Genomic DNA, 63,619 nt, shown 5'->3' on the forward strand with positions numbered 1-63,619 from the left:
ACACACAGGGACAATCCTCACAGGCATCCCCTCATCCGCACCAACTGCCCGTTCTACCACCTCAGGTGATGCCTCAGTTAGCGGGGGAAGAGGGGATTGAGCTCAGCCCACACCCGCCACTGACTATTCTTGACCTCCGATCCGTGGCGGAGGACATTAAAGAGACTCTAGCGACGGCCATTTCAGAACTCAGATTGGACCTGAAGTCTCTGAATGAAAGGGTACGGGTGATTGAAAACGTGACAGAGCACCAAGAAATTGTCCTGCAGTCAGTATCGGAAGACGTTGATTCTCACACCCGACAGCTACGTGACATGCAGAGGCACTTGGAAGACCTCGACAACCGGGGCAGAAGGCACAACCTGCGTATCAGAGGTCTGCCGGAGTCTGTGGAAGGGGAACATATATCCCCAGCCATAATCTCCATTTTTAACTCTCTGCTTAACCGGCCTGCACACACCCCAGTGGAAATGGAACGCATACACCGCGCACTTCGCCCCAAAGGCAGGGAAACAGACCCACCGAGGGACATTATATGCTGCATAGTGGATTTCAGGCTGAAAGAGGAAATTCTCAAAATGGCGCGGGGCAGGCCGCAGATACTGCACAATGGCGCGCAAGTACAAATCTACCAAGATCTGTCCGGTATCACACTCCAGCACAGGCGGGACCTGAAACCCCTGCTGGAAGCCTTAAGAGACAGACAGATAGTGTACAAGTGGAAGTTTCCCTTCTGCCTCTCCGCTTCCACGCAGGGCCGCACCGCCTTACTCAAGGTCCCTGAGGATCTTCCACATTTCTGTGCCACCCTCGGTATCCCCATGATACATGTCCCCAATTGGTACGCTGCATTTCGCCCACGCAACTACACCAGAGGGACGGACGGAACGGAACACATGGAAACACAAGCACCTCAGCCCAACCGGAGGCGATCCCCCTCCGAGAACAGAAGCCACGTGAATCACCGCTCCCATTACCGCGCCAACAGCCCAGATGTATCCCTCAGAGCCCGGGGCCCACGTAGGGGTCGGAACAGACATCTGTAACCGGTTTCCAAGACTGTTTGACGCAGTTACACACAGTTCCAGCTACAGCGAAAAAAGTTTTTTTTTTTTGTTTTTAATGCTGTTTTTCTGTTTTGCTTTCCACACCTTCTTGGGACATGATGGATTTTTATCAGAGGATCACAATAACCCATCAACAGGCCAAATATGCCGGATTCATGGGCTAGCGGACTCCTTTCACCTCACTGCACCATCAGTGTCGTCTCTCTGTTTCGGACCTCGCCCAGATGGCACTCATTTACTCCAAGCCCCGCCCTCCACTGTTTGCTGTCAGCTTACCATGCGGACTCGCAACTACGAATACCACACTGCACCGCGACGATCGACCCCGCCCAAAACTCTACGTGCGTCCGCACCACAGACGCCTCAAGCTCAAACATTGACAAGAGGAGTCGCAAGCGTTGAAAGAACACAGCATCCCGGTGGAAAAGACGGGCTACCTTGCTGACAACTCCAATGGCTTCACGAGCGATGCCGCTGACGCCGCTACGGTGCCCACCCGGACATCTATCAACCAGCTGATCCAGAGCCGCCACCTACATGTTCGCCGCACGCTGATCCTGCCAGGCTGCCGTAAGCTACTTCACCTCATACCGGAGTATGAACTGGCCGGTACATCCATCCCTTGGTTCTGTTATTTTTGATTTACTGACCCTTTTATTGTTTGGTTTAGGATTGCAATAGATTCTGTATTGCGGTACTATCAATACCGCCGAGGTTCCGTCTGCTATTGTTCCAGCTCCCCTCCCCTGGTTAGCTCAAGTGTGGTTTATGCTTCACAAATGGCACACTGTTATAGTTAAGTTTTCTATTGAGTCACGTGACGGATGCCCAGGGGGGGGTAACCTCCAGCAGCTGCCTCGGACCTTTGTTCACTCCACACCGCACACCTCACGAGCAGGAGGGAGGGGCACAGCACACGATTGGCTAGGGATACCGGCAGATGTATCAATACCAGGCCTGTACATTACTGCACCCACCACCTAGCTCTGGAAGTTGCCTCGCCTAAACGGCCCCTCTCGGTTATCTAGACCTACTGTTTTATTGCTGAACTTGACCCCCTTCACGATGTCTGCATCCGAATTTACGATGGTCTGCTGAAAGTACAATACTGCCCCTTAATTGATCACCCACACTCCTGATTAACTCACCATATACCCACACCTCAGCAATTAGCTATAACTTATCCTGTGGCGGAGGGCTTTATTCCCACCCTCGCTACTTCTTCTCCTGACCCTCTTCGTTGCCTGGTCCTGGTCAACCCCCATACGGGCCTGCCTGGAGTCACAGTCTCCCTCAAGGGACACGGTGCCCCACGCAGGTACTGTACACGACCGATATATAAATTAGGAGGTTGGTGGCCACTCTGTGCCACACCTCTTCGGTTCTCCCCACCTAATCCACATTTGCTACTTATAATTGCTTTACTTCCTAGACGTCCCCCTCCGATCATCGACCCCTCCCTCCCTTTCCCCCCTATCCCCTGACGACGGCCATGAAGAAACCTACCCCCACCAGAGGAGTCGCACCACAACCAACACAATCACTCAAGCTGTATTCAATTAACATTCGGGGACTGAATACCCCGGAAAAAAGGTCTCAATTATTAACATCACTCAAACACTCCAAAGCTCACATAGTACTAATTCAGGAAACACAATTCCGCACGGATTCCATCCCCAAATTGCAAAGCCGTTACTTCCCCACGATACTACACGCTTCCAATGTAGAGGCGAAATCAAAAGGGGTTTCAACCCTCCTTTCCAACCAGTGCCCATTCCTGATCACAGATACGTTAAAGGACCCACATGGAAGATACCTCTTTATAAGAGGCACTCTCCATCAGCTACCTTATACTATTGCAAACATCTACGCCCCCAACACAGGCCAGGTCGCTTTTCTCACGAAGACCCTACAACTGTTAACTAATTTCCAGGTCGGCACCCTCATCGTCGGTGGTGATTTCAATGTCCCAATGACCCCAGCGTTAGACACCTCCAACGGGTCCTCCTTTCTCACCTACCGGGCTTTAAGAGCGATCAAACTGCAGCTCAATAACCTCCTACTCCACGATACTTGGCGTACCATGCACCCCACGGACCGGGACTACACGTTCTTCTCACCGTCGCATGCAAAATACTCCAGACTGGACCACTTTTTTCTCTCTCAAAAGGACTTGACCAACCTCACAAAAGCTACCATAGAACCGTCCATACTATCAGACCACAACCCTATCTCCATGACCCTACAACTAACATCTACGAACAAAAAAACGCATATTTGGCGCCTCGACAGCTCCCTGCTGACAGATGAACTTAACATGAATAGAATGTCCAAATGCCTGACTGACTTCTTTGCTAATAATGACACACCCGACGTAACACCTCTGACCGCTTGGAACGCACATAAATGTGTCATCAGGGGCGAGCTTCTCTCTATCTCCGCTAATCGCAACAAACTTAACCGCACACATATCGTTGAACTAACTGCACGTATACACAAGCTTGAACAGGCACACAAAGCCTCTGTTGCAGCTGCGTCACTAGCCGAACTAACACGGGCGAGAGAGGAGCTTTTAGAAGTTCTGAACAAATCATTGAAACGCAAATTCATGCTGACACAAAAATTATTTTACGAGTTCGGGAACAAATCCAGCAAATTATTAGCGAGGGCACTGCAAGCAAAAAAGGCATCACACACTATTCATAAAATCCGCAACCCGGCGGGTGAACCACTTTCTAGAAACGAGGACATTTCCACACAATTTGTACATTATTTCACTAAATTGTATAATTTGCCACCATCCCATCACGCAGACGACTCTCCCAACCGGAAAGCTGCCCTCATGACTTTTCTTACACAATATGGACCACAACCCCTCTCCACAGAAGACGCTGAATCCCTCGACACTCCACTCACGACGGAAGAACTCCTTGCAGCTCTGCGACAAACGAAGACAGGGAAAAGCCCCGGCCCCGACGGTCTTTCTGCTTGCTACTATAGATCCTTCCCTTCCATTCTCCTTCCACGCCTTGCGAAAGCTCTCAATGCTCTGTCCCCCTCAACGCACTCACCCAACGAAATGCTCACGGCACACATTACACTCATCCCCAAAAAAGATAAGGACCCCACCCTAGTAACGAATTATCGCCCCATATCTCTACTCAACGTGGACCTTAAGCTATATGCGAAAGCCCTAGCTAACCGACTCCTACCTTTCATACCGTCCCTGATCTCGCTAGATCAGGTTGGCTTTGTCCCCGGCCGCGAAGCCAGGGACAACACCATCAAAGCATTGAACATACATCATTGGCTCACAAAATCGTCCACGAAAGGGTTCTTTCTATCACTGGATGCAGAGAAGGCGTTCGACAGGGTAGCATGGGACTACATGGAGGCCACCCTGCAGGCGCTAGGCCTGCCTCGGCGCATGCTCACAATGATTCTAGCCCTGTATACCTCTCCCACAGCCAGGATAAGAGTCAACGGCACGCTGTCGGACGCCTTCTCTGTGTCCAATGGAACCCGCCAAGGGTGCCCGCTATCGCCAATCATATTTATACTGACCCTTGAACCCATGCTCCGCAAACTAAGAGACAACCCCACTATTAAAGGAGTTACCATACATCATAAATCCTACAAACTAGCGGCGTATGCGGACGACATATTGCTGTTCCTGTCGGACCCCATCACAACTATCCCCAACCTTCTAGCAGACTTTACATTTTTCCAAACCCTCTCGAACTTAAGAATCAATTTTGACAAGTCGAAAGCCCTTAATGTAACACTACCCCCCGAAACGGTTAACCTCTGTAAACTTAATTTCCCCTTCGGTTGGGAACCACTGGCCATTTCGTACCTGGGAATCAAAATCACCTCCGACCTGAAAAACTTATACGCCACGAACTTCATACCTGTGATCCTATCCATCCAAGGAGATCTTCAAAGATGGCATCTCGGATCCTTCTCTTGGTTGGGTAGGATCGCTATACTAAAAATGAACGTACTGCCCAGACTCCTCTACCTTCTTCAAGCCGTACCGATCAGATTACCCCTCGCATTCTTCGCGTCCTATAAACGCATCTGCAGGGCCTTCATCTGGGCCTCGAAGCAACCGAGACTTAGTTGGGACAGACTGGTCCTCCCCAAAAGGCTAGGAGGCCTGGGTCTTCCGGATATCCGAAAATATTATTGGGCCTGCCACTTGACTAGACTGGTAGATTGGCACAAACACCGTCAGGCCAAAGACTGGGTAAAACTGGAAGACTCATTTGCCAATCTCCCACTAGTCAACGCCCCATGGGTCGATGGCAGACACATACCAGACACCCTCTCCCTGCACCCCTCCATTGGTGCTACCCTAACAATCTTTAAAACAGTCTGCAAAACGCTTAATCTGCTCCCTTCTCCGGGCCCCATGACTCCGCTAACCAACAATCCAGAATTCCCTCCCGGCCTACGGCATAGAGGTCCTTCACAAGAAGTGACCTTTCACCCAGTAAGGGTCCATGGTTGCTTTCGCAATGGCTCGCTACTCCCTCACGCAGAACTCGAAACGACGCTCCCCAATCATCATTTACCCTTCTTTAAGTATTTACAATTGCGACATTTTCTCCAAACACATGGCAAAAACTCCCCCTACTGTAGAGATCACACTCCTCTCGAACTACTTTGCCTAGACAGTGAACCCCAGGGACATCTTATTTCCGTCACTTATTCCTTGTTATTTTCACAACACACAATCAAAAATGACAAACTCGTGAGACAATGGGAATCAGACCTTTCCTTGGACCTATCCCCACAGGAATGGGACTCCATCTTCACTCTTATGCACAAGGGGTCTATTAACGTATCCACACAGGAAAACAGATTCAAAGTGTTCTCGAAATGGTACAGAACACCAGACAAAATTCACCACTTTCACCCCACCATCCCCGCAACCTGTTGGAGGTGTGGCTCTGCCAAGGGCACTCTACTACACACTTGGTGGAGCTGCAGCCTCATCCAGCCATTCTGGCAGGATATCCAACGGATGATCACCCAGATCACCACCTTCCCACCGACGTTCACACCTGAAAGATACCTTCTACACCACACTCCTGCTTCTCCGAATGCCTACAGAAAATCGCTTACCATACATCTAATCAATGCAGCTAATCTTTGCATCCCAGCCTTTTGGAGAATTACGTCACCCCCCACGGTCCAAGATTGGATCAGAAGGGTAGACAAAATGGCGGAGATGGAGAAGCTTATCTGCCAGGCCAACGACAACCCCACCAAATTTCACACAACCTGGGCGTGCTGGTTACATTTCCGTCAATCACCCACACCAATAACCCCACCTACTCCCTCATCATTCTCTAATCCTTGAACACATCAATAGCACTATCCAGACTCCTTGACTCCATAGAGCCGCCTTCCTCTTGGACCCCCCCCTCTTCCCCCACCCCAGTATCAGTTAGACATTTACCCTTGCTCTTCCCACAGACACAATGAGCACTCCCTCTTGCGAATACTCCCCCACCTGACACATTAACAAGTTAGACGTCCCATTAATTCTGACTTAACATTTCCTTCATCATTCGTCTGCAACGAGTACGGTCACACGGTGGTACTGCTTCACAACCCACCACGAGCACTAGTCAGCGGTGCCACTGACGCTCCTTCCTCTAACCCCAACCCGTTCACAGCTTTGATCCCCTAGGGGTGAACGGACTCGGGTTGTCTACTCCCAGCATTTCCGGAAGTGACCGATGACCACTTGCAGTCCTCTCATATTCAGCAACGACTTCTCAGCGCTACTTCAATGCTATAGGTCTGTAATTTATAAGTCTTACTCCTGAAAGACGTGTTTTTGTATTACTTGGTCAGACTAACATTTGTCAGTATTTCCACTTTATTGTACACTGTTATATTGCATTAAACCTGTAAACACACAGTTTGGGATGTATGTTACATATACTCTGTAAAGCTGTAAAACTCAATAAAAATATTCTTGAAAAAAAAAAAAAAAAAAAAAACACTTATGCCCTGTACACACGGTCGGAAATTGATCGGACATTCCAACAACAAAATCATAGGATTCTTTCGGACGGATGTTGGCTCAAACTTGTCTTGCATACACACGGTCACACAAAGTTGTCGGAAAATCAGATCGTTCCGAACGCGGTGACGTAAAACACGTACGCGGGACTATAAACGGGGCAGTAGCCAATAGCTTTAGTTTCTTTATTTATTCTAAGCATGCGTGGCACTTTGTGCGTCGGATTTGTGTACACACGATCGGAATTTCCGACAACAGATTTTGTTGTCGAAAAATTTTATAGCAAGCTCTTAAACTTTGTGTGTCGGAAACTCCGATGGAAAATGTGTGATGGAGCCTACACACGGTCGGAATTTCCGACAACAAGGTCCTATCACACATTTTCCATCGGAAAATCCTATCGTGTGTACAGGGCATTATGCCGCGTACACACAACCGGTTTTTCCGTCCAAATAAACTCTTGACGGTTTTTCTGACGGAGTTCCGCTGAAAAGGACTTGCGTACACACGATCACACCAAAGTCCGATTGTTTAGAACGCGGTGACGTACAACACGTATGACGGGACTAGAAAAAGGAAGTTAAATAGCCAGTAGCCAATAGCTGCCCTTGCGTCGTTTTTGGTCTGTCGGAATAGCATACAGACGAACGGTTTTCCCGATAGGAATTGATTCCGTCGGAAAGATTTAAAACATGTTCTATTTCTAGGTCCGTCAGAATTTTCGAAAGTAAAAGTCCGATGTAGCCCACACACGATCGGAATATCCGATGAAGTGATTCCGTCGGACCTTCTCTGCCGGAAAGTCCAGTCGTGTGTATGCGGCATAAGAAGTGGTGGGTACCTATTATGTGTATTCCTGGTTCAGATCAACTATTAGTTCTATCTGTGTGTGGAGTATTTCGTTTTCTCCTTTGTTTAATTTGTGTTTCCGGTAAGAGGAACGCATACAATTTCCTGTTTCCCCTTAGTGGAATGCAGTTAATATCTGCCAATCATTGTGCTTCCTGTCAGAGGAACGCATAACACTTCTTCTTAGTGGAACGCAGTGAATATCCGCTCATCAATAAGCCGTCCCCTATATATATTGAGCATAGCGCACGTTTAGCCACGCCCCTGATGATGTCATTGATGACGAAACGCACAGGGAGCAGCTGGTAATGTGTGAGGCAACTCATGTGCTGGGACGCAGCGACCATTTTATGGGTTGGAAACGCTGGACGTTTCTTCTATTTTGCCTGTATATCTCTTCTGAAATGTGAGTGAAACCGCTTTGGCTTTTATAATAATAAACGACTATTTGCATGTCTACACTATGAGGAGATTTTTCTCTTTCTAACTGGGTATTGAACGCTGCGGAGGAGCTGCAGTATATATCCCCATGCTGCTGAGGAGCCGCTATTGAAAAATATCCATGCTTGTTTTTATCTACCTGAGGGTAAGAGGCAGTGTGTTTGGGTGATGGTGGTGGTTTCTTCACATTTGTGATACCTCAAGACACATCCTTTCGGTCATTTATGAACTTTAACCACATGCTGCCCGCCATATAGCAAAATGACGTCAGCAAAGTGGTTGCGATATTCTTACCGGACGTCATATGACGTGATCAGGATATCAAGCCGCTGTGCGCCCCCGGGGGCCCGCATAGGGACGATCATTGTTGCGTCAGTCTGACACGCCGCAACTCCGATCTAGGTAACGAGACAGAGACTCTTTACCACATGATCAGCCGTGTCCAATCACGGCTGATCAAGATGTAAACAGGAAGAGCCGTTGATTGGTTTTTCCTCACTCGCGTCTGACAGAAGCGAGTAGAGGAGAGCAGATCGGCTGCTCTACTGACGGGGGGATGACCACCAGGGATGGCCATCACACTGGACCACCAGGTATGCCACCCTAGACCACCAGGGAAATGCCAATCAGTGCCCAGGCAGCTGCCAATCAGTTCCAATTAAAAATACCATCCAGTGCCACCAGTGATGCCTATCAGTGTAATCTATCAGTGCCAGCCATCAGTGCCGCCTTTCAGTGCCCATCAGTGCCGCCTATCAGTGCCACCCATATGTACCCATCAGTGCAGCCTTTCAGTGCCCATCAGTGTCACCTATCAGTGGCCATCAGTTCCCACCAATGTCACCTGTGAGTGTCCATCAGTGCCACCTATCAATGCCCATCAGTGCCGCATATCAGTGCTACCTATTAGTGCCCATCAGTGCCATCTCATTGGTGCCGCCTTATCAGTGCCCATCAGTGAAGGAGAAAACTTACTTATTTACAGCATTTTTTAACAAAAACAAAGAAAAACATTTTTTTTTTCAAAATTTTCGGTCTTTTTTTATTCGTTTAGCAGTGGTGATCAAATACCACCAAAAGAAAGCTCTATTTGTAGGAACAAAATGATAAAAATTTAGTTTGGGTACAGTGACAGCGCTGAAAGCTGAAAATTGTCCTGGGCAGAAAGGTACGAAAGTGCCCGGTATTGAAGTGGTTAAATGAATTATATTCACCTGTTTAAGTTAGGTGAATTTACATCAGTACTATACAGTTGGTTCATGTTGGACTGTATTTATGATTGTATTAGTGCTACACCATAATTTTGAAAACACCCATGAAAGCTACACTCAAGGCAACCACTGATAAGTGCGGTCCCTAAGTATGAACTATGGAAGGTCCCAGCTATGGGACATTTATATATATATATATATATATATATATATATATATATATATATATATATATATATATATATATATATTGTAGAGAGAGAGAAAGAGAGAGATACAGATGAATAATGAAGAGAGAGAGAGAGGACAGATAAAGAGAGAGGGCGGTGATAGAGAGAAAGATATGATGGTGATAAAGATGATAGATAGAGAGAGAGATAAAGAGGAATGATAAGAGAGATATTCTATAAAGAGTTTTGATGGTGAGATGGTGACTGAGAGATGACAGAAAACAAGATGATAGAGATGATAAATGATAGAGAAGAATGATAACATGACAGATAACAAAGGGATGGCATACTGAGAGATGACAGAGAGAGAGAGATGATGGTGAAAGATGATAGAGTGGAATGATAAAGAATGAGCTAGTAGAGTGGAATGATAAAGTGAGAGATGATGACAGAGAAAGATGATAGAGAGGAATGATAGAGAAAGAAATCATACAGAGATGGTGATATAGAGGATAGAGAGAGAGATGACAGAAATAGATAAAGAAAGAGATAGAGGAGGAGTAGTAAAGAGAGAGATGATATAAAGAGTTATGATAGTGAGATGAGGATAGAAAGATGATGTAGGAATGATAAAGTGAGAGATGAAAGAGAGTGAGAGATGATGGATGACAGAGAAAGATGATAGAAATGAACGATAAAGTGAGAGATGACAGAGAGCGAGAGATGATGGATGACAGAGAAAGATGATAGAAATGAACGATAAAGTGAGAGATGGCATAGAGATAATAGATGACAGAAGGAGACGATGGAGAGGAATGATAACGAGAGAAATATAGAAAAGGAAACAAGGTGCGCCAATCTAAGTGCAGTATCAAAACCTATTTTAATGAAGATAATAAAAACAACGGCCAAATGGCCACTCACAACGATTCAGTTAAAATCAGGCAAATAATAGTATGTTGATAGCCCAGAGACACTTTTTTTATAACAAGAGAAATAAGGAGAGGAATGATAAAGAGAGAGATGACAGAGATTGATTATAGAGAGAGATGATGACATAGAAAGATGATAGGAATGATAAAGAGAGATGCTGGAGAGATGATAGATAACCGAGGAAGAAGATGGAGAGGAATGATAGAGAGAAATAACGAAGAGCAATGATAAAGCGAGAGATGACAGAGAGATGATAGATGACAGAGAAAGGTGATAGGAATGATAAAGAGAGAGATGATAGATAACAGAGAGAGAAGATAGAGAGGAATGATAAAGAGAGAAATAATGGAGAGGAATGGTAGAGAGATTGACCATAGTGAGAGATGATAAGACAGAGTGATGATAGAGAGGAATGATAAAGAGAGATAAATGACAGAGTGATGATAGAGAGGAATGATAAAGAGAGATAAATGACAGAGTGATGATAGAGATGAATGATAAAGAGAGATAAATGACAGAGTGATGATAGAGATGAATGATAAAGAGAGATAAATGATAGAGAGGAATGATGGAAGGATTAGATGAAGAGATATTGGGGAAGGCGCACATCACGTGTCCCTCCCCTCTGCTCAGTCAGCATTCCATATCACGTGTGGCTCCGATCAGCTGACAGAGGTGCATCCTCCATATTGGTACTCCCAGTCAGCTGCCTGTGTGTCACCGCTGTCCCAGTCCCCACAGGAGGTGGAACCCTGTATCCAAGGTTCCGGGGCCGGGCATACTCATAGCTATGGCTGGAAGAAGCGGCCCGGTGTGGGTCTCCTGGTGGGGGAAGGCGGTGCTGGTGCTGGCCCAGGTTCTGGCTGTAGCTGTGCACACTTCACAGGCTCGTCAGCTCCGTTTTGTCACGTTGGTAAGTGAGGGCGGGTATGACTTCATGTGTGTACCTGTGCACTGCCTGGGTTAGGAGATTATGATGGGAGACCCGGAAGTGGCAGGAATAGGCTGACTACTCCAGCTTTGTGGCAGACATTGCTAACAATACATTATATAACAGCCATAGCTGACTGTGTGCTTCTGTACATTTGTATTTGTGAATTGTCTTTGTTTTGTCTCTTATGGGTCCGTAAAGCTGTATAGTGATATGAAAGGTGCTGTAACCCATAGCAACAAGAGGTCAGTTTATAGGGGTGGGGGTGGGGGGGTGAGATTAGACTTCTGTGGACCGTGATGCTTCGCTTTGTGGCCGCAGCAAAAATGATCCCCTGCTGTGTGCGGCGTGCAGTACTGCTGTCATACACGACCTATTTGCGTGAATGGGGCCACGGTACAGCGCACATGGTCCCTGATTTGGAGCAATGTCCCTCTTTCCTCCTCATTTGTCCCTCATTTTGGTCTGATCCATATAGCTGTATATAAAATGCACTTTTTATCTTTCAAAAAGTGTTTCCCAGTGCTAAACCTTTCTTCCAAATTCTAAATTGCTGCATTTGTACATTTTAAGAGCCAATATAAAGGAATAGTAGTGGTAAAAAAAAGTCCTTGTGGATTTAATTGACCTTCTTTTTTTTTTTGGTTAATTTTCCTTTAAGGGGGTGTGGCAGGGGGCGTGTCCTATGCCTACATACGTTTGTTAGTAGGTGTCCCTCATCCCCATCTCAAAATGTTGGAAGGTATGTGGTGCAGGCTTTTAACTCTTTCACTGCCACGTCATACTTTGGCAGGAGCTGAGGGCTTTAAACACATGCTCCAATCAGTGGACCCAGGACCGGAATGGCAGGTGCCTCTGGGTAGAGGAGAGGGAGACCAGAGAACATCCATTCGCTGATCTTCCTTACCAACCCTGTTTCCCCGAAAATAAGACCTAGCATGATTGTTGGTGATGGCTGCAATATAAATCCTACCCCCCCAAATAAGCCCTAGTTAAAGAGGAGTTCCACCCAGGGGGTCCATTAAAAAAAAAAAAAAAAAAGTCAGCAGCTACAAATACTGCAGCTGCTGAGTTTTAATTGGATACTTATCTGTCCCTGGGTCCAGCGATGCGGGGGATCGAAGCCCCGCTTGTCCCCCCCCTCCGCTCGTCGGCATTTCAACTGTGAGCACCGGGCTGTGGCTTCACAGCCTGGCACCCACTGCGCGAGCAGCGCCGTGATTGGCCGCTCAATCACCTGGGACCTGTAATGGGTCCCAGATGATTGACAGGAGGGAGGAAGCAGAGCCGAGCCCTTCCTGTGCCGAGGGGGAAGTGATGTCACCAGCCCAGGCAAAGGAAGAGGCAGACTACGAGGGACCACCTAGCAACAGGCATTTAGAGGTAAGTAAAAAAATAAATAAATATCCAAATGTTTTTTCAGGTATTTTTTGGGTGGAACCCCACTTTAAAGTCCTTGTAGGTCTTATTTTCGGGGAAACAAGGTAGGGCTTATTTGGGGGGTAGGGCTTATATTGCAGCCATCACTGACAATCACACTAGGTCTTATTTTCGGGGGGAAAACAGGGTAGTAATAACCTGGAAGTGACGTATAAAACACCACCTCTGGATCCTGCTGTCACTTTCCCCCGCCGATGTAGCTGGGAAAGAAGTTACTGGAGGACAGGTCCACATCAGACGTCTAATAGACCCCTGATGTCTCACCAAAACAGTATCATATACAGTGGCTTGCGAAAGTATTCGGCCCCCTTGAACTTTTCAACCTTTTGCCACATTTCAGGCTTCAAACATAAGGATATAAAATTTTTATTTTTTGTGAAGAATCACCAACAAGTGGGACACAATTGTGAAGTGGAACAAAATCTTTTGGATTTTTGAAACTTTTTTAACTAATAAAAAAATGAAAAGTGGGGCGTGCAAAATTATTCGGCCCCCTTGCATTAATACTTTGTAGAGCCACCTTTTGCTGCGATTACAGCTGCAAGTCGCTTGGGGTATGTCTCTATCAGTTTTGCACATCGAGAGACTGAAATTCTTTCCCATTCTTCCTTGCAAAACAGCTCGAGCTCAGTGAGGTTGGATGGAGAGCGTTTGTGAACAGCAGTTTTCAGCTCTTTCCACAGATTCTCGATTGGATTCAGGTCTGGACTTTGACTTGGCCATTCTAACACCTGGATACGTTTATTTGTGAACCATTCTTTTGTAGATTTTGCTGTATGTTTGGGATCATTGTCTTGTTGGAAGATAAATCTCCGTCCCAGTTTCAGGTCTTTTGCAGACTCCAACAGGTTTTCATCCAGAATGGTCCTGTATTTGGCTGCATCCATCTTCCCCTCAATTTTAACCATTTTCCCTGTCCCTGCTGAAGAAAAGCAGGCCCAAACCATGATGCTGCCACCACCATGTTTGACAGTGGGGATGGTGTGTTGAGTGTGATGAGCTATGTTGCTTTTACGCCAAACATATCGTTTTGCATTGTGACCAAAAAGTTCGATTTTGGTTTCATCGGAGCAGAGCACCTTCTTCCACATGTTTGGTGTGTCTCCCAGGTGGCTTGTGGCAAACTTTAGACGAGACTTTTTATGGATATCTTTGAGAAATGGCTTTCTTCTTGCCACTCTTCCATAAAGGCCAGATTTTTGCAGTGTACGACTGATTGTTGTCCTATGGACAGACTCTCCCACCTCAGCTGTAGTTCTCTGCAGTTCATCCAGAGTGATCATGGGCCTCTTGGCTGCATCTCTGATCAGTCTTCTCCTTGTCTGAGCTGAAAGTTTAGAGGGACAGCCAGGTCTTGGTAGATTTGCAGTGGTCTGATACTCCTTCCATTTCAAAATGATCGCTTGCACAGTGCTCCTTGGGATGTTTAAAGCTTGGGAAATCTTTTCGTATCCAAATCCGGCTTTAAACTTCTCCACAACAGTATTACGGACCTGCCTGGTGTGTTCCTTGGTCTTCATGATGCTCTCTGCACTTTCAACAGAACCCTGAGACTATCACAGAGCAGGTGCATTTATACAGAGACTTGATTACACACAGGTGGATTCTATTTATCACCATCAGTCATTTAGGACAACATTGGATCATTCAGAGATCCTCGCTGAACTTCTGGAGTGAGTTTGCTGCACTGAAAGTAAAGGGGCCAAATAATTTTGCACGCACCACTTTTCAGTTTTTTAATTGCTAAAAAAGTTTAAAATATCCAATAGATTTCGTTCCACTTCACAATTGTGTCCCACTTGTTGGTGATTCTTCACAAAAAATTAAAATTTTATATCTTTATGTTTGAAGCCTGAAATGTGGCAAAAGGTTGAAAAGTTCAAGGGGGCCGAATACTTTCGCAAGCCACTGTAGGACAGGGCTTGACAAATTTGCTTTGAATCTAGAAGCCAGTTTTTTTTTTTTAGCATAGCGTGGGTTGTCAGCACCCAGGGCAAGGCAAGTGATTTGCACCCCCTAACTTACAGCAGAGCAGCCAGCCAATAACCCCGACGTATAGGCTGTCTGGAAAGAATGACAATAAAAACCTGTTATGGGGGAAGCTCTGAACCGTTAGGCCCCGTTCACAGCTGTGGGTGTTGGGATTGCAGCAGAATTGCTTTGATTCTGCCCACAATCTCAAAACGCACTACAATCGCAAAACGCAGGATCAGATGTCATTGTTTTCAATGCCACCTAAAACGCTGTGCGGTTTTGCATGTTTTAGTGTGCGGCAAATCGTATTGCGTGAAGCTCGTCACCCAAAAAAGATGCAGCAGCTTCATTTGGGCAACAAGCGTCACAGGATGAGTTTTGCTGCGATTGTCATGCAATTTACTGCGTGGCAATTCACATCACATAAAGCTTGTCTGCCCAAAAAGGAGCAGAGGCTTCTTTTGGGGGGACAGGCTTCAGGAGATGCGATTTGCTGCGTGACAATCACGGCAAAACCGCACCATTGTAAATAATGACACCTGAACCTGCGTTTTGCGATCGCAGCGATTCTGTCGTGATCTCAAAGTGCCCAGGTGTGAATGGAGATGCTCTGGTTCACACATATGCGATTCTGGATGCGTTTTTAAACTTTCACAGATATTCGCATGACAGGCTAGATATGTGTTCCTATTGAGGTTGTTCACACATATGTGATCCACGCGCATTGCGCTTTGAGTGCCTTTATGAAAAGGCTCCTGTGCGAGTTTGTAGTGGTGCGGTCCTGACTCGCAAGGGATAGAGCAGAGTAGCATGCCAAGATAAGTGTTCACATAGGATTGTTATTGACAGGAGATTTTTGCATTGAGGTCAAGGAGAGGCGTCTTTTTGCGTTGAAGTTGATGGGAGGCGTCTTTTTGCATTAAAGTCGATGGGAGGCAGTTTTGGGGAGAGAGAGAGAGGCAAAATTGCACCTGTACTGAAATCCCACAGAAACCTGAATGACATTGCGATTTCAGTACACATAGGTGTGAACCCAAGCACCAGGACGCAATTTCTAGACCTGGCTCCTGGCATTTGTCAAGCCCTGATATAGGGGACTTTTGGTCCCTCGATGTGATGGATAAAGTTTAGTGTTAAAAAAAAAGTGAAATAAATGAGTCAGTAATAAAAGTTACACCCAAGTGCTTAAACGCCCATGCCAAAAACAAAATTCTCCACCCCAATGTACACACACAGACATATTTAACTAAATGCGTCAGAGTGCCTGTGCTTGAAAATTAGGTTGATTGTGCTACACATATACATATCACTGCGCACATCAGAGGGAGAGCAATAATTCTCAGCCAGGGGTCTTCAAACTTTCTTAACAATGGGCCATGTGCTTCAGACCTTATGGGGGCCAGATTGGCCAGCGGAAATTTTTTTTTATGGCAACTTTTGAAGTAAACATTGCCCTAAGTTTTGGTACTAGGATGAGGAATAGTGCCATATTGTTAGTGTCATTGGGAGAAATCGCTCTCTACGGTTTCCCCACAGTGGCAGGAAATATGCCCTATTGTTGGTGTCAGTGCACAGAATAAATGGGATAAATAGCGCCCCAAGGGCTGGATAAAGGCGAGCAAAAGGCCGCAGTTTGTAGATCACTATTCTAAGTTCATAATTCATGGTAAACTCGGCTAGACTGATGACTTGTCGGGGCTTTTAAAGTGTTGCCTATAGAAAATTTAGGATGGCAAAGTTTGTCACCGTTTCCTTGGGCCCACACGTTTTGAAGACTTGACATGTTGGGTATCTGTTTACTCGAAGCAACCTCATCTTTTATATCTTACCAACAAATTGGGTAATATATTGCATTTGTGTGCCCTAAAGTGAACTTTAGTGTGTTTTTTTTTTTTTTTTTTTACTGATAAACAGTAGTGCTAATATCGTGTGACATACAAATTGGAAGGGCTGCTACATACGTAAACAGGCCCTTATTGTCAAACCAGCAAGCCTCCCCCCAACCTAGCTTCCTTGTATGGTGACCATACATTCTACAATCCAACCAAATGATTCAAGTTCCTTTTTGCTATTCCACTGAAATAAAAAAAAAAAAAAAAAAAAATTGAATGATTTGTTCACAAATTTTGTTTTGAGCTTAGGGCGATCAATTAAGAAGTGCAAATGATAATCTAATCACTCTCCGTCAACTGGCTTGATGGGGTTCCTGTTGTAGTATATTAAAGTAGTTGTAAAGCCTTAAGGTTTTTCACCTTAATGCATTCTATGCATTAGCCCAGGTTCACACTGAGCTGCAGGAATGAAGCTGTGCGAGTTTAACTGGACTCACACAATTTCACTCTTGCATGTTAGTCTCGATTTCAGCCGCGATTTCAGAGACAGATGTCAATGTAAATCGCAGCCCGAAATCGCAAAAAGTAGTACAGAAACGACTTTTTGAAATCGGTGCGGCGTCGCACCGATTAGGACGGTTTAAGCATGTCAAAATGCTCCAATGTGAACCAGGGCTTAGGCTGTGTTCACAATGGAGTTTGCAGCGGCTCACAGCAGTAGTTCGGTGCATCTTCACTCACCGTTTCAGCCCAAATTTCATCCCAGAAGGCAGTTCATGGGATTGCATGCATGGAGTCTGGATATGTCAGCCTCACCTAGACAAGGATTAGGGACATGAATTTAATTTTTTTAAAAAAGTATTTACTACTTTTTTTTTTTTTTTTGCAATTTTGTAAGAGGGAGGAGAAGGAGACAGAACATTAGGAAGGGTCGAAGGTCTGCTTTAAGTTTATCTGAACCCAAAACAAAAATGTAAAAGTTTAAGTGGTTGTAAAAGCTAAAGATTATTTACCTTAATGCATTCACTGCATTGAGATAAAAACCATTTCGGGTGCAGCCAATGCTGTCCATCAAACCCAGTGATGAGGGGGCGAGCCGCACTATGTGTGTCCATATACACACAGTGTGGCTTGGGATCGAGCCTACACGAGTAACGCCCCCCTCCCTTTTCCCAGCAAGTGGCTTGCTAGGTGGGTACTCGAAGGCAGGAGGAGCCAGGTGCACAGGCTGGGGGACCCTAGAAGAGGAGGATCTGGGCTTCTCTGTGAAAAAGCACTGCATAGAGCAGGTAAGTTTGACGTGTTTAATATTTAAAAAAAAAAAAAAGATCCTTTATCACTTTAAAGTGGTTGGAAACCCTTAATAACCACTTCTGTCTACAGGTAAGCCTATAATAAGGTTTACCTGTAGGTACCGTGAATTTCTCCTAAACTTGCACAGTTTAGGAGATATTCACTGTATCTGCATGCGCCGATGTCATCGGCACATGCGCACTAAAGAAACGTCTCATTCGTGCCGAATGGAAGGACACATCAGATGGAAGGACACACCCAGCACAGGATGTGTAGCCCCAGAAATCCATGAACGAGCACTTCCGGCCTTCATCCCCACTCTTGCAAGCAGTTTCTCTCACTGTTCTTTTTTTCTTTCCTAGCCTTTTTGTGTGTAAAGGAGAGCAGACTGCACATGTGAAAGTGGCAAAGGAGTGTTTGTTCATGGATTTTGGGGGTCAGGCATCTGCTGCAGGTCTCCCGTTAGGTGCGTGCAATCCAAGAACAGAGAGTTTAAAAGCTTCCATCAGCTCCAATCCCTCAGTTCTTGTGTTTCCTGTGCTGCCTGCAGACTCACTTGTACAGCTCCTTTTTATTTTTAAAACATTTTGCAATTTCTAGGAGGTGCTTGGGAATCCCTTTCTGCTCGCGATCACAGCTAATCCACAGATCAGTGGATCCTATAGTCTGCAAATGGGAGAGGATCTGGAGGATTGTGTGGCTGTGGTCACCCTGGGCTACAGCCTTCCCTCCATTATCTGCGATCATCGACTACCAGGTCTAGCCCTTCAAGTCTGCCTTATCTGTATTAGGGTAGGGGTCCCTGGTCAGAACAATCGCTCACATGGGGTGTAGGCCCTGATAGCCAGCCAGGAGGTTCTTGTTTCTAAGTCATGGCGGACTGAACATTGATTCAGTTTTGCCACTCCTGCTGCAGGCCCCATTTCTTGGGTAGCATAGCGGAGGTGTAGTTGGGTCTTGATGCCACATTTGCTATTTTTTTTTTTTTTCTCCCTTGAAAATGTTTGAGGCACCTGAAAGTGCTGTGAATAGAATGACACTTGTGCCTTGGTGATATGGTGTGATTGTATCTGGCCGCTGCTGTATATACTGTTCCCTTGCAAGGGGGAACAAATTGTGGTGGTTAATTTGAACTAAACAGCGCTTGCCCCACCCCACTTCTATCAAATAAAAACTTTTACGCTTAACCAATAAATTCACTGTCAAAAATAGCACTCAACCAAGTGACAAGCTATAAATTAATAACCCTATTGTTACATAGTGACTTGATTTGGATAATAAAGTGACAAAAAGTGATATGTGCAAATGCAGCAAAACAAACTGCTTGGTGCTCCGTGCTCCAAAAGTGACTGTAATTCCACCACTGTGTGGTTCCGCAATCATCAGATGGGTTGGACTCCTCTGCCGTATGGCTAGAAGAGTCAATTGTGCTTTAGGTCTCTTAAGGGGGGACCTCCACTGTATGGGTTGGCCTCCTAGGGTTGACACTCATAATCCAGGCTATGCAGGCATTGAATATACACACAGAGGTCTCCTCATAGCTTAAGATCCTTTAAAATTCTTTATTCAGCTCAGGCATCTTATAATAAAAGCTCCTTTTTAAAAGTAGTAGAGAAGATAAAAATCTCTGGTAAGAAACTTCCCTGTGCATCTATCTATTACCAGAGATTTTTATCTTAATTGTCTACTACTTTCAAAGGAGCGTTTATTATAAGATGCTGAATATAGAGTTTTAAAGGATCTTACGCTATGAGGAGACCTCTGTTTCTATATATCCCATGCCTGCATACTCTGGATTCTGAGCGTCACCCTAGAAGGCCAACCCATACAGTGGAAGCGTCCGGCGATAATCGCAGAGGGATAGGTCCCCCCTTAAGAGACCTAAAGCACAGTTGACTCTTCTAGCCATATGGCAGAGGAGTCCAACCCATCTGGTGAGTGCGGAACCACACAGTGGTGGAATTACAGTCACCTTTGGAGCACGGAGCACCAAGCAGTTTGTTTTGCTGCATTTGCACATACCACTTTTTGCCACTTTATTATCCAAATGAAGTCACTATTATTAGCCATTTATGTAACGAGTTATTAATTTATAGTTTGTCACTTGGTTATGGGTGCTATTTTTGACAGGGAATTTATTGATTAAGTGTAAAAGTTTTTATTTGATAGAAGTGGGGTGGGGCAAGCACTGTTTAGTTCAAATTAACCACCTGGAAGTGCTGTTGGGGTGGGCTCATTGTTGCTTCTGCAGGGACCGAACGTTCACATACTTCCACCAGTTGGAATGAACAAGTGCGATTGACCTGCTACCATCACTGTATTAGTGGTGGAACCCACAGCAGCTGAGCCAGAAGATCAAAACTGACATTGGTATTCAATCATATACCACAAGGAGTCTAAGCATCCCCAGCAACCCTCTGGAAAGTCAAAGAATTAGAGGTAGGCAAGGTATACCCAGCACAGGGCACATGGTTTCCCCTGGTGTTCCACTTTAAAACATTTTTATTATACCTACCTGAAATCCAGGTGTCTTGTTGTGAGCCTGATCCTTCCTTTTCTTGTCCAGCCCTCAATGCTGCAGAGAATGACATTATCACTGTTCTGCGCAGCCTTTTACTATGAGCCCAAGCCAATATGATGACGCAATCTCACAGGCAGTAGGCTGAATTGATGTTTATAGGGCCACCACCTAGGCTGAGCTGTCTTCTGCTAAAACGGTGTAAATCTTTGAATAAAGAATGCTTTTTATATATACGGTGCTGGCAGAAACTGCTCTATATGACCGATATGAGTATTAATTATCAGCACTGAACTGGGTCAAGAGAGTGGACAGGCTTACATTTACTTTGACAAGGAGAGAATTCAAGTATAATAATGACAACAAGTAATCCCTAATAAGGGCCCTTTTACATGGGCGCCTCCGCTAAGTGGAATCCACTTGCTTAGCAGGGAATCTCTCCACTGATCCTCGCTGAGCAGGCGGATGACAGGTCCGGGCTATGGGGAGCGGACACGGACACAGTCTCCTCTTTGTGGCAATCTGATGGAAATGTACCGCCTGTCTGTTTTCATCAGATCCTATCTGATCCACCAGACGGATGGGGAATCTATTTCTGCCAGACAAGATCGGATCGGATGGCGGCAGGTGTCAGTGGACATGTGTCCGCTGACATCTGCTGCTCCGTAAAAGAGACTGGAGGGTCCCATTTAAGGTCTGCCTGAAAAACTGACAGGTGGACCCGATCGGACAGCCGGTTTTGAAAGGGGCCTAAGGCTTAAGTTATTGCAAATAATCATTGGTGACTGGTTCTATTTACAGCCTGTGCTTAGCAATGTCGAAGAGAGAAACTTATTACATGTATGTACGGGGCAATGAGGATTGTGGAAATCCTGATTACAATCTGGAGTTCATCGCTTGTAATTGTAACCTGCTTCTGTTGGTGTCAGTGGATGTACTTGTTTTAAGCAGGTAGCTCCTGACTTTTTACATTTCATCCACCTTGATTTTACACAAATCTTTCTAATGTCCTTTTTTAGTTCTGTGACTGTTATCCTTTTCTGTGTACAGTTTACATTGTTGTGGCTGTGTCTAGGTTACGGACAGTGGGGTTAATTTACTAAAACTGAAGAGTGCAAAATCTGGTGCAGCTCTGCATGGTAGCCAATCGGCTTCTTACTTCAACTTGTTCTATTAAAGCAAAGTTACTCCCAAAAGTGGAGCCTCCGCTTATTTGCTCCCCCCCCCATGGGGGGGGGGAACGGGTGCTGGTTTTTGACAGGTACCCTTCCCCACTTTCGGGAGGCGGCGGCGTCCCTCTGAGGTTCGGCCCCCTCCTCCTTACGCCAGGCCAGTTAAAAAGCGCAGAGCGCTTTGCCCTCACACAGTAGGGAACCGGCTGTGAAGCCAAAAGGCTTCACCGACGGTTTCCCTTACCAGGAATGGCGGCGGCATCACCCGGGAGTCGATCCAAAAATCAGCTGCGGTGCCGCCATTGCGGGATCCCTGAACAGGTAAGTGTCCATAAATTAAGTAATCAGCTACAGTATTTATTTGTAGCTGCTGACTTTTAATTTTTTTTTTTTTTGTCCCCAGGTGGAACTCCTTTTTTTAAGCTTTGAAAAAAAAAACTGGAAGCTGATTGGTTTCTATGCAGAGCTGCACCAGATTTTGCACTCAGGTTTTAGTAACTCAACCCCTGTATGTGATGAACAGAAGAAGGGGTTCTTTGCATTTATGATTTCTCTGTCTTTTTTCTCCCGCAGGTATATCGTCATGGTGACCGGTCCCCAGTCAGGGCTTACCCAAAGGATCCTCACCAGGAAAGTGCCTGGCCTCAGGGATTTGGGCAGCTCACACAGGTAGGGTAAAATTAGCTGCAGATTTTTGCAAAATAATCTTTCACTTCTTTAGATATTTATTTCTCCCATCTAATTACACAAAGGTGACATTTTTTTGGACTACTTCTAAACAGTCAGGGGCTTGTTTACTCATAGGGTCACTTGTACAGAATAATATGCCTGTAAGAGCAGAGGAAATATACTTACATTTCTGGCGGCCTGCGTTTTGAAATGTCACCGCTTCGCTGCTCCTTAGGCACTGTTTGTATTCCATACTTCTGAGTGTGTCAAATACCTGCTCCCCCACTACATGCTGTACCTCCCACCACTGGCTCATACACAACACTACACAATGTACAAGCCATCAGGAGAAACTACAGCTTGTGGTGAGGGTAACAGATATTCAAGGCACCCAAAGGGTCAAGTAACTAACTCGTGCAGTCAGGAAGCAGTGAAGTGGCTGTGTTGCAACGCATGGGCTCCTGGAAAGTTGAGTATATTGCGTTCCCCGACAAACACTCTGGTTCCCCCTGTCAGCCCTTTTCACTTCGGTGTCCTGTACTGACATAAGGAGGAACCACCGAGTCCAGCAGAAAAAGCAGGCAACCGACACAGCCCAAAGTGTGCCAGATAAGAAGATTCCTCCGGCAGCATAGCTCTGCAGTAGATTGCACCTAATAGGTACTGGACCAGATAAGTATAAAGTCTGTTCTTTTACAGGTGCTTTATTGGTTTACATTTTTTTTTTTTTTTTTTTTTTTTAATCAGACTGTAAAGAAGCTTGACTGTAATAAATAAAATATGTACAAAACTAGTATACATTTTAAAGTAATTTTTTTTTGTTTAAGTTTGGATTCAGTGGTGAGGGGTTAGAACCATTGTCAGGTTTTCATTGCTGTCTGTATACCCGAGAAAGAGAGCGAAAAAAATTGTCCTGATCTTCAGTGTTATAAAAGTGAAGGTAAATCCACGACTAAGTCACCATCAGAACAGAAATACAAGAGAAATCTTCAAAAGGAAGACTTGTTACTGTGACAGCTGACTCAAAGGGGATTTCCCTCACTTTGGAACTGTATCTTCCCACGTCCTGTTGCGTCTACAGGACAGGTAATAAAGGAAAATCTCTCTAGTTAGACACAGATGGCAAAGAAAAAAAAAAATGACAGGGGTTTTTATCCCCCTCTACTCAATCTAAAATAAAAAAAGAAATGGCTTAAGGCTAGGTTTACGCCTGTAGGGGTGGTATCGCTGTGGGACCCGCACAAATTCCCGCAGCTGCAACCAGAGATGGTTCTCGCCAGCTCAGTAGATTGCTTTAAGAAAGGCCTGGATTCTTTCTTAAATGTACATAATCTAACTGGGTACTAACATTTATAGATAAAGTTGATCCAGGGAAAATCCAATTGCCTCTCTGAGATCAGGAAGGAATTTTTTTTCCCCTGCTGTAGCAAATTGGATAATGCTTTGCTGGGTTTTTTTTTCACCTTCCTCTGGATCAACTGTGGGTATAGGATTGATTATATGGGATTATATGATATTATTTATTTATTTTTTTATGGTTGAACTAGATGGACTTGTGTCTTTTTTTCAACCTGACTAACTATGTAACCACCACAAACGTGGGATACACGGGCGGGTGCCATTAATCCTAATGGCATACCGCCTGAATTGGAAATCGCACCAGGACTGGGAACCGCGATGTACTCGCAGTTCCTATATTGGTTGCGATTTACGAAGTAGTGCAGGGACTTCGTTCCAGCTTTTCACGGGGCATTCACAAGAATGGGCTGCTGTGCATGTGTAAGCCCGAGCTGCATGGCCCGCACAAGTGTAAACCTAGCCTTAGAGCTTAAACAGCACTGTAGTTTGTGCTCTAGGCAGTAGACTGCCCACCTAGAGTTGGGCTTTTACAGTATGTTAAATCTTTCACTGGTATGGCTGCCAACCCCTTTAAAGTATATGATTTTATCAATGATTTGGAGTGTGTGTGATGGGCAGTCTGATGTGCACGGTTTTTGCACTCTGCTTTCAGATTGGGATGAAGCAGCACTGGGGTTTGGGACAGGCGTTGCGAGAGCGATACAAAGGATTCCTTAATGAATCATACAACCGACACGAGGTAAGAAATCTTCCATAAAGACAATAATGTATCTATTTTAATGTTTATTGTTTCATGAATTCAAAAATGTTGAACAGCTTATAAAGCTTCTGTACAAAGAACAAATCTTAAAACACTCTGAGGTAAAATGACACAGACTTAACCCCCGTACACACGGCAGAACATTGGGCGATATTGGCCAGCTAAATAGAAACCAGCCCATGTGAATACCGAAAAAGGTATTCCGATCGGCATCCGATCAGCGCTCTCAACCAATGGCTGACAGTGCTGACTGGTGTGTTCTGGCGGAGGGGGGCTGCCCCCTGTCAGAACACAAAAGCTCAGCAGGGAGAATCGCTGTACTAACATTTGATTGTTAGTACAGTGGCTCCTCTCAAGCACTTGGGTTTTTTTTTTGTTCAGCTAGCTGGGTTCTAACTCAAAAGGAGAACAATTGGCTTTATGACCTAGCCATTATCAATAGACCTGGGGGCATTAGAATAGATCTTACCTTACATAGACCTAGATTCTCATATGCAAAATAAAGAAAAAAATGGACCAAAAAAAATTGAGAAAAATTAACTTGTACCTAAATAGGGGGCAAGGGTCTTGCTGTTCTAATCTCCTTCAGGTGTTCCAAAGATAATAAAAGCCGACTTAAATTGATAATGACAAGCAAAGAACAAATGAGCAGAGAAAAGGGGTGGGTAGGACCTCTTAATGGGGTGGAAAAATAAAAAAAGCAAATTGGAAGTTGCCCCTCCACGGCCAAAGGCCTGGACATCTCGATTACCATATCGTTCAGATGGTTGCAAATAGTGCAGCCAAGGATTCCTTGTGTTCTCAAATTTAGCCTGTTTGTCTTTAAAGAGGAACTCCAGTCTCCCCCAAAAGTACTGTAGCTGCTGTTTTTTAGTATAAGGACACTTGCCTGTTTAACGATCCAGCACTATCCTCACCTTAGCCAATTCTTCAATCTGCTTTGGGTGCAGACGTCGGCATCTTAGCTAAGGGTTATCAACAGTGAAGCCTTATGGTTTCCCACTGCACATGGGTGAGCCACGTTGCGCTTTGTGAATGGACCCACAGTCTTCCGGGACCTGTGATATGTCCCAGAAGGCTGCAGAGGGAAGCAGGATCGCCAAGGCAATCTATCCAGAAGAGGAAGCGGGTACTTGTCATGGGGGAGGATGCAAACAAGCAGAACTTCACTTTTGGGTGAAGTTCTACTTTGAGAAAACTAGCAATTTTTTTCATGCATCATAATCCAGGACTTATTTTTCTTCTTCCTTTTTTTTTTTTTTTTTCTTTTTTCATCATGACTAGGTCAACAATTGCAGACTTCCACGCCCTTGCAATAGTCGTTTTTAGTTGCTATAAAGAATTTGAAAATTAGAGACAGTGTGTGCCTGAGGGCACCCTCCCAGAGGCTCATTCAGAAGTGTGATTTTAGCAGTCTTAAAGTGGGTCCTGCTGAAAATAATAAAATTTAAAGGCAGCAGCAACAAATACTGCAGCTGCTGACTTTTATTATTAGGACACTTACCTGTCCAGGGTACCTGCGATGTCTTCACCCGAAGCTGATCTGTCCCTCGGCTCTCGGGTGCAGACGTTGGCATCTTCAGTAAGGGAATTGGGAAGTGAAGCCTTGCGGCTTTTCAGCCTGCGCTTCCTCACTGGTCCCTGCTGTCTTCTGGAACCTGTGTGTCTCCCAGAAGACGGGGGGGGTCGCGGAGGTATTTAAAAAACGCAGGTTGTTGCAGCAGAGGCGGCGCTGATAGGTGGCACTGATGAGGTGTGGACTGTGTCTGTAGTTTTTTATTGTTGTTTTATAATTTATTATAAATTTGTTTTCACAATGCTTTCTTTTTTTTGGGGGGGGGGGGGGGGGGATGGGGTTGTGGGGATTGACAATGTCAGTGTTTTTTTTTTTTTTTTTACTTTTAAGTATTTATTTAGAATTTTTCTTTTTTTTTTTCTTCTTTTTTTATTAACCCTGTTGGGGGGGGGGGTCTTTGGTGAGATTTTAGGGGTCTAAATAGAAACCCCTGACATCTCCCCTTTTGAGACAGGGAAAGGTACTGACAACAGAGATTCCCCAGTCCCTTTCTCTGTAGCCTCAGCTGCACTAAAGATGAAAATGGACAGGAGACAGAGGCTTCTCTCAATTCATAAACTGAAGCATCATAAACATAGCTTACTCTGCTCAGTTATGAATGGACAGAGGCAGTGATCACTGACAGATCTGGGGCAGGAGGGAGTGGAGAAGGACACAGGGGGGAACGGAGGAGGACATGGCGGGGGACCTTGAGGAGGACACAGGGGACAGTCAGGGGATGATCAGTGCGGTGGTGGGGGATGTTACAAGCACCGATCTCCCTGTGTAGATTTCTATAAAGCAGCTGAAAACCACAGGAGGGAGAGAAGGAGAAGCGGCTGTCTGACATAAAGTTTCACCCCTCCCAGTGCTAAGCCCCATCCTTTATTATTTTGCAGGGTTTCAGTGGGGGCTTTTGTGCTTGAAAGTTGAACAAGAGACATGGGTAAATACCAGAAAGTTCAGGTTCCTGCTCCCACTTCCGCTCAAGCCACCTAGGCGCAAGTGGAAGTTCTTCTCTCCCCCTCCCTCCTTGAAAACTTCTGGGACATGTCACAGGTTCCAGAAGATTGTCCGGCCAAGGGGGAGGCACTGAGCGAGCCGCAAGCTGTTACAGCCGGGTGCCCACACTTGCAATGCCTGCGCCGCGTAGAGGCGAGGGAGAGAAGCAAGGGTTCGGGCCGCCACATCACTGAACCGTGGGACAGGTGAGTGTGTATTAAGAGTCAGCAGCTACACTTTTTGTAGCTGCTGACTTTTAGTAAACACAAAAATGAGTGAAACTTTGCTTTAATGCACAGAATGCATTGGGGTAAAAAAAAAACTTGAAACAGGAAGTCCTAGTGCTAAAGTACCTCAAAAACCAGGGTGACTCTGTAGGTACTTAGTAACAATTTGTGCCAACGTCCCCGGCATTGTAATTGTAAACGTATAAAATATAAGAAACTGGACTTTGGGGGCACAACGGTATTAAACTACGAAAGAATAAGTATTGTTTGGAATTTTTATTATTAAAGTATAAAAAGACAAAGAACAAACATAGAAGTTTAAAAACAAATCAAGCTAGACATAAAACCTAGTTTTGTACACCATAGGGATCCTATCCTGCAAACTTGTATGAGATTTAAAGAAGTTATAGGTACATAATCCAAGCACTTATTCCAAATGAAGGAGAATATACTTCCCCAAGCATGGAGCAGTGGACATATATAGAGCTATAATAGACAAGATGCTGCAGGTCTGGTGATCCGAGGTGAGATGCTCTCTAATTGCTCGACATGTTTCACGTTGACAGAGAACGCTTCTTCAGGAGTTAGAGATTCTATTCAAGATACATAAAAAGGACAACAAACTATCACAATAACAGAATATAATAATCAAGGAATAAATTTCATGCAGGTAGAAGGTATATATGTATATAAATCTCAATATTGGAAATACAACCACCCCCAAGTATAATGATCTGTGGGAAAGACCCTATAAAAGATTATAGTCTCCAAAAGAAGAAAAGCACGACCAGGTCCAGGTGGTCTTTTTCTTCTTTTGGAGACTATAATCTTTTATAGGGTCTTTCCCACAGATCATTATACTTGGGGGTGACTGTATTTCCAATATTGAGATTTATATACATATATACCTTCTACCTGCATGAAATTTATTCCTTGATTATTATATTCTGTTATTGTGATAGTTTGTTGTCCTTTTTATGTATCTTGAATAGAATCTCTAGCTCCTGAAGAAGCGTTCTCTGTCAACGTGAAACATGTCGAGCAATTAGAGAGCATCTCACCTCGGATCACCAGACCTGCAGCATCTTGTCTATTATAGCTCTATATATGTCCACTGCTCCATGCTTGGGGAAGTATATTCTCCTTCATTTGGAATAAGTGCTTGGATTATGTACCTATAACTTCTTTAAATCTCATACAAGTTTGCAGGATAGGATCCCTATGGTGTACAAAACTAGGTTTTATGTCTAGCTTGATTTGTTTTAAACTTATGTTTGTTCTTTGTCTTTTTATACTTTAATAATAAAAATTCCAAACAATACTTATTCTTTCGTAGTTTAATACCGTTGTGCCCCCAAAGTCCCGTTTCTTAGATTTTATACGTTTACAATAAAAAAAAAAAAACTTGTACCTTTTTTAAAACCACTTTAAGGATTAACACAGGTTTTTGCAGCAGAGGCGGCTCTAGGCTTTGTGAGGCCTTAGGCAAAACTTAGACACGAGGCCCCGCTCGCACCCATAATGGGGAAAAATAATTCAAGCCATAAAAATGGCTGCAAAAAGATGCACAGATCTATCACACAGTTCTTCATTACCACTTCCAGGGCACCCTCCTCACCCATCAGACAAATGCAGCCAATAAAACATCTGGGACCCAGCAAGGTGACAACCCCTCTAGGAATTCTCCCTGTGCCTTGGGAGAATGAGGAGGGGTGTCACTGAGTCATTCTACATCCACAGGGGAAGCAGAGTGGGGGGATCCCAGCAGAGCGCAGGGAGAGAGAGAGGGTTTGTAGAAAGGGAGTGGGGACAGGGGGAGGAGTAATAGAGGGGGAAGGGGGGGGAGATCCCTAGCTCTGTCCCTGTCTGCAGCCCCTCCTGTGTCCCAGTCTGCAGTGTGTGTGTGTGATGCTCAGTACAGTACCTTCCATGCCAGCGCCAGCAGCAGGCAGGGTCTGTTCTCGTTCTGGATGGGGACAGTATTTTTCTCCTTCCAGAGGATCTGTTTTGTGTGAGATGGAGTGGTCCCTGGCCACCTGCACCTTCTGTCCGTCCTCATTTTCCGGCCCCAATCAGCCTGTCCTGGGAGGTCTTCAGAGCTCTTCTCTCTCCATGGCTATCTGTGCTTGCTACCCTTTGCTTCTCATCTTTCTTGCCAGGCCCGCACTGGGACAAAAAAATAGGCCAGGCATTTTAGACTGAGCAGCCCATGATACCAGTCCCTTCCCCTCTCTCCATCCCGACAGATCCCTGTAGCAGCCGGTGGGAGAAAGGAGGGTGGAACCTAGCAGAGTTGCGGGGAGTGAGGAAAGAGCACAGGGGTGGTGGTGAGAACTGGGGGAGTGGAGAGCACTGGGCGGGAGCTGGAGAGCAGGAGGGAGTGGAGAGCATTGTTGGGATTGGAGAGCACATGGGTGGGGCAAAGAGAGGAATGGAGAGCACTGGGGGGAGCCAAAAAGAACATGGGTGGAGAGCACGGGGGGGCAGAAAGAACAGGGGTGGAGAGCATAGGGGGCGGAGAGCACAGCGGAGGGGGCTGGAGAGCGATGGTGGGAGCTTGAGAGCATCGGGGGGGCCAGAAAGAACAGGGGTGGAGAGCACGGGGGCGAAGAGCATTGGGGGGGGCTGGAGAGCACAGGGGTGGAGGCTGGGCCATTATGGGGAGCGCTGGAGAGCACTGGGGGGGGGGGGCAAAGAGCAGGGGGGGAGCAGAGAGCACTGGGGGAGTTGAGCGCAGGGGTGGAGGCTGGGGAGAGCTGGAGAGTACTGGGTGGGGGGGGCAGAAAGAACAGGGATGGAGAGCACGGAGGGGCTGGAGAGCACTGGGGGGACAAAGAGCAGGGTGGAGGCTGGGGAGAGCTGGAGAGCATGGGGGGTTTGAAAAGCACTGGGGGGACAAAATGGGGGGGGGGGGCAGAAAGAACAGGGGTGGAGAGCATAGGGGGCTGGAGGGTACTGGAGGAGGAGTGGCACTGGGGGGGCGGGGTGGAGAGCACAGGGGTGGGGGGCTGGAGAGTGATCTGGAGAGCATTGGGGCAGAAAGAACAGGGTTATAGAGCACAGGGGGGAGCAGGGAGCACTGGGAGGGGAAGGCATGGGGGTAAAGAGCACTGGGGGAGAATCCAGGGTGCACAAGGAGGGGCTGGGGGGGTTAGCAAAAGAAGTTGGATAGGAGGAGCGGCGGGGCAGCTGCATAAAGAGGAATTGAGCTTTCCATATTCCTCCATGGAGCCGCTGAATGCTTGATTCTCCTCTTCCTCCTGCAAGCTTTCAGCGGCTGCATGGAGGAATATGGAAAGCTCAATTCCTCTACATGCAGCCGCCCCGCCGCTCTTCCTATCCAGGCATTGGGGGGGAGGGGGCTTCACGGGCACTTACTTTCTCATCGTTTGCGGGAGTCAGCCAGGCAGCATCAAAGAGATTGGAGCTACGTCCTTCCTCTGTCATGGGGACTGCTCACTCCAATAGGCGGCCGGGTGAGCTGGCCGGAGGAGCAGGCCCAGCTGCCTTAGGGACCCACATTGACATGCTGCCCACACGTCTTGCAGCGATGGCACCTGGAGCCGGGTGCGATCATCCGGACACTGCCGCCACCTAGAGGCCTTTGCTGTCCCGCACCTGCTGCCTCCGGACCGGATACTCCATGTAGAGGCTGTTTATGGCCAATCTGGTACAGGCCAATGAATCCCAGCGGGGGTAGAGTGAGCCGCCGGCGCTGTAATCGGTGTTTGATCACAGGCAAATTAGGCGGCTGCGAGACCCCTGTAAGTGCGAGGCCTTAGGCGACTGCCTAGTTAGAGAGCCGCCTCTGTTTTGCAGGAACCACAAGGTTTCTGCACTTCAGCACTGTTGTGCATTTTAGGACAGGTCAGGTTCATTTTAAGTAAGCCATCTTTATTATTCCTAGCCCAGAAATGTTGTGATGATGTGGTGGTTCTGTTCATCTATCCTACTGTCCTACTTTTAATCAGATCTATGTAAGGAGTACAGATGTGGATCGGACACTAATGAGCGCTGAGGCCAACCTGGCAGGTCTCTACCCACCTGAAGGCTCCCAGGTATTCCTTTCAAACCTCACCTGGCAGCCTATCCCAGTGCATACAGTGCCAGAGTCTGAAGACCGAGTAAGTAATGATAAACATGTGACTGACAATATAGAGCGCAGCCTAGCTGCATTGCTTGTTGCCACTTTCATCACGTGTGTGTGTGTGTGGTTTTTTTTTTTTTTTTTTTTTTTTTTTTTTTAAACAGCTCCTGAAGTTTCCATTACTTCCATGTCCGAAATATACAAAACTGCAAGAGGAGACCCGGCACTCTCCAGAATATATTAACATGACGAGAGACAATTTGGTAAGATCATGGAGTGAAGTGATTAACTAAGACAGATAAGCCATTCTATTTTACTGCTCATAAATTCTATATTTTTAAACAGGAGTTCATGCAAATGGTAGCAAATGAGACAGGACTGTCTGACTGCTCCTTGGAATCTGTGTGGACAATCTCCGACATCCTGTTTTGTGAGGTCAGTGCACAAAACAATATTGCTAATGTTAAAGCTGAACTCTGGGCCACAGAGGATATGAATCCAATGTGATTGCACCAAACACTTTTGCAAAACACAGATATGATCCTATAAGAAATTGGTAAGTAAGTACCTACTACAGGCTGCCCGAGGAACACTACTGGTGTGGGGTAAAGATGGGACCATCTACTCTGCACATGCAGAACAGCAGTGGGCCGTCTTTATTACAGAAAGCTCCTTCACAGAGGCAAAGTTTCCCACTGAATTAATGCACCTATCTGGAAGAAATACACAAAGCACACCAAGATGCATCTAAAGAATACACATGCCTCTTGTATTTAGGAAATATTTGCTTTTCCTGGAGTTCAGCTTTAACAGACATTTACAAGTGAATATATTTCCTTGTAAAACACAACAGTGAAAATTGTCTTCTGATTGGTGGCCCTTACGCATTTAATATTGATCTTCACTTCATTAAATTGTATGCAATGCTGAAACTTTTTCCGTTTTTAGTTAGAGACGGCAATGGCTAAAACCTTCTCAGGCTTTTTTTTTTTTTTTTTTTTTTTTTTTTTTTCTGTCTGTACCCTCATGGGGAGATTTCTCTTCACTTCCTGTCCTGAAGAAGCTACAGGAAATGAAAGAAAATCACTCCAAAGACAATGGAATTTTAGAGCTTTCACATTATCAGGTGTCCCTATTGGTGGATTTTTCTTTACCTCTTGCTCTGGTGACAACTCCATTTTCAATTGTCTGGTTGACAATAGTTACTGGGACAAATTGAGGAATAAAGTGGGTTGTAAAGTCGGGAGGTTTTTTTATCTAGATAAAAAGCCTTCTGTGTGCAGCAGCCCCCCTTGCCCCCCCCAATACTTACCTGAGCCCCATCTCTGTCCAGCGATGTTCACGAGTGTCTTGGCTGTCCAAGACTCTCCCTCCTGATTGGCTGAGACACAGCAGCTGCGCCATTGGCTCAGTCAGCTAGTCAGAGGAGAGAGAGAGAGAGGGCCAATAGGTGTCTTAGTTGGTTTCTCAAGATTGCAGGCATAGAGGTTTCAAATAGAAAGAAAAACATTTGCATAAACTTTGTAGTTTGAGAGACCGCTTGATTTGTATCTGTCATTTAATTTGCTTGATAAATTTCCCCCATGAAGCTATAGCACTTCTTATTTCTGAAAATCTGTTGAAGACCTGTGCAATCTGTAAGCCCCGGTTCACACAGGGGCGGCACGACTTGCAGGTCGCCCCAGCGAGGCGACCTGCAAACGACTTCCGAGGCGACTTGCAAAACGACTTCTGCATAGAAGTCTATGCAAGTCGCCCCCAAAGTAGTACAGGAACCTTTTTCTAAGTCGGAGCGACTTGCGTCGCTCCTATTAGAACGGTTCCGTAGCACAGAACGGGAGGCGACTTGTCAGGCGACTAGGTCGCCTGACAAGTCGCCCCTGTGTGAACCGGCCCTAACAGTTGGCTGCCAGGAATATTCATTTGCTTGATAAATGCCCACCACTGGTCTTTCTTCTTAAAGACCTGTTCACACGTATGATCACGTAACGGCACCTTAAAACCCAAGTTACTTGACAACCTATTGTTTTCAGTGGGCTTGAATTGTTGCGTTATGGAAAACATTTTTTTTTTTAAATCCATTGATATGTGTCGAGGGGACCATAGCAATCAATAGGAGCTGCAAATGCCTCTTCTGGCAACAGATCATGACCTAGCTCTATATGGGAAAATGGCAGGCTCTTCTCATACCTCCCTAGATGCTGAGCATATTTTTTAAGAAAACAAACTATGAAAATGTGCTATGAAAACAGAAGCGCATAGATGTAAAGCCAATCTAAGGCCCCCTCAGTTTTGAAATGATGTAATGTCACTAAACTACTAAGTACAAGTAGGATGACTTCACAGTGCTGTCTTGAAACTGTGTGTCTAAAATCCTTTCTAAAAGGAGAAAGAAGGACATTTTGTTTAACCACTTCAGCTCCGAAAGGTTTTACCCCCCCCCCCCCTTCCTGAGCAGACCATTTTTTTGAAATACTGCACTGCGTTGCTTTAATTGACAATTGTGCGGTCGTGCGAAGCTGTTCCCAAATAAAATTGATGTTCCTTTTTTCCCACAAATAGACCTTTGTTTTCTTGGTATTTGATCACCTTTTGCAGTTTTTAATTTTTGAGCTATAAACAAAAAAAGACTAACAATTTTAAGAAAAAAATATATTTTTTACTTTCTGCTATAAAACACACCCAATAAAATTAAAAGAAAAAACAAATTTTCATCAGTTTAGGCCAATATTTATTCTGCTACGTATTTTTGGTGAAAAAAATCCCAATAAGCGTATAATTGGTTTGTGCAAAAGTTATAGATTCATGGACATTTTATGTGTGTTTTTTTTTTTTTTTTTTATTGCTTTTACTAGTAATGGCAGCGATTTATTTATTTATTTTTTTTTTTTTTTTGTGGGACTGCGACATTGCAGCGGTCAAATCTGACACTATAAGTGAAACTTTTTGGGGACCAGTGACACCAATACAGTGATCAGTTCTAAAAAAAAATGCACTGTCACTGTATAAATGACACTGGCAGGGAAGGGTTTAACATCAGGGGGTTATCAAAGGTTTAAGTGTGCTCCTAGGGAGTGCTTTCTAACTGGGGGGGGAGATGCACTGGAGGAAAAGAGAGCTCCGTGTTTCAGCTTAGCAGAAACACAAGATCTTCCATTTTCCTCCCTCACAAAATGGCGATTTGCCTTGTTTACATAGGCAGACTGACATTCTGCCTATCCTCGGAATGATCGGCGGGTCCTGGCAGCCATCGCGACTGCTGGACCCACTGATTGGCTCCTGCTGTGTCTAATCACAGTGGGAGCGGGGCTCTGGCGGCACACGCGCCCCAGATCGTTGGCACAAAATCACATACAGGTATGTGATTTTGCGTAGCCGGGCCGCCCTGCTGCAGTATATAAGTGGTGGGCGGTCCGGAAGCGGTTAATTTCTGTCCTTCTGGTTTTGTAGTCTGTGGGGTTTATTTATTAAAACTGGAGAGTGCAAAATCTGGTGCAACTCTGCATATAAACCAATCGGCTTCCATGTTTGTTTGGCAAACCCTAATTAAAGAAGATTAAGTAAGAAGCTGATTGGCTACTGTGCAGAGCTGCACCAGATTCTGAATGCTCCAGTTTTAGTAAATCTCCCCCAATGTGGTGCTTTATACACTCAGCTTTTTGAATTTCAGACCTGCCCTAAAGAAATTGCGTTTACCCAGAATACACAAGGGGGGGGGGGGGTCAGCAGCCTTTTCCACATTGAGGTAAGCCATAAATTATTAGATTTTCTTTCCTTCCACACCAGGTGGAAGGAAAGCAAATTGCTTGCTTCACTCATCTGCACTAACTGAATCTCTGCGCAGAGCTATTATGTTCTGCTGACAGGGAGCCTACCCAGCCAGTAGAACATGATTACTGCTAGGGGCTGTGGCCCAGCCTGCCCATAGATGGATTGAATCTTAGCAGGTCCCTGCTGAACCAGTCAGAATTTGACCCATCTATGGCTGGCTTTAGTGTCATGTCTACAAGCATTAGACAACTAACATGCCACTAAACAGTAGTGCATTTGAAGTCTTAATTTGTTAAGATAAAACTCCTTAATTAATATACTCTTATAGAATTACTGAGATTGTCTTACCATTAGAAATACAGCTTTGAGCGTAGAAATTTATTAACCTTTTTGCACCCGCAAAACATGTTAATCCCTATTTCCTGCACCTTCAGACCTCCGATCAGTCTCAAACGCTGTACTCCATACAAATGCAGAGTACTGCTGACAGGCACACAGGCAGGCTTCTTCCGTACAGCATGCCGATGTCTTAAGTTGCCAGAGGGTTTTCAGTGATGACAGGGAGGTGAATGAGCCACACTTTGTTATTGACACAGCCTTATTATCTGTTAATTATAGCCAGTAGTAGCAAATGCCAGCACACATGACATTGTTTGTCACTGGGTTGCCGACCCTTGGAGTATATTAATATAATATTAATATATGACTTTGATTGCCCTGTCCTAGGCAAAGCATAACCTGAGTCTCCCCTCCTGGGCAACAAAAGAGGTTGTGGCACGACTGAGTGAATTAAAGGATTTCAGCTTCAGGTTCCTGTTTGGGATTATTGAACAGAAGAATAAAGCTCGTCTACAGGGAGGTAAGTCACACAGGCTTAGAATTTTTTTTTATTTTATTTTTTTTATTGAGAACAAGATGCCAGTTTACAGAGAATAGTTAAATATCAACCAAATTATACAATGTTGTATTAAGCAGCATACAGTTTACATATTATGGTAGATACATAAGGCAAGTCATAAGTCCCATAGGTACAAGTATATAACTGGGGTAAATCAGTATAATGGAATACGAACAGTAAACATCTGAACGTCCGATAAGGAAGAACATCCCGTTTAACAAACCATATACTGTATTTATCGGTGTGTAACACGCACTTTTTTCCCCCTGAAAATAGGGGGCAAATCACAGGTGCTTGTTATACGATAGTGTACCTCGGAGGGGAAGGAGTGGGACGAGCGCCGCCGGAATTCACAGAGCCGTCATCTCCTGTATAATCGGCTCTGACGGCACACACGGTCCTGCCCCCGCTACTGGCATTGGACCAGTGTTCTGTCAATCACAGGAGCTGGCCCAATGCCGATGGCGGAGGCGGGACTGTGTATGTGTTTGCTGACTGAGAGCCAAGTAAACAGAAGATGACGGCTCGGTGATTTCCCGCATGATTTTACTCTGAGAGATGGTGAGGCTGCAGATGGGCATCAGGCTGCATTGATGGGAGAATGGCGCATATCAGGCTGCAGATGGGCACAGATCGGGCTGCATTGAGGCTGCAGATGGGCACAGATCGGGCTGCATTGAGGCTGCAGATGGGCACAGAACGGGCTGCATTGAGGCTGCAGATGGGCACTAATTCGGCTGCATTGATGGGCACTGACCATTATTTTGCTTCAAAATGGTTTATTTTGTTTTTTTATTATATAATTATATAATATTTTGTTTTTTACCTGAAACTTACCTTTTAAACTGAAGGTGCGTGTTATTCGCTGATAAATATGGTATTTGCATAAACCAACACATAGCCTAAGAATTCATTTTGACCAGCAGTTTTTTGGCAGCTGTTGAAAGGTGAACTCCAAGCCTGATATAAGAGACAAAAATAAATGGAGCTCTGTATTCATTCATACATAAATGTATGTCCAAAAGATGAAGCACGCTGATCACAGGAGGGGCAGAGTGAATGGGAGAAGTTCCTCAGTCTGCTGCTTCTTTCACAGCCCGCTGATCACATCCTGAACTCCTGTGCCTTGGCTTCCTTCAATACTACCAAGATGTTGGATCCCATAGAATGACCTCTTCTGCAAGCTTGCCTCACGTTGACTTTGTCCCTAGATTATGCAAGTGGGTCACCATTATGTATGCCCATCCACACTAGAATTTATTCATGAATGGTTTGCTATCCCCCTGATTGCGGCTAAACAGAGGTACCCAACAAAGATCCCCCACTCCTTTTTGCAATAGCAACGTAATCACTGGCTATTAGTATCCCTAGATAGATTTGGGGAAATCTCCTTTGGAAGCAGAACAGACCTGGTGGGCCTATACAGTATATAAGACAAGGGCACAGGATCATCAGTTAGAAAGGTGTATACGTTTATTGGAATAAAAACAATAGCACATTTACACTGAAGAATATGGTTTGCATCATAGATGACATTCACAGAGCAACCATGTAATACCAGCCAAAGGAAGCCTCAAGGAGGATGAAGAAGGCAGTTGCTATGATCTGGTTAGGCTCGCTAGACCTGCTGTGGCTGTCAAATCTTGGTGTCTGCAGCTACTCTGGGAGCTTGTGGGGAAGTGCCAATGCGTGAGGTCAGACAATTAGTTTTAAGGTAACACCCTTTGTACAGCTTTTGGGAATGGAGGAGCGAGGAAATCTTATTAAGTGTACTAAAATTCAATCTGCAAAATCAAATAACAATTAGTGCTAAATAAGTTGCTAGCCAACACCTATAAGTAATTCAAAACGTATTAAAGTGATTGTAAAGGTTAGTTTTTGTTTTTTTTTTAAATCAAAAACATGTTATGCTTGCTCTGTGCAAGGGGTTTTGCACAGAGCAGCCCCGATCCTCCACTTCTGGGGTGTCCCATCGGCACTCCTGGCTCCTCCTCTACATCTGGTGCCCCCACGGAGACACGCATTCCCTGGGGGCACCCATGCCAGCGCACTCACAAGTCCCGCTGCTTCGTCCATTGACACAGACAGCAGGACTCTGGCCCCGCCCATCGCTCCCATGTCACTGGATTTGATTGAGAGCAGCGGGAGCCAATGGCTCCCGCTGCTCCCAATCTATCTAATGGAGAAGGAGACAGCGGGTGGAGCCGCTGGGCTCCTGCTCAGCGCTGGAATGATCAGGTTCAGGTAAACAAAAAGGGGGGGCTCTGGGGGGCAGCTGCAGCACAGGTTTTTCACCCTAATGCATTAAAGTGAAAAACCTTGAGACTTTACAACTCTCTTTAAGCCAAACACTTACCCAAAAAATGATGTAGCGCAACTCTCATGAAAAATGCATGTGTATCTTACTCAAAAAACTTACATAATATATAAACGAAAACAATATGCATAAAAAAACTGTGCATACAAAAAAAAAAATCTTATTGAGTGCCTGTCTCCGCTCTCTCGGTTCTATAAATGTCCACCACCCTGGAGGTAAGTCATTCTTCATAGCTAACCAAGCATGTAATTTTTTTTTTTTTTTCTTTTTAGGAGTCTTGGTGGCACAAATCCTGGAGAATATAACAGCAGCCGCACAAAATGCCACCAGTGGCCTTAAGCTCATTGCATACTCATCTGTAAGTTATAATGTACATGTTTCCTGTGAATATAAATGTACATTAGGGCTGGGGAAAAATTTGAATCAAGTTGAGAGGTCAAATCGATTAAAATTTTCAGCAAATCGTTTTTTTTTGTTTTTTTAGATTTTTTTTTTCACCAGGACCGGCGCTGTCACAGCGCCAGTCCTGAGGAGCTGCGGGCAGGAGTTTTTAGGTGAGGCCGCGGCTTCGGCCTAGTCCGCGAGGCCAGACGCCGCGGACTAGGCCGAAGCCGCGGCCTCGCCTAAAAACTCCTGCCCGCAGCTCCTCAGGACCGGCGCGGTGTCCATCGAAAAACAAAAAAACTAAAAAACTTGATTCGAATCGTGAATCGAGTGTTTTTTGGAGAAAATCGCCCAGCTTTAATGTACATTATGCCTTACTTTTCATCTCCTAATACAGCACTTTTATTACTTGTTCATACATATAGCTCTTTAAAAAGACTACAATGCTTTCCACTAAACCTGCTAGTTCTCAATGGTAATAGATTATAGATTTTTTTTTTTTTTCCCTAATAAAGCGATTTATTGTCCAGAAGTATGGAAGCAGTAGTAGTAGCTCTTGCATTTATCACAAAGGAAAACATTATATTCAAACATGTGTAGCACAAAAACAAAGGAGACGCAGGGGGTATGTTTATCTCTATTAGAGTGCCTAGGTTACTGGTTTCTAGTCATGTTGTGGCCCTTGTAGGGTGGGCATACTCATATTCAAAGTGCCCAGTATTGAAGCGGTTAAAGGATAAGTTCACCTTTTGTAACATGTTACACACTACACCCATAATCGGGGTGTAACATGTAATATGTGTTACAAGCGAAAGAAGATCCCCCGCAGCATCCGAAACGCAGCCATGCGGGGCTCAGCATGTTCTGTGAATGAATGGACTCCAACTACCAACAGCCTTTGCAGCTGTCACCTTGTAGTTCTCAATGAACTACCACAGAGCTGTTGAACGCTGTGGTAGTTCATTGATTTTTCCTGTCAGTGTAAAACTGCCTGCTCGTACGATGCACAAGCAGACCACTTACACTGACGATCTGCAGGAGATCTGCATTGCACTTGTGATCTGCTGATCGCTGGTGCAATACTTTCCAGGCTCCTAAAACAAAAAATGCACTTTTTTTTTTACCTTCAAAAATTGTACATTTTTTATTTTGTTAAAAGGTGACCATATCCTTTTTTTCAAATTTGTATTTATTTTTTTTTTTCCTTTTCTTTTAGAGTGAGTGGTAATGGGTTAGAACCCATGATGGTTTCTGTTTTGTTTCTGTTGGGGAAATTACTATTTGTCTTTTGACCATTGACACTAGGACAGAACGTTAAAATTAAATCTTAAACGTTATGGAACAGGTTTGAAGAGTAAATCCCCCCCCCCCGCCCAAACCCCACTTTGGAGAGATTTCCTCTCAAATCCTGTCGTGTTTCTAGGACCAAAAAAAAGGGATATCTCCCATGGGACAGGAAAAAGAGAAACCTGACAAGTGGTCTGAGTATTAAATACCGGTAATTTTTATCAAAAAATGGTTTGAGTGAAAATTCTCAATGACTTTAGTATATAGACCTTAATGTCTGGGCAGTGCGTTTGGCACCCATTTATTATGTCTACAGATGGGGCTGACCTGGGAACCCTGGTTCATAGATCTTTCTAACTAGCAGGCAAACCGGTATGCCCATATCTACCATATCTCTATCTAAATGGAAATATCTGTTTTTGGTGAAGAAATATTTTTTTTTTTATATAACTGACAGTTTTTATTATTATTTTTTCACAAAAATATACAAATCTGCAGTATTGGGTACAGATAATAGAGTACGTAATATCACAGTTCAATTTGACAGACAATCAACTGAACGTTGAACGACGAGGCCGTTCAGTGCAAACATTTAGTGATTAAACAGGATGAGTTTACTGGATTAGTATACATCTCAAACAGTATATCCATTAATACCCTTTGCACAAGTGTATAAACACATAAAAGAGAGAAAAGGAAAAGAGTAGAGAAAGAGGGAGAGGGAAAAAAGGACAACCACCCACCTCCAGAGCCCAGTACAGTCCGAAAAAGGAGCGGGCCATAAATACGCAATTGACACAAAGCGTTAGGTCGCAGGAGTCTCCAACAGGACCCAGGGTTCCCAAATACGGTTATGCTTATCCAGAGTATCATTTAATGAGGCCTTAAGATATTCCATTCTTTTAACATCTCTGATCCTGGAGTGCAGCTCAGACAGTGAGGGGGGTTCCCTCTTTTTCCACTTTAGAGCCACCAAACATCGTGCTGCAGTGAGCACATGGGCTAAGAGTATTTTTGATATTTTAGAGACGGTGGCAGGTAGGAGACCTAGAAGAAAGATCTTCGAAAGAAATATTTTTAACTCCATACCAGACCAATACAATGGAAGAAAGGAAAAAATATGAATTATAATAATATACTTAAATTTTACACTTCCTTTTTTTTGTTTTTAATTTTATTTATTTTTTTATTTATTTTAGCATGACACCACACTGGGTGCTTTACAGATGGCTCTGGATGTCTACGATGGGAAACAGGCTCCATATGCATCGTGCCATATATTCGAGCTGTATGAAGAGAGCTCTGGGTATAAACATACAAGTGTTTTTCTTCATATTTTTTTTCTGACTTTCCTATATCTAAATGCATTTTTTTTAATTATTTTTTTAAGTGTTACTAAAACCAGTACAAAAAACATATTGAATACTTTCATCTGATGTCATCTTTCCACATAGTAATATTACTTTTGGACAGGACATCTAGAAAATGCACTGCTTAAATGTCCGTTATGAGGGTGGCTATGTTCGTTCTCCATGGTGTCACTTTATGTGGGAATGTAGCCACCCTCCTCCTCCCAAGATGGACTGCGGTAGTATGTAACAGTGCAGCCAGCACCAGCACCTAAAAACACAGAAAATCTCCCACTTATAAAATTGCCATTCACGCACCACTGCCCATTGGTTTCTTTAGTGAATGAATGGAAATTGGGGATGCATGCATAATGATGCCTGGAATTTGTAGCAGGAGCACAAGGTTTGTGCAATGCTAGCCACTAAAAACTGCAAGTTAACGGTAAACCTTGTTCGTGGATAGTGCAGGGGATGGCACGATAATAAGGGGGGAAAAAACAACTTTCTTACGGATTCAAATAAAGTGGAGAAGTTTAGGACATTTATGCTGGATCCAAATGCTGTTTTTAGAATAAAGGGAGTGTTAGTGACACTTAAAGTACATGTCCCTGTCTGTGGCAGGCAGGATTAATCTCATTAAGATGATCCGTCTGCCCAAGTGTCTGTATGTGACTTCTCACATGCCTACATCAGTGCCTAAATCATTTTTTAAAACCCTGGACATGCTACTTATCACCTTTTTATTTGGGCCACCCATAGGCGGAAACTTCTCCACTCTGCAGCGCCCTAAGGCTGATGCTGGCATGGCATTGCCTAACTTATATTATTATTATTTGGCTGGGCAGCTATGCCATCTGACAGACTGGTTGGGACCGCCTACGCCGGCGGTGGTTGAGTCATATCTCGCCTATGTCCTTTAAATCAAACATCTGTTGATAGCACTGGAGGCACCTATGGCCACACTGGGGGAAAGGCATATAACAATATTGACATTGACCCATACGGCATGGAGGGACACCAAGAAAATTACAAATTTTCAGGGTACTAACGAGGCGCTACCACTCTGGCACGATCCAGTGTTCCCCCATTTAAAGCATTTTGTGTACTCTGGATTCTGGGGGCATAGGGTAATGGTTGCTCTGGACAACATCTATGATGGAAATGTATTGGCTTCTTTTGAGGGATTGCAAAGGAAATATGAATTGCCCCAATCTAACTTTTATATTTATAACTTCGACATGTGCTACATTCTCAATTTTGTATTTGTGACACTGACTTCTCTGAATACCCACTGATAGGAGTGCTTCGATCTCATGGCCCTAGGGGACTTATCTCAACTCTGTATCTACATTTACTCTCTGCCACAACTAGTGGGGCTCCACTGGAGGTGCGCATCAAGTGGCAACAACTTGTCCCCGATTTGTCTGATGAGATTTTGGGAGGAAGCATGCTCCGCCCATCTATCTGTATCTCCCGCAGTAAACAACAAATGAATCCACCTTTTATATGCTACATCAAACAAACCTGACCCCGGTCAGACTGCACGCAATGCACCGTATACCTACCTCTGCCTGCACTAGGTGCACCTGTCCACTTGCAGATTTTGCACATGTTATGTGGCTATGTCCAGTTATAGTGAGATACTGGCAACAGGTGAAGGAGATATTGTCTGCGGTCTTATCAACTCCTGTTCTATGAACCCCGCTGGTGTGTCTGCTGGGGGTCTTCGATAAGGAGCAATGGCCAAGACATACTAGGACAATGCTACTGGAGACATTATATATGGCCCGTTAAGCTGTAGCACTTAAGTGGATCTAGCCCACACCTCCATCCATACATAGATGAATCAGGTATTACCCTATGAAAACTCATATTTGAACACAGGGGTTGCCCAACTAAGTATAATAAAGTGTGGGATGCTTGGTGGTGTTCTTCTGCCCTTACTGTAACCAACACGTAACTATATCACTAAAAGATTTGAGAAATAGCTTGTACTTTATTGTTTCTATGGTGTTTTCAATAACATGAGTATTGGGATCAATATGCTGAGAAATACAGTGTACTTGTAAAGACATTGACATTTTTGCACTGTAAGATAAGATGTACCGCACTGTTTTGTTCGCTCATGTTGAGCGCATTTGATGACTGCCATTGTCATATGCCCTTTTCAATAAAAAGAGTTAAAAAAAAAAAAAAGTACTTAGATGTAGTTAGGCTGTTATAAGTAGCCTACATTGCCATAGGAGGTGGATGTTTGACATCGTCATAGGTCATAGGAGTGATACTTATTATTTTCAGCTCAACATTGTCCTGCAGCTCCCTCCTATCTTGCAATTGCAGTTACCTGTCCTGAGGCTTCTTGGTGTAGTAACCCAGGGATCTAATGGAGGGTACCCCAGTTTGCCCCATTATTTCAATTCTCTGATCCTCCCACCCTTGGCATACCCTGCTCATCCTTGTTTAGCTGCTATCTGACATAGCTAAGGTACCCATCCAGTGCTAGGAGCAGTATTAGTATCAGTATTTGTGTGATGCTGAATAGCTGTGCTTTGTCCCAGGGCAACCACTGTTTGAGCCATCTCACAGGTTCTCATCACGTTCCTGTACATTTTGCCTTTACCCACTAGAGGCCGCTATTTACCCACACCCTCATGAGCATTTGCACCTTCGAACAAGCCCGATGTAATTGGAAAGGGTTTAACCTGCACCCAATATGGTGACTAATGGAAGATGGTTGTTATTGTAAATCTATTATGAAAGAAATACATGGACTACCACTGCTGATCTTCTTCTCCTAATTACAGTAATTGACTAGCTGTTCTGCTGGGCCTTAGTATGCTGAACAAGTACCGTAGTCCTGAATCACAATCAGAACCCCTCCCCTCCCTCAGGCATCCCAACGTTGAAACTTAGAACCATGGGCAAAGGGATATAGTGTAAAGCACCCCAAATCCCCTCATCCTCATTATTATCAGTGCATTGTACTCATATTCTCACCCTCCGGTGAAACCTCACCAGCTGGATCTTGCTCTTAATTGTGGTCGCTTCTCTGAGCCCCATCTTCCTCCAGTGTACTCCTTGAGTCAACCCATCTGAACCTTACCTTCCTAAACTTCTTGGAAGCTCCTCTGGCCTCATATGTCATCTGGTATAAAAGTACATCCGCATTCACTACCTTTACCCACATTCCAACTGTTCTCCATAAATCCATTGCGAGCTATAAGTTAAGTAGGACATCTTTACCCCCATATATTTGTTCTAGCTCAGTGGCTCAGAATTCTGAAACCAGAGTCTCAGCATGACAGCCTAGCAACTAGCATTTTGGGTGTCAGAGTGGCATCTGTGAAGTTTTTCATATGTTGCACTGTTGTCTGGTCTTGGTTCCACTTCTGTCATTCTTTCTTGTAATTGTTTTTTTGTTTTTGTTTTTTTTTTTTTTTTTTTGTTTGTTTAATTTTTTTCTGTATCTTCTTGCTGTTTTACATCACAGGAACTTTACAGTGGAGATGTACTTCAGAAATGACAGCAGCAAACCACCTTACCCCTTAACACTCCCAGGCTGTGTACACAGCTGCCCCCTAGGCAAGTTTCATGATTTGTTGCAGCAGGTGATCACTAAGGACTGGGAGAAAGAATGTCAGCTCTCTAGTTCAACCAAAGATACAGGTGAGCGACTCCACAAACTAAGAGTACATGGCTTGACGGATAAATAAAAGGCAAAAAAGCTCAGTTTACAAAGCTTTGATACAAAAATAAGGACATTTATCCTGGTGTGTTTAGCTTTGTGAACTGAGCTTAAATATTTTCTCTTTGTTTCTATAGTATGCTAGTGTTCACAGATTGAAAGTACAGAGGGGTGGCTAACTATTAATATTAAAGAAGACTTGGAGTGGTAGTAAACTCTCATTTGTGATTTTTACCTAGAGGTAAGTTTCTAATAAAGCTTACCTGTAATTTAAATGAATATCTCCTAAACTTTAGGAGATATTCAGGCGAGCAGCAGCCGGTGACATCGCCAGCACATGCTCTCTGAAGGAAGGGCATACCTGTACCGTTCCTTCAGAGCTGTGTGCTGTGATCGAGTCTCCCACGCGCATGCACGCTAGTGACGTCATCGCAGCTCGTCCAGTCAGGCGTCGACTAAAATATTTTTATTGACTAAATTAATACTATTTTAGTCAACTAAAACAATTCAGATGACTAAAATACAACTAAAACTAAAATGACATTTTAGTCGAGACTATGTCCAAAACTAAATTGACCTTATATCATAACTGCTAAATCTGTGTATGTAGTGCATGTTTAAACTTTAATACCATAAATAATAAACATGTTATTAGATTTTTACTCCAGGAGTATATAATGTTTGGCAAGAAAGTAATGCATTAAACTTTAACTAAACCCATTCAATTTTAGGCGACTAAACTGTACTGGAGGTTTTAGTCGACTAAAATATGACTAAAACGAAAACAAGTCAGATGGCTAAAATACGACTAAAACAAAAAAATGGCATTTTAGTCAAAAGACTAATAACTAAAACAAAATCGAAATTTGATGTCAAAATTAACACTGGGCTGTAGTCCCTGAACCCGGGAGGGAGACGGAGTGAAGATGAAAGCGCCTGCAGTGGTGACAGCGTGCTGCTGGAGGGCTTCGTTTCAAGGTAAGTTTCTCATAATGTGCTAGTATGCGGTGCATACTAGCACTTTATGATATTGCCTTGAAAGAGAATGTTTTTTTTTTTTTTTTTCACAAGACTTTACTATGGCTTGAAACCTGAACACCAAACCGCTAAATACACAGTTGAAGTACATATATGGATTGCAATTGACTATTGATGTTTTTAGCTTGTTTATTATTTACCCATTTAAACAGCATACAGCAGAGACAGGTTAGTGATCTGTTACAGTTATACACTCAGCTTGATCACCTTCTTGCTCCGGGATGTGATTGAGTGATGGAGAGGCATCAGATTGATTTCAGATTGATTAGCCAATCATCCTGCTTTTTTCTGCAGTCATTCTGCTCACATATGCATGGCCAGAGAGCCTGACCTGCCCTTGGTGCTGGCCCTTTTTATTTCCAGTCTTATGCCGCGTACCCATGATCGGAATTTCGGCCCGCAAAAGACCGATGAGAGTTTTTCGTCGCACAATGCGACCGTGTGTATGCTCCATCGGACTTTTGCTGGCCGAATTCCAGCCAGCAAAAGATTGAGAGCATGCTCTCAATTTTTCAGTCGGAAAAAGTTCCTATCCGAAAATGCGATCGTCTGTGGCAATTCCAACGCGCAAAATTCCTATACATGCTCGGAAACAATTAGATGCATGCTCGAAAGCATTGAACTGCATTTTCTCGGCTCGTCGTATTGTTGTACGTCACCGCGTTCTTGACGGTCGTAAGTTCAGCGAACTTTTGCGTGACCGTGTGTATGCAAGGCAAACTTGAGCGGAATCCTGTCGGAAAGGCCGTCGTATCTTTTTCCGACGAGAAGTCCGATCGTGTGTATGCGGCATTAGTGTTAATCATGTATATCTTCCTGAGAATGGAATAAAGTCAAATCTTCGAAGCTCACGCTGCTTATTGAGCCTGGGTCACAGGTGTGCTAACTTTTAGGTATGAGAAAGAGGTTCAGACCCAGTCCCATAAATCTTCAGCAAATTTTATTTTCTTCCAGATTGCAACAAAGCAGACTAACGAGAATCAATGTGCCACAGAAGGGAGAACAAGATGGGCTGTTCTGATGTACTAGAGCAGGGATTTCTAAACTATGGCCCTCCAGCTGTTGCAGAACTACACGTCCCATGAGGCATTGTAAAACTCTGATATTCACAGACATGACTAGGCATGATGGGAATTGTAGTTCCTGAACAACTGGAGGGCCATAGTTTGGAGACTCCTGGTCTAGACCCACGCACAAACCTATACATAAGGAAAACTTCATATTGCTACAAGTGTTTACTATACCTTCTTTGCTTGGAGTTCAGTACTTAAAGTGGAAGTCCCGCTGTTAAAAAAAAAAAAAAATTATATATATATATATATATATATATATATATATATATATATATATATATATATATATAACGAGCTAATATTTTGTGTCTTTTGCCAATAAAACTTTGCACAATTCAATACAAACGCATTCTAGGCATGATGAGATTGGGGCCGGGGATGATGTAACTTCTGTGCACTTGCGCAGGAGCTACATCATCAGTGGCTGTCCGATGGCCAAAGAGTAGTTCTGTAATGCTCAGATGAAGGGGTGGGGAGATGGGTGTTGATATCAGACAGAGCTGCAACTGTGAGCGTGGAACTGTCACCGCTGGAGGAGGTACGCAGAGTCCTTTTTTTGGGTGTCATTGTCACTGCCTTCAGGACTTAGACACTTACTATTGGCAGTATAGTACCTGTAGCCTCTCTGGATCAAGTAGAGATTTACAGACAATGCGTTGGTATGATGGGACTATTGGGGACCGGTTGGCAGGGCCACATCTGCAGAGACGCCAGTGAGGGATCTGGAGACTTAATGTATATAGAAAAATGCTATACAAGGCAATAAAAGGGAAAAATTGGATGGATAAGAGGGAGCTTAAATCTTGAATATTCTTGCAGCACTTAATATCAAGCTATTTGACCCTTGTGCACAGAATATGCTGTGTCCTCCACCATAAATTAAATTCAGACAAATCAACAATTTTTGATTTTTGATAAATCACTGATTTGAAAGAATCCACCATGTTGCCAGTATTGTTAGCATTCGAACCTGAATATGTGCCAAAGGAAAGTGATAACTGCATAGGGTAACGCATACAATTGCATGGAGAGCAAGAATTGATCTACTAAAAAATTTAAAACTTTAAAACTGATCAAACGAGTCCAAGAAAATTCAAGTCCGTTAGCAGTGGTGTTTCAAAATACATAAATAAAGCTATTTTTGTAGAATGCTACATAAAGTCAAAACACAGTAATATTATATTCTTTAAATAAAAATCTAGCTAGCATCTATGAAGCAGTTAAGATCTGAAAAGATCAAAGGAAAACTGCACTGCTCCAAGTCCTAGATATGATTTTTCCGGGTCCTCCACTGCACAGGTGCTGACCTTTTTGAGAGTAAAGTGAAAAAAACAAGCCGCACTTAGTAAAAGTCACACCATTGCATTTATTCAATGTAGCTGGCTTCCAACACAATCCCCGCCCTAGGCCATGCCACACTGTTGCGTTTCACCCCAACTGGACTTATTCGTAGAGGTTTCCTCTACAAATAAGCCTAATCAGGGTGAAATGTGTCAAGAGGCATGGCCTAGGGTGAGAACTGTGTCAGAAGCCAGAATAAATCCATTGGTGTGACTTTTAATGAGGCTTTTTTTACTTTTCAGTTAAGATCTAGATCCACATTAACACCTCGAGGTTTAAAAGTATCCATTATGTAAATTCACAGCATTTCCCATTTTTGAAGTCTTCCTGTTCTATACAGCCCCTCCAATGAACAGCTAACTTATCTATACCCATATTTTAAACCTTAAGGGTTCGTCCTGTGATGTCTTAAAAAATGTAAAGCGAGATTATTATACGTTAACCCTTTCCTAATATTGTGTTTTGGCACTCTCACATGCAACTCCCTAGTGCTGTGGATGTTGTACTGCAGCCTGCATGGGCACTCTAAAAGATATACAATGTGTGTAGAGCGACAGGACACACATATCTCTTACACAGTGGTACAGTGCTTTTTAGGAAGGAGGTATCAAGCAAGCAGCAAAGTTATTTCCACTCACCGCATGGCGTCGCTGGAACAATTATTTCTCATCACGCCGTCAGAATTGTAGTTGTCAATAGGGCAGGTTGGTGGCCATTCCTATGTTTGCTAGTCCTTGCATTCTATCTTTGCCCATTGTCAGTCATGTTAGGCAGTGAATTGTTGGGACAGTTCAGGAGTCTAAGACACTTGGAATCAAACATCAAACTGCTATGGTTAAGTTGCATGACTGGTGGCCCAGGGAAGTAGCAGACATAATGTTCAATGGTCTTGCCTACAGGATGTTGGCTACACTGAGCCCTGGAAATACTGAATTTTCATTATAGATTGAACAGTGGCTGATTCTTTATATTGCAAAATGAAGATCACATATTTGTTAGAGGTAGCAAGGACTTTAACAATACTGAAAAAACATTTCTGCCCAGTGTTTAGCAATAAACGGTAACTAAACCTAAGAACAGAATTGTAATATTGTTCAGTCTACCAGTCATTAAATGTAATGCCAGCATTAGTTTTCTACTTTCAAGCTAAAAACACAGCAATGCAGTGTCCACGCTGCTTCCTGTAAGCTACATTTGAAAGCATAAACAATGTTATCTCTCTTCTGTAAACTAATAAAAACCCCAGCCTCCATGTAATAAAGATGAACACAGCCAGACCTATTTGTAGTTCAGCCTAGTGACAGCCATGACCAGATACAGCGTAGGAGTGAGCATAGCCGCAAAGTGTGTTGTTCACAGATTCACCAGGTGAAAGAAAAAAAAAACCTGGAAAAAACAAAAGCATCCGCCTCATCTCATAGTTTGCAATGTATTTAGCCTTTTTTGGGGTTTAAGGATATTTTAAATCTAATTCACTTACTGCTTGTTAAAGTGTTTGTAAAGCTTGAAATAAAAAAAAACAACAAACGTGTTATATTTGCCTTCCCTGTGCGATGGTTTTGCTCAGAGTAGCCTGGATCCTCATCTACTTGGGTCCCCTGCTGTCGTTTCTGGCTCCTGCTCCCGCTGCTCTTAGCCGAGCCAAGAGAGGGGAGAAGAGCTGCTGCAGATGTGCACATAGCTAGACCGAGATCGGGATGAGGTGAAAATTTAGGTGGGGCTGGGGAGGGAGCCCCTTTTTAAAATGTTTTTACTTCCAATGCAGAGAATGCATTAAAGTGGGTGTAAAGTTAAAGAACAAGTTACAGCCACCTCCTCTGTTCTTTTAATCTCTCCTACACTGCGTAATTGCTTTTTTAAAACGATGCCTGTAAGTACCTTATCTTTGCTCTTTTATGACCGGTCATGTGACCCCTGGCTGCTGTATTCCTCCTATCTACGAGCTATAGAGGGAGGAGCCGAGTTCCCCCTCTGACGTCAGCCGGGAAGGTCACATGACTGATGTGACAGGCCAGAAGAGATCAAAGATAAGGTATTTGCAGGCTTATTTTTACAAAAACATTTACACAGTGTAGGAGAGATTAGTATAGGGGGCTGAGAGGGACACACACACACACACACACACACACACACACACACGCTGACAGGCAGGAAGGGAGAGAGGAAAGCTGCGGATAAACTGACCATGGTAATCCAGGGCTCAGTAGCCTTGATTACCGTGGTCAGCACACAGAGGGGGGCACAGGAACAGGCAGGACCAGCCAGGTTTTTTACAGCTTAGAGAGGGGCATATTAGACAGCACAATGCTGTTTAATCTGCTACAAGGGAATAGGAGCTCTCACTTTTTTTTTTTTTTTTTTCCTTTTTTGGGTTACAACCACCTTTTTAAGGTAAAAAAACCCTTTTAGAACCACTTTAAGAGTATGTAAATACTTGAATGTTTATAGCCTGGCCAAGGATTAAATTTAATTGAAGGAAAAAAAAAAAATTAGATGAGACGAAACATTGGAAATAACTGTCTACCAAAAAAACATGCATTATCACAGACTTTACTGGTACTAGAGAGAGAGACGGTCACACAAAACTTATGGAATAGTATATTTATTTATTACAAAATTCCAGTAAACTATTTTTAAAACATTGAGAAATATTCTTATATGTGGCATAAGTCATATCAATAACAGATTATCTTTGCTGTATGATCCAAAATAACTGCTAAATCATGTAAAAGTAGGTGAGTTTGAATGTAATTGTTTTAGTATCAGAGCTACCAATAGGTGATTTGTATGAGAAGAGGGCTGCATGTGCCTTCCCAAAATCATGCGTCTTTTCCATTGGTATGCTACGTTATTAGAAGTTGCACAGTCTGTCAAATCCAGAATCTGATTATCTATGCTCTTCTTCCTTTTTTTTTTTTTTTTTTTTTTTTTCAGCAGTCATTATCGCATTGGTAGCCTGTGGATGTATCCTCTTTCTGCTCATTGTCCTCCTGCTCACAGTTCTTCTCCGACAGAAATCACAACCAATTGGCTACCAGCATGTTTCAGATTTGGGGGAGGAACACAGCTGATGGACAGGCAGTGCTCTGCTGTAGTACCTGTGGCCTTGCCGCCTCTCAATCCTGATGATCCAGTGACCATGAGAGGCTAACTGAGGGATTCCTTTAAGCGGGATTTTAATATTTTTATGATTTTAAGTTCTGGATCAACAAAATACGTTGACTTTTACTTTTTAAAGATTGGTAATGGGAACAAAACAAAACAATGCAATGAATAACATGGACATAAGATGTCTGGAAATAATTGTATCATAAGTGAAATGTTCAGGATGATTCGAACGGCTTGCTTGTCCCTGTTTAGAGTACACTGTGGGTTGATTGTAGTCCCCGGGCTGCTATTTTAAGGAGATTATTTTGTCTGTTTTCTTATACTTCTCTGTGCTGGCTGCAGAAGAGGAAGGTACAGGTACGGTGCATCCACAAGCAACACAGACATAATCACTAGATGATGAACGCCTTTGATTTAGTCTCTGTGTGATATTTTTGCACTCATTTACAAAATCTAGAACAAGGGAATATGGTGATGCTGCAATAGGTAACAGCCATGGGGTAGGTTTCATAACTTGGCTTTTTTTGCAAATAGAGTTGGAATCTGATGAGCTGCTTAAGATCACAGCTGCAATTTCTGGGTCATCTTCCCTGATGGCACCCTTGACCTTAGAGATGATCCTGCCTGCCTAATGGGAAAGAGCTTTGAGGGTTTCCAAAAGCCTGGTCCATGTTTCTTCATGTTTTCATGATTGACTTTTAAGATCACCTCCCACTGAATATTTACCTGTTTTGCTGCCCATGCTGACTTTGCTGTTTTGAATAGATAAATTTGCTGAAGAGCCTTCATCATCCGATACACTTCAGGTGTGTCGGATGCTTAGTCCCCTTCTGTTCTCCATGGTTCCTTTTGCCGGGGATTATGTCATTACTGGATCCCATACTAATTTTAAAGGCCAACAGATGAAACCACAGCAGATTTATGTCTTAGAGCAGAGTTCAGCGGTGCTTGCAGCAGGATAGGTTACAGGGAGTACTTTTATTTAGCTTTTTTTTAAATGGTGATAGTCGCATTAATGGACAGTCGCATCAAGGAACGTAAGGAACGTAAACTGGAAATGATTTTCTAAGAATCTTCCATAACAACACACTGGTTAAATCTCCATTATATAGTTTTGTGGCATTTTGTCGTAAACCTGTCTTGAGGGTTAGGAAAAAGCAAGAAGGGGTGTTGGGCTTGGGTGTTGATCCCTCTTAAGTGAAAGGTGCCATGGAAGAGATCTAGACCGATAATGAGGGGTAGGTCTAAAGCTGGATACACACTATACAACTTTTGTTGTTTCATTTCCTTTAGATTTACCAAAACCATGTAGTGCAGGGGCCTGCCTGATTGCATACAAATTGAAGCTCTTAAGGTTTGACCTCATATTATATGGTTTTGGTAAATCTAAAGGATAAAATCTAAAGAAAATTGTATAGTGCGTATCCAGCTTTACTTGATATTTCTCTTTCACCAATTTAATTATTTCTGATATGTAGCAAACCATGCAGTGGACCTATCTAGTGGTAAAGAATATTGTGTGTTGTTTCTTCCATAGTAGTTGTTTATACACTAGCTGTATATCTGTTCTGCCCAAGCAGCACTGCTGTTTTTTTATTCACTTCTTGTATTGTTTTTTTAATGTCTCTAAATATGTGTAAGTGTTTTTAGCTATTTTAGACTTGCACCCCTTTTTGTTTTTTGTTATAACATTGTCAGATTCTTGAACTTTATTTAAGTACTGTTGGCATTATATTCATGTGTTATGTTTATTTGTATGCTCTTTCTAGTTGAAAATTCTTCATCGCTTTAACATGTTCCTGTCACCCGGAGTGATGGAAGGCAGTTAATATGTGAACAGACCGTGTTTTTAGTTTATTTTTCAATTGCAGTAATAGTACATTGCCTGGAGGCAGTTTTTTGACGGTAGCCTGTGCCTTGGTTCACCTGTGAATGTCTTTGTTGTACATTGGTGACTGGTACACGTTAAAGGGTTAAGCTGGCCATAGATGGTTTGAATCTTGACTGGTTCAGCAGAGACTGGCCAAGATTCGATCCATGTATGGGCAGGCTCCGGAGTTCAACCCAAGTTGATCCATCGATGGACTTGGGTGCAACTAGCATGTCATCGCCGCTGGCAATAATCACTGTGTTCTCCCAGCATGGATGGGCCCCCCATGGAAGGGAACAGCCAGTGGTGATGGGGGAATAGACCATTTTTATCTATGGCCTGCCCAAAACTGATTATTTTGGTTATGTGATGATCAGCTGAATCCTCCTCTGTTGTCTTGATTATTTTAGCAGCTAGATCCAAGTTATAGTACTGGTTTTCATCATTGCCGGAATTTGATCTTTGCCACAACTATAAGGGTATGTGCACACCATTGTAGCTGGCCATAAAGTGTAAATTCTGGCATTTTCCCAACCAGGGAGCCCACAAGTGCTGCATAAAGTAACTCTATAGAAGTCAATGGCTGTAGGCAATTGTATAAACACATGCCTGTGTATGGGCGTACAACTGAAACGTGTGAACATGTGCAAGTAGCAGCGTATGGCTGCACACAGCCATTGACTGCTATGGCTGGCTGTACTCAGCGACTATGGACTGCCTGCCGAGGAAATGCACCAGAATTTGAGTTATATGGTCAGGTGTAAGTACCCTATTCTGTTTAGTTACTCAGGGGAACACATACAGTTTCCTGTTTTCAGAGGGTACCAGTACCCTTCCATAAGTCTACCAAGTGGGACACGATCTGCAGTAACCATTACTTCTGTTATAATTACTTCTGTCTCATTTTAAAGCTGATGGCTTATTTTGCACACAATCCTTTTAACAATGTTTTTGTTGCATTTTTAATCCTTGTGAAATGACCAAAATTGAATGTGACATTTTAAGAAATAAAGTGGAAGGTGATAATTCAATATGCTTGATTGTTTTTGTAATATTATCTTATTTGTAAGTCCCCTTTCACATGGGCGGACCAGTAGAAGGCAATGGATGGTCCAATCAGGTCCGCCTAAAAAACTGACTAGCGGACCCGATTGGACTATTCCATTGCCCTCTATGGAGTGGTGGGTGTCAACAGACATGTGTCCGTTGCCACCCGCCTACATCTGATCCAATCCTGTCTGCTAAAGACAGACTGATGGGGATCCGTTCTCCATCCCTCTATCAGATTGGATGGCCCTCGGGTGTAATTAATAGGCGGATCATTTACATCCTGTTGCCCATAGAGGACAGTGGGCTGTGTCTATCCACGCTGCATAAGCAGAGCGGACGCGAACAAGCCATCTGCCTGCTCAGTGGGAATCGGCGAACAAATTCCCTGCTGATCTGGTGGACTCTGCCCCATGTGAATGGGGCCTAAAAAGGGTAGAATTGGAGATGTATATCAATTTTTGTTTCCTTATAAAACACAGTTTACAAGGACCACTTATGTGACAATTAAATTCCCGGAATGCCTGCGGTGTAGCACTATGGTGGTGAGTCAGTCATTCGCACTCAAGTTTCTTCTGACATGTTCTAACTTGCATTCACCCAGGTCGCTGACCAGCTGACTCAGTCTTTACAGAGTAGTAGAATAAACAACACGTGTGTGTTGCACTGTTGGCGTAAAATGAGTGACCGGAATCTGTAGCAGCGGACTAACATCAAATTTTGTTTAAAAATGGGCAAAAGTGTGAGGAAAACTTGAGTTGCAACAGGCCTCTGGTGAACATTCCATGAAGGAATCAAGTGTTTTTTAACCACTTAAGGACCAGCCTTGTGTTGGATTTTAGGTGTTTAAAACAGGTTTTTTTGCTAGAAAATTACTTAGAACCCCCAAACATTATATATGTTTTTTTTTCCCTAACACCCTAAAGAATAAAATGGCGGTCGTTGCAATACTTTTTTTTGCACCGTATTTGTGCAGCGGTCTTATAAGCGCACTTTTTTTTTTGAAAAAATTCACTTTTTTGAATAAAAAAATAAGACAACAGTAAAGTTAGCCCAATTTTTTTTTATATTGTGAAATATAATGTTACACCAAGTAAATTGATACCCAACATGTCACGCTTCAAAATTGCGCCCGCTCGTGGAATGGCGTCAAACTTTTACCCTCAAAAATCTCCATAGGCGACGTTTAAAAAATTCTACAGGTTGCATGTTTTGCGTTACAGAGAAGGTCTAGGGCTAGAATTATTGCTCTCGCTCTACTGGTCGTGGCGATACCTCACATGTGTGGTTTGAGCACCGTTTTCATATGCGGGTGCTACTCGCGTGTGCGTTCGCTTCTGCGCGCGAGCTCGTCGGTACGGGGGGGTTTTAAAAAAAAAAAAAAAAATTATTATTTATTTTACATTATCTTATTTATTTTTACACTGTTTAAAAAAAAATAAATTGTGTCACTTTTATTCCTATTACAAGGAATGTAAACATCCGTTGTAATAGAAAAAAGCATGACAGGACCTCTTAAATATGAGACCCGGGGTCAAAAAGACCTCAGATCTCATATTTATACTAAAATGCAATAAAAAAAAAAAGTAATTTAAAAAAATGACATTGAAAAAAAATATGCCTCTAAGAGGCGTGGGCGGAAGTGACGTTTTGACGTCGCTTCCGCCCAGCAGTGTCATGGAGACGAGTGGGCGCCATCTTAGCCTCACTCGTCTCCAGGCAGAGGAGGGAGACTGACGCAATCGCCTCCACCGCTACCGATGACTCCAGATCGCGGCGGAGGGCACCGGATCGCGGCGGGAGCCCCTTCTCCCGCCACCGATAAAAGTGATCTTGCGGCGAATCCACCGCAGGGACCACTTTTATCGGAAAGCGGACTGCTGCACGAAAACGGGGATACCGGGGTTATGGCAGCTAGCTGCTGCCATAAAACGATATACCCCTTCAAAGTTTGGACGTACATCGGTGTGCGGCGGTCCGGAAGTGGTTAAAGGCATAGGCGGTGTAAAAGGACAGCCAAAAACACAAGATTGTTACTTGGAAATTCTGAAAAGGTTTCAGAAATCTGTTCAGAGGACAAGACTGGAACATGACAAGTGGATTCTCCACCACAGCACACGATGTGTTAAGGCTGCATTCACACCTGAGCGTATCGTTTTTAGGCAGAAAGTTGCGTGATTTTTGCCGCGATTTTGTACCGGTCAAAAGGTCACCAATGTAAAAAGGAGAAAAACGCCTTTAATCTGCCAAAAAAAGAAGCTCCTGTACTTTTTTGAGTGACAGGCGTTTTTGCTTTAGGGGACAGAATGCTCAGGTGTGAACAGGGGCCATTGAAATGAATGGGATTTGTCTTGTTGGTCGTTTACTTAGAGCTGAGGCTTACAGCAGAAAAACGCCTAGATGTGAACGGAGCCTAATGCCCCGTACACTCAATCGGACTTTCCAACAAAACCGTGGATTTTTGTTCGAAGGTTGTTGGCTCCAACTTGTCTTGCATACACACGGTCACACAAATGTTGGCCAACAATTATGAACGTAGAGACGTACGGTGAGCCGATAAAAGAAGTTCAGTAGTAGTCATGTGATATCTCCATTACGAACGCTAGTTTTACAAGACCGATCGCTTCCGGCTCGTACTTGATTCCGAGCATGCGTGAACTTTTGTGCGACAGACTTGTGTACACACGATCGGAAAGTCGGACTACAATGGTTCGTTGGCGGAAAATTCGAGAACTACCTGTTAGCCAACATTTGTTGGCGGAAAGTCCGCCAACAAATGTTCGATGGGGCATACACAGTCTGACTTTCAGTCAACAAGCTCACATCCAACATTTCCCGTCGGAAAGTCCGATCGTGTGTACGCGGCATTAGTGTTAAAGTTCCTGGCCCAGAAATCTATTCCGAAACGTGATTAACCGCCTTTTTCCTCTTATTCCCCTGACTTGGCACCCTGCAACTTTTGTCTATTTCCAAAACAGCCCCGCAGTCTAACCCTTCATCTACCCAACATGCCTGAGATTATTGTTCCATCTCTTCTGGTTGTTCAGCTTCCGCCCTCCTATGGTATGGAGACCGGTGGGGGCCATCTTCTCCTCACTCGTCTCCATACCACAGACGTGAAAGGGTTGGTTTCCGGGCACATTTACCTCTCTATCATGGTCTGGTGCGTCAGGTTGATCCTCAATACTCTTGCTCCTGTGGTAGTATTGGCACCCCACCTCATCCATTCAGATTTGGGCATTGGTAATCCAAATAGCCCCTGGGCTGCAGGCAGTTCCTAGTCCTTTTAGTGGTTTGTTTTTTAAACTGTGTTTCCAAATCCCCAAGTTTGACTGCTTTTGGATGTCTCAAATGTGTTTTGAATTCCTGTCTCCGAAGGGACAAGAAAGAGAGAGGGGAAAAAATAATAAATAAATATATATATATATATATATATATATATATATATATATATATATATATATATAATTTTTTTTTTTTTTTTTACACACACATTTTTTACGTGCCAAAAAATCAATTTCTTGGGGTCCATTGGGGCACACAGTTCCAGCCCTGCGTTTTTGTTCATGTCCTTGGTATTGCTTTACCACAGGACTGGGGCGTGTTGGGTAGAAGAAAGGCTGGGGGGTCCAATCTTCCTTGTAGGCAACAGTACGGTCTAATTCTTGTGCTCCTCAAGGTATATCTAAAGGCCACCCCTTTTTAAGAGCATGAAAGGTAAACTGCTGTGTTTTTTTTTTTTTTTTTAATTCTGTCAGAGCATGCACATCTCTCAGGAAAAATAGCTATTGATCTGCCAGAGTTCCAGATTTCCCAGCTTCCTACCTTTGCTGCACTAAAAATCCCAACCAGCATTGTCAGCCCTGCTTGTGTTTCAGAACTCCACCTAGCCCCACCAGTCTATCCCTCTCTACATGTACTGTAAATTCATACATCCAGGCAAAAAAAAAAATTCTTGTATGACCTGTCTTGCAATATATATTGTCCTCCTATGCATATATAATGCACACAAACAGGGCCATCTTGTGGATGGTCACCAAAAAAAATAACCCTTTTGTTTTGTTTTGCTCGGGGCAAAGCACGGGTTCACCTTGGTTGAAGTTTAAGAAGAAATGTTCCATGTGATTGGGGTTGCACATTTCTTCAGGTGCAGTGGGCCCGTCAGAGGAAGGAACAGCCCATGTTGTGCTCCTGGCACATGGTGAGCAATTGTCAATTTGCGATATATGAGATTTGTATAGAACCATTTCTAAAGGGAGCCTCATCATCTTAAAATGATGGTCCAAATCAAAGCAATGTCATTGATTTTCATATCTGTCTGGATTTTCCTGTCCCTTGTTGTAGGTTAATATGCTGTATGTTGGGTAAGCATTTAATTTCCATGTAAGCATTCAACTGCCTGTTGATATTATTATTATTATTTATTTTTGCGCAAAGGTATTATTGAGTAAACAAGAACATACAATGGAAAAGTGCCAAGTTCAGAACAAAGATTGCAAATTAGGTACAAAATGTGGCATCATCGCTTCCCACAAGAAAGCAGGGAAGATATACAGTGCAAAAAAAAGTGATTTACATCATGTAATGTAGCTTAGATCTGGAATTACGTACTTGATTAAACCTTAGTGCCCTATATGGTATAGGAGAGTGTGTAGGGACGCATGGGGTGCGCTATAGGGTGCATGGAGTGTGCTATGGTGTATAGGAGAGTATATGGGGCATGCATGGAGTGTGCTATGGAGTATAGTAGAGTGTATGAGGACACTTGGAGTGTGCTATGGAATATGAGGCATGCATGGGGTGCGCTATGGGGTATTGGGGATGCATAGTGTGCTTTTGGGGTGTAGGAGAGTGTATGGGGCATGCATGGAGTGCACTATGGAGTAGAGTGCATGAGGCATGTTTGGAGCACTTTACGGGATATAGGAGAGTATATGAGGGATGTATGGAGATCCAGAGGATGGGAGAGGCTCTGAACAGATTAGATTGGGGTAGTGAGTTCCAGAGGATGGGAGAGGATCTGGATAGATTGGGGTAGTGAGTGCCAGAAGATGGGAGAGGTTCTGTACAGATTGGGGTTGGGAGTGCCAGAGGATGGGAGAGTCTCTCGATAGATTGGGATAGGGAGTCCCAATGGATGGTAGAGGCTCTGGACAGGACGGGAGAGGCTCAGGACAGATTGGAGTAAGGAGTTCCAGAGGATGGGAGATGTTCAGCACAGATTGGGGTAGTGAATTGCAGAGGATGAGAGAGGCTCTGGACAGATTGGGGTAGGAAGTTCCAGAGGATGGGAGAAACTCTGGAGAAGTCCTGGAAATGAGTATGGCAGGAGGAGACAAGGGAGTAGAGAGCAGGAGGCGTTGGGAGGAGTAGAGGATGGATTGGGTGATATTAGAAGGTTAGGTCAGGATTGGGTGATATTAAGAAGTTAAGACCCCATACACACTATTAGATTTTCTGCAGATTTTTGTCTTCAGATTTACCAAAGCCATGTAGTGCAAGGGCCTGCCTGATTGCATACAAATTGAAAGTCTTAAGGTTTGACCTCATATTCTATGGTTTTGGTAAATCTGAAGGCAAAAATCTGCAGAAAATTTAATAGTGTGTATGGGGTATTAGGTTGGGATCAGGCGATATTAGGAGGTTAGGTCGGGATCGGGCGTTATTAGGAGGTTAGGTCGGGATCGGGCGTTATTAGGAGGTTAGGTCGGGATCGGGCGTTATTAGGAGGTTAGGTCGGGATCGGGCGTTATTAGGAGGTTAGGTCGGGATTGGGCGTTATTAGGAGGTTAGGTCGGGATTGGGCGTTATTAGGAGGTTAGGTCGGGATTGGGCGATAAGAGGAGGTTAGGTCGAGATTGGGCGATAAGAGGAGGTTAGGTCGAGATTGGGCGATAAGAGGAGGTTAGGTCGAGATTGGGCGATAAGAGGAGGTTAGGTCGGGATTGGGCGATAATAATATGAGATTAGGTGGGGATTGGGTGATATTTGGTTAACCAAGCCATATATGCTGCTGATTTTAGGTACAGATTTTTGCCTGAATTTGCACCTGAACCGGACCCAAACACACACAAGGTCCCTTTTGCAATCCGCTCCCCGGCCAACCCGGACCTGTGTGAACCTGCTCCATTAAGAGCCGATCTTACTCACATGTCGTGCGAATTGATTGCGGGGAAACACTCACATATATGAAGCCGGCCTTAAACCTTTAAATACATCAAGGGGGTGAACAAGGTTCAGAAGGGCAGTTTTTTTTCCCCAATAAAAAAAAACAAAATCGAGAACACGGGGACATGACCGCAAACTAACTGGAGGAAAGTTCAAAATGAATCTTAGAAACTATTTTACTGAAAGGGTAGTTGATGCTTAGAATAAACTACCAGCAGAGGTAGTGAGACAGTCAACAGTAAATGGCTTCAAACATGCTTGGGACAAACCTAGATCTATACTCAGACAACAAAACAAACAAAAAAAAAACAAAAAAAAGATGGCCTACGTGATCTTTTTCTGCCATCACTATTTGTTTCAATTGTTTTTATTCGTTTTACAAAAGACAGTAATACAATTTAGAAAACATTTTTACATTACTGAGGCTATCAAGAATGGTATAGGCCTGCCTTCACTTTTTTATGTATCTAGTAATGAGCACCCCCTAATCTGTGATGTTCATCCCCCCCCCTTTACCTTTAAGGATCACCCTGCAAACTGGGACTCCCTCTTCCATCCTCACCTGTACCCAACAACCTGCAATGTATGATTCCCCATCCATTCCCATCATAAGGGGCACCCCACAATATATGTACCCCACCACCATACTGATGACCCTGTAATGTGACCCACCATTTCCCGATACCAGACGGCTCACAATCTATGTACTTGTGTAAGATGTAGTAGATCTTCTGTTTTTAATATCAAATAGAGCCGATGACACATTCAGATAATCATGCCAACTAGCTTCAGAGGTGGTCTCATATAGCACAGCAATCCTCCTTCCATGAGGGTCCTGGAAGAAATCCAAAAACATAAGAAAGCAGTAAGTGCCACACCAATGTTTGTAGAGTTCAGAAAGAATTACAGCATTATAGAGAATTACACCCAACATACAGGACAAGAGAAGTGCTACTGTGCTGATTCCTTACATGCAGAATAAGAACAGATACTGAGAATTATACCCACAGGGGACAAGAGAAGTGGTACTGTGCAGTGTACATACAGACAGACAAAGAATAATGTGCGCTCAGGAGGCGACACTTATGGGCACTGATTAGGTGGCACCGATATGCAGCACTGATAATCAGTGCCCTGATTTATCTGTACAGGTCTCCCCTGCGAGGAAATGCCACTGATTGGCTCTCCTCTCCTCACACTCTGTCAATATGAGGCGAGGAGAACCAATAAACGGAACTTCCGTATTTACATGTGATCGTCTGTGATTAGACACAGCCGATCACATGTTTAAAGAGCCAAGTCATTGGCTCGTTACAGAGATGGGGGTCACGCTTTGTATTAGGGACACGCCCCCAAGCCCAGGCTTCTCCTTTTTCCTCCTCCATCCGGCACAACTTCCTTCTGGGACTTGTAGTACCACCAAGTCTCCAGATGGGGACTACATCCCCCACAAATCCTTACAGTTCCCAGCAGCCCTACGCGGCTCCCTGGGTGGGCTTTCCCTTCCCAGGATATTCTGCAGTGGTAGGTGGGACCGCCGCCCAGCACCCGCAGATTCCTCTTTCTCCTCTTCTCCAGCCCAGCAGCTCTGGCAGGGAGAAGTAGAGAGTCTGCAGGGTAAGCTGTGTGACGACCCATCATGCAGAGGGACAAAGCAGCACCACTGCCCAGGCTGCAAAAGCAGTATAGTATTCAAAAACACAACATGGATTTAACCACTTCAAGACCAGGCCTTTTTCTGACACTTGGTGCTTACAAGTTAAAATCAGTATTTTTTGCTAGAAAATAGGGATCCACCGATACCATTTTTTGACACCGAGTACAAGTAACGATACTTTTTTTTTTTTTAAGTACTTGCCGATACCGATTACCGATACCTATAGAAGATTAGGTAAAGGGGTGGTTTGGGAGGTAGGGGGAGTTGGGTGAGGCTGGGGTGAAGATGTGCTAAATGAGAAAAAAAAAAAAAAAAAAAAGGAGGGCTGATAAAGCGGGGAGGGGAGTCACAATCCTGGCTACTGCTGTCTATTGAAATTAAAAAAAAAAAAAAGTATGTGCTGCCACTTAAACGTGATTGAATACATTCAGCTGGTGCAAACACCCAATGTTCCCACCAAAAATAAGTATAAATAGATGTGCTGCACTACTGTCTCAAATTCTGATTATCTATATAGTGTTAATAACATAAAACAGGGGGGGAGGGGGAGGGGGAGGACACATAGGGCACTGGGAGAAGCCTCGCTATGTGCAGAGCTGTGGAGCTGCCAAGGAAAGGACAGATCTGTGCCGGGACCACACGGGACTCACTCCTGCTCCCGGCCAGACTGACGGAAATAGAGGAGCGGCGATGAGCAGAGATAAATGTGAGAGCTGCACCCGGCAGGAGGGGGAGGACAGTGGGATGGGGGGGGGAGGACAGTGGGATGGGGGAGGGGGACAGTGGGATGGGGGGGGGGTGCTGGGCTTGCTCACCTCTAATGCAGGAAGTTTACACGGACATGCGGCCCCGAGCCTGATGACAGCTGGTGAGAGGGAAAGAGGCGGCAGGGAGGGAAATCGCGAGGACATGTGATTGGTTGTTAAGGATGCGACGGCTCCGTTCCTTAACAACCAATAATTGCCAGCATTTTTTTCTGTACATTTCAACTGTTAGTGGAGAATTTCAGCTAACAACTGAAAGTACCGAGCCGAAGGTATCGGTTTCAGGTATCGGGGCATTTGCACGAGTACCGATACTCGTTCAAATGCTCAGT

The 63,619-nt window shown here is 44.1% G+C and overlaps 1 protein-coding gene and 1 long non-coding RNA gene across 3 annotated transcripts in view; one reads left to right on the plus strand and one right to left on the minus strand.

The window, feature by feature from the left end:
* Positions 1–11,372: 11,372 nt before the first annotated feature.
* Positions 11,373–54,682, plus strand: ACP2 (acid phosphatase 2, lysosomal). Of its 2 annotated transcripts, none has more exons than XM_073604321.1 (11): positions 11,373–11,624; positions 22,445–22,540; positions 24,552–24,638; positions 31,415–31,567; positions 31,695–31,793; positions 31,876–31,965; positions 36,028–36,160; positions 38,789–38,874; positions 41,387–41,493; positions 45,027–45,202; positions 51,611–54,682. In XM_073604321.1, exons 1-11 carry the CDS (start codon positions 11,502–11,504, stop codon positions 51,742–51,744), a joined length of 1,284 nt encoding a protein of 427 aa, XP_073460422.1. In that variant the 5' UTR covers positions 11,373–11,501; the 3' UTR covers positions 51,745–54,682. The 2 variants fall into 2 exon arrangements, with proteins under 2 accessions (XP_073460422.1, XP_073460421.1); XM_073604320.1 differs by having other exon boundaries at positions 11,374–11,624; positions 51,608–54,682.
* A 4,418-nt stretch (positions 54,683–59,100) lies between these two features.
* Positions 59,101–63,619, minus strand: part of LOC141112010 (uncharacterized) — an 8,108-nt gene continuing 3,589 nt past the window's right edge. The window contains exon 2 of the long non-coding RNA XR_012236495.1: positions 59,101–61,701. This is a non-coding gene — a long non-coding RNA (uncharacterized lncRNA). The remainder of the gene's footprint in view (positions 61,702–63,619) is intronic.

This window comes from Aquarana catesbeiana, linkage group LG11 (assembly GCF_042186555.1).
Source record: "Aquarana catesbeiana isolate 2022-GZ linkage group LG11, ASM4218655v1, whole genome shotgun sequence".
Classification (NCBI taxonomy): domain Eukaryota; kingdom Metazoa; phylum Chordata; class Amphibia; order Anura; family Ranidae; genus Aquarana; species Aquarana catesbeiana.

Bases quoted from the DNA above. Each gene is read 5' to 3' on its own strand.
- ACP2 (XM_073604320.1), top strand. From the start codon at position 11,502: ATGGCTGGAAGAAGCGGCCCGGTGTGGGTCTCCTGGTGGGGGAAGGCG. The intron at 38,875-41,386 runs GTAAGTTATAAT...TATTTATTTTAG, and splicing joins AGCTCATTGCATACTCATCT to CATGACACCACACTGGGTGC. The intron at 41,494-45,026 runs GTATAAACATAC...TTTACATCACAG, and splicing joins CTGTATGAAGAGAGCTCTGG to GAACTTTACAGTGGAGATGT.